Source organism: Rattus norvegicus, chromosome 12 (assembly GCF_036323735.1).
Source record: "Rattus norvegicus strain BN/NHsdMcwi chromosome 12, GRCr8, whole genome shotgun sequence".
In the NCBI taxonomy this organism is placed as follows: Eukaryota; Metazoa; Chordata; class Mammalia; order Rodentia; family Muridae; genus Rattus; species Rattus norvegicus.
In genome coordinates this window covers 20,048,780-20,120,868 of record NC_086030.1, presented here as the reverse complement: position 1 = coordinate 20,120,868, position 72,089 = coordinate 20,048,780, and positions in this window count along the sequence as shown.

The window sequence follows — 72,089 nt, the reverse complement described above, 5'->3', positions numbered from 1 at the left end:
TGTGTGGTGTGTGTGTGTGTGGTGTGGTGTGTGTGTGGTGTGTGTGCATGTGTGTGTGGTGTGTATGGTGTGGTGTGTGTGTGTGGTGTGTGTGTGTGGTGTGTGTGTGTGGTGTGTGTGTGTGGTGTGTGTGTATGGTGTATGTATGTGTGGTGTGGTGTGTGTGTGGTGTGTGTGTGTGGTGTGTGGTGTGTGGTGTGTGGTGTGTGTGTGTGGTGTGGTGTGTGTGTGGTGTGTGTGTGGTGTGTGGTGTGTGGTGTGTGGTGTGTGTGTGTGGTGTGTGTGTGGTGTGTATGTGTGGTGTGTGTGTGTATGGTGTATGTATGTGTGGTGTGGTGTGTGTGTGGTGTGTGTGTGTGGTGTGTGTGTGTGGTGTGGTGTGTGTGTTTGGTATGGTGTGTGTGTGCGTGTGTGTGTATGGTGTATGTGTGTGTGGTGTGGTGTGTGTGTGTGTGGTATATGTGTGTGTGGTGTGGTGTGTGTGTGTGGTGTATGTGTGTGTGGTGTGGTGTGTGTGTGTGTGCATGTGTGTGTGTGCAGGTGCATGTGGAGGTCAGAGGTCAATGTCAGGTGTCTTTCTCAATCTATCTCTCTCCATTTTACTTTCTGAGGTGAGGTCTCTTACTGATTTGGCTAGACAGGCTGGCCAGTGAGCCTCAGGGACCCATTTGTCCCCACATCCCCAACACTGGGATCATAGGCATATGAAAACAAGTCTGTTTTATAATGTGAATTCTAGGGATCTGAATTCAGGTGTCCGGGTTTGTGCAATTCACTACACTGAGCCTCCCCAAGCCCTGGGCCTTTTTTCATTTTTTTCTGCCTTCCGGGCTTAGCTTTCAGAGTGGTGCATTTGTTTAATTACTTTTGTATAGTGTGACTTAAGTCTCTAACAGGGGCAGTTTAATGGAGGGACTTTTATTTGGGCTCCCAGAAAGCTCTGCTCATGGCCACTGTTTCAGTTTGTCTTCTGTTGCTGAGATAAACATCATGACCAAAGATAACTTGGGGAGGAAAGGGCTTAGTTCATCTTACAGGTGACAGCTCATCACAAGGGAAGCCAGGGCAGGAACATAAGGCAAGAACACAAGCAGAGACCGTGGAGGAATGCTGCTCACTGGCTATTCCCAAACTGAGGCTCAGCTACCTTTCTTATACAGCCCAGGCCCACTGCCTAGGGATGGTGCCACTCACAGTGGACTGAACCTCCTATATCAACCAGCAGCCAAGAAAAAATGCCCCCACAGACATGCCCACAGGCCAGTGTGAGAGAAAATTCCTCAGCTGAGGTTTCCTCTTTTCAGATGTGTCAAGCAGATGAGAATTAGCCTCTCTCCCTAGTCAGTCTCTGGAGCTTGCTTTTGGCTACTTTGTGGGTTCTTCTTTCTTCCACCCTTCTTCACCCCTTTGGGAAATGTTATTATTCGACTGCTTCCTAATGATTAGGGTATCAAGTTTTGGGGCAGGTTTGATCTTTGCCATCAGGATATCTAATTTCTTCTTGTTGTTTTTTTCTTTATACACAACTACTTAACAAACTGTGACCAACAACTAATGCCAACCAACCAACGACCCACCACACCTCTAGTATTTATGGAGCCTCTGAAAAGCCCTCAGAATTTCCAACATCACACAACCACAGAAACTGTCTGCCCTTGGCAAAATCAGGCACCTGCTAGAGCATGAGGCAAATCAGAGTCAGCTGATGTGGACAATCTGAAGCAACCCCATCTCCCATACCTGGGATTAAAACAAAAACACATTCCTCCATGTTCAGCTGGGACATCATAGCAATGGGAGTGTGTAGCCATGAGCCTCTTCACATCACTGCTGACAGGAGGCATAGAAGAGAGGCAGAATGGAATCAGAGGAAAACACCTGCCGGAACTTCCTTCCTCAAGCTAAACTGTGCTTCCTAGGGGTTCTAGAACCTCTCTAAACAGTACCGCCAGCTGGGACCAAGCTCCCAACACGACCCTCTTGGGGACACCTCACTCTCAATCATAGGACGCATAGGACGCTTATGATGAAGGAGCAGAAGAATCAGAGGTTGGAACACTTGCTGCTCTTCCAGGCTGTGGTGTGCTGAATGGGAGAGCCCCCCCATAGGCTCAAGTGTTTGAACACTCGGTCCCCTTCTGGTGCCACCTTCTGAGAAGGCAGTGAAGTCTTGATGGAGGAGGGACGTCACTGGGGGCAGGCTTTGAGAGCTGATAATTTCACCCCAGCTCACTCTCTGCTTCATGCTCTTATTTGAGGGTGTGATGCCCTCAGCTTCCTACTCCTCCCCCACCCTCTACCTCTGTCCAGATGGATTTTTAACCTCTGAAGCTGTCAGCTACTATGAGCCATTTTGCTTTTAGTCATGGTAGTGTATGATAACAAAAAAGAGCTAACTTAAAAAGGCCCAAGTTCAGTTCCCAGCACTCTAATTGGGCAAGCCACTGCCACCTATAACTCCAGTTCCAGGGACTCAGATGGCTTCTTCTGGACTCCACAGGCACCTACACCCACTCACAGACATATATACTGCATAAATGCATAAATAAAAATAAAGATTAAAAAGAACAGTTACAATGATTCAGCATCCTTACCTACACTTTCTAATGTCTATGTCAGGTCAGTTCAGGCCAGTTTGCCTGTGTCTGTGTCTGTCTGTCTGCCTCTCTCTCTCTCTCTCTCTCTCTCTCTCTCTCTCTCTCTCTCTGTGTCTCTCTCTGTCTCTATGTGTGTGTGTGTGTGTATCTGTGTCTGTCTCTGTCTGTCTGTGTGTGTGTGTCTGTGTGTGTGTCAGTCTGTGTCTGTGTCTGTGTGTCTGTGTCTGTCTGTCTGTGTCTGTCTGTGTGTCTGTGTCTGTCTGTCTGTGTCTGTGTGTCTGTGTGTGTCTGTGTGTGTGTCTCTGTGTGTGTGTCTCTGTGTGTCTGTGTCTGTGTGTCTGTGTCTGTGTCTGTCTGCCTGTCTCTCTCTCTCTGTGGTGTGTGTGTGTGTGTGTGTGTGTGTGTGTGTGTGTGTAGGAAGAGGAGGAGGAGGCCAGTGGGCCAGTGTCTTCCTCAGTGGCTCTCCACCTTGATCTTTTGAGGCAGGGCCTCTCATCACACCTGGAGCTCAGTGATTCTGCTAGTCTGGCCGACCAGCAAACCCAAGGTATCTGCCTGTCTTCACCTTCCAGCGTGTGATTTCAGGCGTGTGAGACCACACCCAGCTTCTAACATGGGTCCTGGGGATCCAGATTCAGGTCCCTGAGCTTGTAAGGCAAGCACTTTACCTATCAAGTCATCTCCCAGCCATCTCCTGGCCACTGTTGTCTTACTACTGTGGTTTTGACTTTACTTTCTTTAAAAAAAAAATAGTTAACTAATTAATTAATTTTAACATCTCAACCACTGTTTCTCCTCCCTCCTCTTCTCCAGCTCCCCAACACTTTCCTTTTTCCCCTTCCCCCATCCATTCCTCCTCCATTTCTCTTCAGAAAGGAGCAGGCCTCCCATGAATATCAGTCAGTCCTGGTTTTGCAGTAAGGCTAGGCACCTCCACTCCTAGTAAGGCTGGACAAGGCAACCCAGTAGGAGACAAACGGTCCCAAAGGCAGGCCACAGAGGCAGCACCAGCTTCCCCTGTTTGGAGTCTCACAAGAAGACCAAGCTTACCCAGCTGTAACATGTGCAGAATGCCCAGATCAGGCCCATGCATGCTTCCTGATTGGTGGTTCAGCCTCTGTGAGCCTCTATGAGCCCAGGTTAGTCGATTCTTAGACTTTTTCTTGTGGTGTTCTTGACCACTTTGCTTCCTACCATCCTTCTTCTTCCTCTTTCTATGGATTTCCCACAGCCCTGTTTGGCTGTGGGCCTTTCCATCCGTTGTTGGACAGAAGCCTCTCTGCGGACAACTGTGTTAGGCACCAGTTCTATGAGTACAACAGAATATCAGTTGGAATCGTTTCACTGACTTTGGCCAGTCATGTTTGGTTCTATCCTAGGTCTCTGGGCTACCCAGCCTCTGGGTCCTGGCCCTCCAGGCAATGGGCCTCCCTCTCATGGCAAAGGTCTCAAGCTCGACCAGTCATTGGTTGGCCACTCCCAGTTCCTGTGCCACCTTTACCCCAGCACATCTGTGGGCGGGACTAATTGTTCTGACTCTTGCTTTCTTAAAAACAAAGCAAACAAGCAAGCAAGCAAACAAACAGTTTTGCATCATCAGTTGCTAGGTAACTTGTTCTGTGACTACCTACAAGGTGCCTGGCCACTGTGGCCCTTTCAGGTCTCTCTGATTTTAATGGCTTTGTGCACCTGGCATTAGTTCTTCCAGAATATCTTTCCCGAGGCCTTGTGCATAGTGAGTTTTTCTAGCATGAGTCTGTTGAGAGGAACCAGACGCCTCACAGTCCCATGTCAGCCATGGGCACGGTTTTTGAGCCCTTCCAGATGGTTCTCTTCCGGTTGAGTGCTGAGCACTCAAGCTATGGACCCACAGAACTCTCCAAGGGCTCCTCTGCCCAGCTTTTTCCTCGTCTGTGCGCCCATTGTGTGGCTTTTCCTGGGGAGACATGAAAAGCATCCATTGATCCCAGGGAGGGCACCACCAGGCCGAAGAATGATTCCACTCAGGGCCAGCCTAGAGAGACAGTGAAGTCACTGGGATGACTCACGGGAGCATGGGGGACTCGAGGAGCCGGCTATAAGACTTGAACACACCCACCCTAGCGTGGGTGACTGCAAAAGGCTGAAGCCTGGAGTCGCACCCCAGTTAGCTTCCATCCCCTGTCTTAGGATGGGGACAGCTGGGCAGGAGGGAGTGGGAGCTGGGGTCCCAGGCAAAGGTCTAATGAGCACCCTCACCCTTCCCACAAGAAAATGTTGGCAGCCTTATTCTCGTTGCCTTAGAGTAGGGCTTCTTAGACTCTCCCCGTTCAAGACAACCTCTCGCCTTGGGACACTTGTACATGAGCACAGGTCAATAAGGTGGGTACATACATCAGATCAATTTCTGATACCAAATATTAAGAAATTCATTTTAAAACAGTCCTTTGGTATAAACACAATTTTCATTGATTACTAAAGACAAAAGAGCAAAAATTTCATACGGATGAGCTGAACATACTTCATTTAAATTAAGATTTAGCCCGTGGTGCTGGAAAGACAGCCTGAGGCCGGAGTTTGGTTCCCAGCACCTACACCCGCCATCTTACGACTGCCAGTGACTTCCTTTGCAGGAGAATCTGACGTCCTCTCTTGGCCTCTGACAGCTATTGCACTCTTGTGAACACACACACACACACACACACATACACACACACACACACACACACACACACACACACACACACACACTTCAAAATAAAATCAATCTAAAAAATGAAACCCTGGCTAATATTTGGTATTGTAGAGCACAGCATCTTGGACACATTTTAGAGCTGATGGATTTTTTTTTTTTTTTTATAATCATTCATGCTGAGAACATCACTTCACGTAAGCACATAGCACAAGCCGGCAGAAGCCTGTTTAGAGCTGTTGGGAATTTGTTGGGACGTCTATCCTCCTCCCAAGTCAAAGTTCATTTAAGTGTTTTTTTTTTCTTTTCTTTTCTTTTTTTCGGAGCTGGGGACCGAACCCAGGGCCTTGCTTTTGCTAGACAAGCGCTCTACCACTGAGCTAAATCCCCAACCCCTTAAGTGTTTTTTATTATGAAATTCAAGTCAGCAACTCAAAGTGTTTAAATAAAAAAATGTAAAACTTAAAGTTTAAGGATTCCTTTTATTTTGTGTGTGAGGGGTTGGTGGGAGTGCCTATATGAGAGGGGGGGCGGAGAAGTCTGAGCCAGGGGTGCTGAGAACTGACCTCCATTCCTTGTTCTTGAGCTGCAAATGCTCTTAACCACTGAGCAGTCCCTCCAGTTGCAGTCCTGGCTGTCCTAATATTGTAGACTAGGCGACTCCAAATTCACCCGCCTCTGTCTCCTGAGTGCTGGGAATAAGGTGTGGTGACACCATGCCCGACCTGGAATTCAGCTTTGATCACTGCACGTCTAGAAATCTTTTATCCTTGCCGCCATCACTCGTGGCGATCCCCGTCCTCAGTCACGTGACCCCACACATGGCCATGGTTCTTGGCTTAAGAGCCTGGATGACAGATAGACTCAGTTTCCCCAGATTGTTTTTTTTTTTTAATGTTAGTAGCAATGAGTAGACATCACTGACTTTTTCCTGAACGTATCTGAGTCCTGTGAACCAGATGCTGTTATGGTTGTAGATTGTTGGTGATCCTTTTATTTGGAACCAGTACAACTTTTTTTATTTTATTTATATGAGTACACTGTTGCTGTCTTCAGACACACCAGAAGAAGACGTCAGATCCCATTGCAGATGGTTGTGAGCCACCATGTGGTTGCTGGGAATTGAACTCAGGACCTCTGGAAGAGCACTCAGTGCTCTAACCGCTGAGCCATCTCTCCAGCCACCACCCCAGATTGTTTTGTTCAGTTCACTGCCATGACCTGTTCCTGTAAGTGACTCCTCACCCACACTCCCACAAGTACCCCCAAGAAATCATTGGTTCTCCGAGTTGGATTTTGGTCGATGTCCTTACTTTGACCTGCATCTCAGGTCAAAGTGGTGAACAGTGGCTTTATGCATATTTCTCCAGGAACGGTGTCACAGGCCTGACACTTTCTGTGGCGATATCTCAAAACAGCAGCAGCAAAAGCTGGGGAAGCTGGCATATGCCTTTAATCCCAGCAGGGCCAGGACTGAACCCAGGCCCGGGCAGAGCCACTTGGATCTCTGTGAGTTCAAGGCTGGCCTGGTCTACAGGGTGAGTTCCAGGACAGCTAGAGCTGGGCAGAAAGACTCTAAAGGACTCTAAAATAAATAAGATACAATACAAAATAAAACAAAAACAAAAATGGTAGGAATTTTGTCAAATAGGAGCAAAAATCTAGTCCTTTCTGCTTGTCTTGAGTGGAAGTGAAAGTCCTTTGGCCAGTCTTCAGAGCTTGAGGCCGAAAGGCGATCATGGGGTTAAAATGATCTTAGACCCCGATTCTGGTAATTCCTGAATGTCTGAACGAGGAAATCTACCCCAGCCTGCAACTCTAGTTGACAACACGTTTCTTGTTCTGTAGAAGCTGGTTCATAGATGAACTAGTTACTGTCTTAGTTACAGTTTCCATTGCTGTGAAGAGACACCATGACCAAAGCAACTCTTATAAAGGCAAATACTTAATAGGGGCTGCCTTACAGTGTCAGAGGTTCAGTCCAGTATCGTGGCAGGAAGCACGGCAGCATTTGACCAACCTGGTACTGCAGAAGGAGCCCAGAGTTCTACATCTTGATCTGAAGGAATCTGGATGAGACTGCCTCTTGTGCACTGGGTGGAGCTTGATCTTAGGAGCCTTAAAGCCCACCTCCACGGTGACACATTTCTTCCAACAAGGCCACACCTATTTCAATGAGGACACACCTCCTAATAGAGTCACTCTCTGTGGGCCACGCATTCAAACACTTGCACCTATGAGGTCCATTCCTACTCCAACCACACTATCTTACTCAGTGACCAAAATGACTGACAATTTAGGCAAGGAAAGATTCATTTGAACCCGTGATTTAGGAGGGTTCATTTGTGTGGCTTGCTCCTCCCCCCATGAGGGAAACATCATGGTCGTGGGGACAGCTGGCAGCAGCTGTTCACATTATGGCTGACAGAAAGCAACAAAAAGGAGACAGGAAGTGCCAAGAATTGTGCTATTATACCATCCCCCCACTCTCAAGTACCTACTTCAACCTGTCAGTCAGGACCAAGAAGCAGCCCTACAAGTTAGGGACCGAGTGTTCAAGCCATGAGCCTATGGGGGACATTACAACATTGGAGTTTCTGTGCCCTGGGACTAGTCACTTTCTAGAGGGACACAGCTGCCCCAGTCAGGTCCCTGATGGTAAGACAGGCTGCTGAGGGTGGGAAGTGAGTGCAAGGTTTGGTCAGGCTGGGCCAGAGAAACACAGTAAGCACTGAAGGAGCATGCGTGAGAGTGTGTGTGCATGTGTGTATGTGTGTGTGTGTGTGTGCTTGTGTGTGTATGTTTGTGTGTGTATGTGTATGTGAGTGGGTGCTTGTGTGTATGTCTGTGTGTGTGTTTGTATGTGTGTGTGTGCTTGTGTGTGTGTGTGCTTGTGTGTGTGTGCTTGTGTGTGTGTGTCTGTGTGTGTGTGAGTGAGTGCTTGTGTGTGTGTTTGTGTGTGTGTGTGCATTTGTATGTGTGTGTGTATGCTTGTGTGTGTGTGTGAGTGGGTGCTTGTGTGTATTGTGTGTGTGTGGGTTCTTGTGTGTGTATGTGTGTGTGAGTGAGTGCTTGTGTGTGTGTGTGTGTGTGTGTGTGTGTGTGTATTTGGAGGCCAGAGATCAGCTTTTGATGTCATTCTCACTAGCTATCCATCTGTTTGTTTGTTTGTTTGTTTGTTTGTTTGTTTGTTTTGAGACAGGGCCTCTCAATGCCTGGGAGCTTACCAAGTAAGGTAAGAGTCACTACCAGTAAGGTAGACTGGCTGGCCATCAAGCCCCAGGCCTCTTGTCTACACTTCCCCAGCTCTGTGGAAGTCGCCATGCTGGCTTTTTTATACGGGTCCATGAATTGAACCCAGGTGCTCACGCTTGTTCAGCAAGCAATGTGTCACCTGTACGGTCTCTCCCACCTGAGCCTTGCCAGGGGTGCCCTGACAAGGTGAAAAGAGGGAATGGACTATGTCGTCTCTGCTCCTAACCCTCAAGATGTCCCCAAATGCTTAGAACAAGTCCTGAGGTCTAAATCCTGGCCACCTTTGCTCACTCCGCTGTTCCCATCACATCACCTTCCTTCCGTCATTATAGCCTCGAAGACTGCTAGTCTATTCCTACCCCAGGGCCTTTGCACCTGCTCTATCAGCAGCCTAGGTCCCTTCCTCTGCCCTTGACTTTACCCAGCCTGCCTTCAATAGTCTACCCTGAGGTGCCCAGAATCCTACTGGATACACAGGGATCAAGCGTTTTTTTCCTGGGGACCTTCACTACCAAAGGAACAAAGATCAGGGTAACGGAAGAGAAAGAAGAGCCGCACAGTTTCCCCCCAAGGATCCCTATGATCCTGAGTCTTCCCAGCCAAGACCACGTGCCTTGGGATGGAGGGCTTTCGATCGTCAACCAGCTTCCTGCAAAATACCCTCTTTAAACGGCGAAGCTGGGGGGGGGGCACAGAAGAAGGAAAAATAATTACTCTCAGCCCCTAACCTTTCCGGCAAGTGACTCGGTAATAAATAACCAACGTGTCCCTCCAGTGCGATCCATCAGCGGGAACCCCTAATTACTCTAGACTCGCAAGCAGCGGCATCCAGCCTCCTTCAGGTAAATAAAAGATTAACGTGGCCAGAGCACAGACCCAGCTGTGGGCCCCCCTGATGCACCTCTGGAGAAGTTGGCCTGAGATGGGGGCGCAGATCCCTGGGGGGGGACCGCGGTCTGAGAAACAGATGAAAGTTGCCGATACAATCGCTGTCTTCCACACCAAAGTATGCCCGGCAGACTCCACCAAAACCCCTTTATGATTGTGGGTAGTGTGGTCTCTGGCTCAGGGTCCCAGACTCAGCAGGCACAGAAAGCTGGCTACAGCATCTGCTCCTTCCCACGAGCTCCTGGCCCCACCTCAGCCTCACTGTGTGACCTTCTTGGGTTAGCCTGGGCGTTCACGTGGAGACCCGCTGCTGTGACTGTCCCTCTTGGTGGTCTGGTAACGCTGCTGCCCAGCTGGATCTTTACTGTCTCTCGCAGGACCCTGCTGAGCAGCCTAGCTGCCCCCAGCACCGGGTCAGCCCTAGAGATGACAGAAGTAGGCAGGGCCTTCTCTGATGGTCACCAGATGACGCGTGGAGAGACTGGGCCAGACGTTGCCCCTCCCACCCTTCCAGCTCTGCTTGGAGTATCCGAACAATTATTTTATTTGGGGGGAAGTATGAAGCTAAGAGCTTCACACATCTAGGCAGGTGCTCTACCACTGACTGAGCCAGACCCCTTCTCCTCACTGGGAGATTCTAGTCAGGGGCTCTACCACTGAGCCATGCCCCAGCTCCTTACTGGGGGATTCTAGGCAGGGGCTCTACCACTGAGCCACGCCCCAGCCCCTCACTGGGGGATTCTAGGCAGGGGCTCTACCTGAGAATGCCAGCCCTCTTTACCTTTTATTTCAATACAAAGTCTGACTAAGCTGCTCAAGCCAGCCTTGAACTCATTCTATAGACCACACTAGCCTTGAACTTTTTTTTTTTGTTGTTTTTTTTTTTTTTTTTTTTTTTCGGAGCTGGGGACCGAACCCAGGGCCTTGCACTTCCTAGGTAAGCGCTCTACCACTGAGTTAAGTCCCCAGCCCCTAGCCTTGAACTTTTAATCCTCCTGCCTTAACTTCAGAAGTAGCTGGGGTGACAGGTCAGCACCAACAGACCTGGCTATATCAGCAGTTCTACACCTGGCTTGTCAGGTCCAGCACCACTCAGTCTTGGCTCTGAGAATCCCATCCTGAGCTAATGAGTTGATGGAATTCCCCTGTGTGAACAGGCTCCAAACAAGGAAGTAATCTGGGCTGAGGGTGAGTGGAGGGGTGACCTTTCCCTGCCCATAGACACATTTCCCTTCCTGTTTTTTTTATAGGACGGGGACAGACACAAGTAGCCAACCAGCTTATCAGAAGCCTGGGTCAGTATGGCGGGCTTCCTGGGTAGGGTGGTATTGGGAGGGGGCACTGACAGACCCTTCACAGGAGAATTAATTAAAGGCCTCTCACTCTGGCTGCTGAGCGATTTCTGCTGACCATACCAGGCTGATTAATATTGCATTAGCCTTTAGGAGGAAGGCATGCACTTATTAACCTGCTGGGCCAATCTGTCAGCACCCGGCTCCGACATACAACATTCCCAGGAGCTCAGAGCAACGGCCGGTGCAGTTCTATCCCCTGGGGGGCCTTGATGATGCAGCAGCTGCCCCTTCTGCAAAAACCTGGCCCCACTTGTCTCCCTGGAAGGCCTTGGGACTCCCAGGGGCAATAGTGATGTGTCCCCTATCCCAGGCTGCACCTGAGGCCTCTGGGGTGGGCTTTAGGCCATTCATCCACCCTGAACAGGCTGAGGGCCACAATGTCATCAGAGCCTTACATGGGTCACTTGGAACCAGGCCTTACAACTGCTCATAGCCTGTGCCTATGCTGATGTGAGGTTGGGGAGGGGAGTCAGTGGGGGCAGCTCTGTGCTCACGCTCTAGAACTCAAGATATGACCAAACTGGAGTGCTGCTGACCTAGGCGGCATAGTGGGGAATGTATCCTTAACACCTGAGCTGGAAGCCTAACTTGGAGAATCCAGACCCCAGGCCTGGACAGACCTGACATCACCAGATGCTGCTGCTGCCCTCTGGGGACCTGTCAGTGTTTTATAGGAAGCCCAGAAGGCACATTTTACATGAGACTGCCATTCTGTCTATTTGGGTTTTGGTCTGGTTTGGTTTGTATTTTTCAATTCCGTGTTAACCCAGGCTGTATGTGGAGCAAACAACCTCGCACATAGCAGTCTAGAAACAAACTCGTGGGGTGGATCCTAAAAGGGGGTGGTGACAGGGGCCAGGGCTCCCGAAGAAAAGGCAGGGCCCCTGTTATATATACACAGAGAGCCCTCCAGCTGCGATCTCAACCACAGAACCCCAAGCACACTACCTACAGCTTCCAAGATACCACAGTACCTTTGCACGTGCTGCTGCAGTCCCTGAAGTCAACGGTTATGTGAGAGATCTCTCCTCAGATTCTCAACATGCCCTGAAAGCCAGCAGAGGTGTGGGGAGGGAGGACAGACCCTGATACCCTACAAACTATGCAGAGTACGGGGACAGATTACCATCTGTGCTACAGTGGGCACGAGGCGGGCACAAACATTCCCTACATTGGTGATGACCAGGTCTCCTGGGAGCCTAGAATGGTGTTCTGATGGTATCTCAGTGGACCCCACAACTCTTAAAGAGGCCAGAGCCAAGCTTGCAGGCCACACCTGTGCAAGAGGACCTGACTCCCCCAGGAGTCAACAGAACTTTGAAGGGCCTTATCGTGGGGGAAAGTGGCTGAGTAATTATCAACTGTCTGAATTGAAAGCCACCCCTTTTTGGGTGTCCGTGTGCACGTGCATTGTGTGTGCGGGTACACGTATGTGCAGGTGTCTCTGTGTGTGCATGTATGTATGTGTGTGTTTATGAGTGTTGTAGTCAAAGGTCATTGTGGTGGTTTGAATAGGTATGCCCCACCCCCAAAGACTCATGTGTTTGAATGCTTGGCCCACGGGAAGTGGCACTTTTGGAGGTGTGGCCTTGTTGGAGGAAGTGTGTCACTGTGAAAGCAGACTTTGAGGTCTCCTATGCTCAGGCTCTGCCCAGTGTGGAACTTAGTTTCCCTCTGTTTCCTGTGGATCAAGCTAGAACTCTCAGCTCAGCCCCATGCCTGCCCTCACCCCACAATGCTTCCCGCCATGATGATAATGGATTAAGCCTCCAAAACTGTAAGCCAGCCCCAATTAAATGTGTTCTTAAATAAGAGTTGTCGTGGTCATAGTGCCTCTTCACAGCACAGGAAACCCTAAACTAAGACAGTCATCCTTGGGTGTTCTGCTTCAGGTACCCTCCATTTTATTTTTGATAGAGTCTCTTACTGCCCTAGAGTGTACAATTCAAATAGGCTGGCTGACCAGCCAGCTCCAGGGATCAACCCATCTGTGGGTCCCCAGAGCTGAGATTCCAAGTGGGTGGCATCATGTCTAGATTTGATTCTATCATCTATCTATCTATCTATCTATCTATCTATCTATCTATCTATCTATCTATCTATCATCTATCATCTGTCTATCTATCATCTATCTATCATCTATCATCTATCTATCATCTATCTGTCTATCTATTTATCATCTATCTATCCATCATCTATCTATCATCTATCTATCTATCATCTATCTGTCTATCTATCATCTATCTGTCTATCTATCATCTATCTGTCTATCTATCATCTATCTATCATCTATATACCTATATATCTATCAATCATCTATCTATCATCTACCTATCTATCTACCATCTATCTATCTATCTATCATCTATATACCTATATATCTATCAATCATCTATCTATCATCTACCTATTTATCAATCATCTATCTATCTATCATCTACCTATCTATCTATCATCTATCTATATATCTATCTATCAATCATCTATCTACCTATATATCTATCTATCATCTATCTATCTATCTCTCTATCTATCTATCTATCATCTATCTACCTATCTATCTTTTGGTTTTTTTGAGACAGGATTTCTCTGTGTGACCCTGGCTGTCCTGGAACTCACTCTATAGACCGTGCTGGCCTCAAACTCAGAGACCCACCTGCCTCTACCTTCAAAGTGCTGGGATTAAAACTGTGCACTATTGTCTGGCCTAAGGACAGATTTCCAAAGCATGGGTTTTTTTGTTTTTTGTTTTCAATGAAATTCAGGTCCCCATGACTGTATGCCAAGCACTTTACTTAGTGAGCTCCCTACCCCACCCCCTACCCCAACACATACGCAATGTCTTAAGAAGCTGCCAGACAGGTGGTCTCACCTGCAAAGGGAAACTGAAGAGGGACGGGCTTGTTTCCTCAAGCTATAAATTAAGGAGTTGATGCAGACTCTTGTTGGGGACCTTTAATGCAGAGTTTGTATGTGAGGGAGACTTGTCACAGATGTTATTGCCAGAGCTTAGAATCCTTGGTGTTGGTCTGGCACTGATGGGGGTGGGGAGTCCTGAACCCTGTACATGTCACCTGTGGGAGAGTGACTTGTCCTAGCCAGGTGGCAAAGCCAGGTAGGCAGGCCAGGAGCTGGGGGTCTGTAAAACAATCTAACACACTGGCCCTTGCTTCTGGAGAAAGTAGTGGGAAGGACCATGCAGGAGAGAAAACCTACCTGGAGTACATAGCATTGAGACAAGGTCCTGGCCGTGAGAAAGTCAGTGGTCCAGGGAGGACCAGATATGGGGAAGAAGGGAGGAGGGAGGAGGAGAAATGGAGGAGGGAGGAGGGAGGAGGGAAAAAGGAGGAGGGTGCTGCTCTAGATGCTAGGTTTGGGGTCAGCCTTAGAGAGGGATAGTGGGTAGGGACTCCAGGGCTTTCTTCTGGGTACTGTGTGAGTCTGTCCCCAACTCTCTACCTAACTGGACAACCCGAAGCATCCTCCAGGGAGTGTCTGAAAGGTCCAGAGTATGTGGGTTGGAGTGTTGGATGGGACACCACAGGGGCTCATGGTTAGGGACTCCTGGGATAAAGGTCCCAGAGGCCTATTACTCCTACCTGCATAGCTGAGGTCCTGGGTGTAAGCAAGACAACAGAGGGGCCTGAGGTCGGGGTGGGGACACTCAGCCTGGGATCAAGAAGCGCTCGTTGTGGAGACCCAGGGGTTGAGGGAAGAGTGGGGGTGGGGTGGGGGAGTTGGGCTGGAGTGAATGAGAGAATAGAGAGAGAAGAGGGGGAAGAGAAAGAGAAAGGAGAAGGGGATGACAGGAGAAGGAGAGAAAGAGAACATAGAAGACAGAAAGGAGAATGAGACAGAAAGAAAGCTGGGAAGAGGAGAGAAGGGGGCAGAGGAGGAGATGGGATGAGGAAGACAGAAATGGAGAGAGGAAGAAAGAAGATAGACCAGAGAGACAGAGAGGAGAGAGACAGACAGAGAGAGACAGAGAGGAGACAGACAGACAGACAGACAGACAGACAGAGGAGAGAGAGGAGAGAAAAGGAAGGTGGAGAAGTGGGGTTGTTAACGCCATTGCAGGCTTATGGCCAGATCACCTGCGATTGCAGGTTATAGTGGGGACAGAGAGACAAGGTTAGACTGCCTATGCCCTAATCCTGTCTGCATGTGCCCATAACCCCAGCTGGGGGCTCCAATTATCCCTCTGCAGGCCACTGGTAGTGTGGCAACCCTGCCTGGATCAGGCTATGGGCACTCCTGGCCTGGCCCTAAATGACTTGTCGGGAACAGCCTCATTTTCTCCATCTGTCAAAGTGACCCTGGGAACTTAGTCTTCCCAGCCATACAGGCAGCCTGGTACAGGCTCTGAATTCTCTTCCCAGCTTCCTCTCCAGTACCCCTCCCCCTCGCAGGCACAGATGGGGTCTTTGGGTCCCAGAACCACTCTGCAGTCCACTGCAGCCTGTTCCGGCTGCTGCCCAGCCCGGATCATAAACCCCAACTTTGATCTGGCTGTATTCCTCTGACCGGAAGAGACAAGGACTCCTCCCAGGCCCGGATGCAGAGTCAGCACAGGACAGATGGCTCCATCACACCGCTGCCCCTTGATATTTAGATTCTGAGGCAAAAAGGACCAGATTCCCAAGATAGGACCTAATCCTTGGCCCAAGGGTGGAGCTCTGAGGGAGGTTGGGGCCAGCCTAGGAGAAAGACCCTCCTGGGAAGAGGACCCTGAGAGACACTGCCAGACACTCCTCACCCTAAACTCCAAGGCCTGGGCTGAGCACAGATGTAGGAAGATCCCGAAAGGTGATGGCCAGGATCTGTCACCCCAGCATGGCCAGAATCTCCACTATCTAAGGCTCCATCTGAAGGAGCCTTAGTTCAACAGTTCAATCACCTGCCAGTCACTTCGGAATCTCTACTGCCCCAGTGAGGTCAGCCCAGTCTCTGACTAAGAATGGGCACCCCTCAGCCTTTGTTAAGGTTTGGATGTAAACTGTCCCTCGTGGGCTCCTGTTGAACTCTGGGTACCCAACTGGTGGTGCCTTGCAGTCTTCAGGAGGTAGGGCCCGGTTGGAGGAAATGAGTGAGTAGAGAGAGGCCTTTGAGAGTTATAGCCCCATCCCTGGTTCCTGCTCTTCTCTGCCACAGTGTGCAGAGCCCAGACTCTCGCAGCCATGAGCTGGGCCACCCTGCCATGGTGGAGCAGGTTCTAAAAACCCCAGAAACCATGAACAAAAATGCATTTGTAGGACCAGGTTTTTGTATGCGTGTGTTCATGCCGAGTGTGTGCACATGCCAAGACATGCAAAAACGCATGTGGAGATCAAAGAACAACTTTTGGGAGCTGGTTCTCTCCTTCCACCATGGGTTCTGAGGGGCAAACTCGGGTGAACAGGCTTGTGTGACAAGTGTCTTCACCAGCAGAGCTATCTCTCTGACCACCTTTGGGGGACAGGGAATTTCTCACTGAGTCCAGATTAGCTGGCCAGCAAACTCCAGGGATCCTCTTGTCTCCACCTCCCCAGTGCTGGGATGATGTGTACACACTGACACCCTTGGCTTCTTACAAGGTTGCTGGAGATGCAAACATGGGTCCTCATGCTTCTGAGATGGCCCAGACGGCCTCCAAATAAATCTCCCCTACTTCAAGTTGCTCTATCAAGCAGTACAGTCCTTCCTTCCTTCCTTCCTTCCTTCCTTCCTTCCTTCCTTCCTTCCTTCCTTCCTTCCTTCCTTCCTTTTTTGAGACAGGGTCTCTATGTAGCTGCAACTTACCTGGAACTCCCTAGGTAGATCAGGCTAGCCTCAAACTCACAGAGATCCGCCTGCCTCTTTGCTTCTGCCTCTGCCCCTCTGCCTCTGCCCCTGCTTCTGCCTCTGCCCCTGCTTCTGCCTCTGCCCCTCTGCCTCTGCCTCTGCCTCTGCCCCTGCCCCTGCCCCTCTGCCCCTCTTCCTCTCTGCCTCTCTGCCTCTGCCCCTGCCCCTCTGCCCCTGCCTCTGCCCCTCTGCCCCTCTGCCTCTGCCCCTCTGCCCCTGCCTCTGCCTCTACCCCTGCCTCTGCCTCTGCCTCTGCCTCTGCCCCTCTGCCTCTGCCCCTCTGCCTATGACCCTCTGCCTCTGCCTCTGCCTCTGCCCCTGCCCCTGCCCCTGCCCCTCTGCCTCTGCCCCTGCTTCTGCTTCTGCCTCTGCCTCTGCCCCTCTACCCCTCTACCCCTCTACCCCTCTACCCCTCTACCCCTCTACCCCTCTACCCCTCTACCCCTCTACCCCTCTGCCCCTCTGCCCCTCTGTTTCTCTGGCTCTCTCTGCCTCTGCCTCTGCCTCTGCCTCTGCCTCTGCCTCTGCCTCTGCCCCTGCCTCTGCCCCTGCCCCTGCCCCTGCCCCTGCCCCTGCCCCTCTGCCTCTGCCTCTGCCCCTGCCCCTGCCCCTCTGCCCCTGCTTCTGCCTCTGCCCCTCTACCCCTCTACCCCTCTACCCCTCTACCCCTCTGCCCCTCTGCCCCTCTGCCCCTCTGCCCCTCTGCCCCTCTGCCCCTCTGGTTCTCTGGCTCTCTCTGCCTCTGCCTCTGCCTCTGCCTCTGCCTCTGCCTCTGCCTCTGCCTCTGCCTCTGCCTCTGCCTCTGCCTCTGCCTCTGCCTCTGCCTCTGCCTCTGCCCCTGCCCCTGCCCCTACCCCTGCCCCTGCCCCTCTGCCTCTGCCCCTGCCCCTGCCCCTGCCTCTGCCTCTGCCTCTGCCCCTCTGCCCCTCTGCCCCTCTGCCCCTCTGCCCCTCTGCCCCTCTGCCCCTCTGCCCCTCTGCCCCTCTGCCCCTCTGTCCCTGCCTCTGCCTCTGCCCCTGCCCTTGCCCCTGCCTCTGCCTCTGCCTCTGCCTCTGCCCCTCTGCCTATGCCCCTCTGCCTATGCCCCTGCTTCTGCCTCTGCCCCTGCTTCTTCCTCTGCCTCTGCCTCTGCCCCTGCCCCTGCCCCTGCCCCTCTGCCTCTGCCTCTGCCCCTCTGCCTCTGCCCCTGCCCCTGCCTCTGCCTCTGCCCCTCTGCCCCTCTGCCTCTGCCTCTGCCTCTGCCTCTGCCCCTGCCCCTGCCCCTGCCCCTCTGCCTCTGCCCTTGCTTCTGCTTCTGCTTCTGCTTCTGCCTCTGCCCCTCTACTCCTCTACCCCTCTACCCCTCTACCCCTCTGCCCCTCTGCCCCTCTGCCCCTCTGCCCCTCTGCCCCTCTGGTTCTCTGGCTCTCTCTGCCTCTGCCTCTGCCTCTGCCTCTGCCTCTGCCTCTGCCTCTGCCTCTGCCTCTGCCTCTGCCTCTGCCTCTGCCTCTGCCTCTGCCCCTGCCCCTGCCCCTGCCCCTGCCCCTGCCCCTCTGCCTCTGCCCCTGCCCCTGCCCCTGCCTCTGCCTCTGCCCCTCTGCCCCTCTGCCCCTCTGCCCCTCTGCCCCTCTGCCCCTCTGCCCCTCTGCCCCTCTGCCTCTGCCTCTGCCCCTGCCCCTGCCCCTGCCCCTGCCCCTGCCCCCCTGCCCCTCTGCCCCTCTGCCCCTCTGCCCCTCTGCCCCTCTGCCCCTCTGCCCCTCTGCCCCTCTGCCCCTCTGCCCCTCTGCCTCTGCCCCTGCCTCTGCCTCTGCCCCTGCCTCTGCCCAGTTCCCACTGTAGTCTCTTTTTAAATTGTGCTCTGTCCCTTGCTCTGTCAATTCCATCTGCCTGCACTCTGGACTAGCGAGCTTCGAGCAGGCTCCTGCTAAGGGGGCTCTCAGGCCCCCACAGTAATGCCCCTGCCTCTTCCCTGCCTTTCTTCCTACATCACAGAGGCATGTGACTACCTCCTGAAATAATACATGGCTACACAGGAAAGGAGGGAGGCTGCCATTGCCTGCGGGAGACCCCAGACCCACCGTCCGACACTCACTACTTCCCCATCCACCGCAGTGAGAATGATGAGAACAGCCATCAACAGACTCACAGGCTTCCCCTGGTGGATAAAACCCCTCTGAATCCTGAACCAAACACATCCTTCCTCCCTGCCAACTTCATTCCTGCCCCTCACCACCCCTCACCCCACTCCCCCACCTTCCTGTGTGACCCTGGGTAGCCCTGTTACCTTTCTGATGTCCAGACTCCATGTCTGGAACTTGGGGGAACGGCACTCCTCTCTCAGAGGAGGGGGATGAAGACCCCAGCAGGAGGCAGCAGCCTAGGCTGGAGCCTTTTCCCACACATTCACACTCTGTCATGAGGCTCACGCTTCATGGGCACCAAGCAGGCCTGGGAGGTTTAGGGTCTGTTCATTACAGCAGAAGTTGGGGTGGCACAGCTTAGGAGACACTGCCTTCTGGAGAGGGCTCTTTTTGCTTTTGAGAAGAGCTTGCTACATAGCCCAAGCCAGCCTAGCATTCAGGATCCTCCTGCCTCAGCCTTCCCAGGGCAAGGATGAAAGCCTGCACCACCATACCTGATTAAGCTGGCTATGACTTAGGCAAGTAAGGCCGGAGATCCAGGCAGGCAAAGGCTAAGAAAACTAAGGTGAAACAGAGTTTGGTGCAGGAGAGGCAGGGAGGAAGCTTGGAAGGGGTTTTAGATCAGGGAGGTATGGTATAGGTATGCATACCCTGGCTGGACAGTTGTGCAAGCCAAGAAGAAATGACTGTGTCCTTGTGTCCCTCCCTCCACTTGCCTGGCTCTGTTGGCCACGCCTTTAATCCCGGGCAGAGGTAAGCAAATCTGTGAATTGGAGGCCAGTGTGGTCTGCAGAGCAAGTTCCAGAACAGCCAGGGCTACACAGAGAAACCCTCTCTCCAAAAGCAAAACAAACAACAAACAAAAACATACTTCCCCTCCCAGATCGACCTCCAGGTGAGCCCAAGGAGCTGCATTCAGTCCCCCGCCTGCCTGCTGTGGGATTGTAAGAAAAGTCCTGTCCCGTCGAGGCTCCTGCTGCACCTGGGGCTGTGAGCTCTGGGGAAACAGGGCTTTGACCCACATTCACTAGAGTGCAGCTAGAGAGGACCCCCATCCCTACAGACTTCCGCCCCCAGATTCCCTGGCCGCCCTCCTCCCAGCCCCCCATGGCTCCATCTATAATCGACACACTTCCTTCCAAGACACGATGCGTGTTTTCCCGGTCAGGTTTACAAATAACTTCAAATCTTACTGTTTTCTTTCCCTAATGAATTCTGCTAAAGCGGTTACAGGCTCTGTGGTAATGAAGGCGGGCGGAAGCCGCCGGGCCGCAGCTCTGCCAGGCTGCATTAGCGCTGCGCCCGCCGCCACCATGTAAGCGTGATGGCTGAGAATCCATTTTATTGACAGTATCCACCTGGGCAATGCCTGCGTCAGGACTTCGTGCTAAACTGGGTTTGAAAGGCGTTCCTGACCCTCGTTACCGCTCTAATTGTGCTTAAGAATCCAGATTATTTCAGAAGCGAATTCGGCACCCCGGGGAAGGGCATTACATATACAGTCATTGATGGCTCCTGGATCTCTGGAGATGGCCTGGGGGTCCACAGGGTGGTTGCCCTGCTCCGCATTCTGAGCCCCAAGATGATTCCTTGGGAGCTGCTGGGTCCCACTGGATCTGGCGGTGGTTGGGGGACAAAACCAAGGCATACATGTGTCAATAGTGTCCTCTTTGGTTGTGTGAAGGTTGAGGCCCAGAAGATGGATGGGCTTGCTGCGCGAACAGATGGACTTAAGTTCAAATCGCAGCACCCAGGTAAAAGCCAGGTCTCTGGTGTGTCCAACCCCAGCGCTGTGAGGGCAGAGACAGGAGGGCCGATAGTGCTGTGAGGGCAGAGACAGGAGGACCGATAGTGCTCGCCAGCTGACGGTTCAGCTTGCCTCAGTGAGAGACTTTGTCTCAAGCAAATACGGTGGCCTCCTCTGTCCTCTTTGTGCATGCACCCGCACCCATGTACCACATACACACCACACATAGGCACCATACATAGATCATGCAGACATACCTCCAGCTTACACACACACATGCCACAATCACACACACACACACACACACACGCACACACACGGAATACATACGTGTACACACAGATAAGGAGAAAGGGTTGAGGCCCAAAGTCTCACAAAATCTCAGTTAGTAAGACTCAGGGTGAGTGTTGGGGGGCCTTTGCACCACCGACAGGAGCCCCATATGCAGCAGGGCACAGCTTTGCGTGATCTACGGCCCCTTGATGTCTCCCAAACATGGAAGGGGTGGAGGGTGCTCTCTCCCACTCTGTGTACAGGTGACAGAGGCTGAGGATCATGAATGAACACTATTTCTAGGCCACGTGGCAAGGGAATATCCCCTACCCAAGGCCTGCTGGAGCCCTAGCTTCACCATACACTCCTGGTTCTGACATCCTGCAGGTTCTGGGGTTAACCCTAATCGGGGACAGTTATTATATCGGGGGAGGGGGAGGGGGAATCAACCCAACACTTGCCTGAGACTACTGGGACTTCCGGCACTGATCAAGCTGGGTCTGGATCCTGGCTGCTCCCTGACTTGCCTGGATAAGCTCTCTCTCTCCTCTCTGGGCCTCAGTTTCCCCACCTCAACTGTGTGTTCCTGACACTGAGTTAGGAGGCCTGCTAGCAGACCAGGCCTGGAGGGGCATTGTTGGCGTCTGTGCTCAGCACCGGAGACTCATGGTGGCTATCCCTGCTACGACGACTCCCTCCCTGCTCTGCATACCCAGGGTAGTGGGGGACAATGAAGTACCCATGATGGGGTACCCAGCAGTCTCCACGAGATGTTCTTGGTATGTTAGAACTGGGGCACTGCTCTCTGAACCCCCGAAGCTTCCCACCCATTCCGATATCACTCCTGAAGAAGTGTCCCTTCAGACCTTTGGCTCATGTAAAACACTGGGTCAAGTGCTCTCTTGGTTGGTTGGATTGGAGACAGGATCTCAGATGTCCAGGTTGGCCTCACCTCCCCTGTGTAGCCAGACGTGACCTTGACTTTCTGATCCTTCTCCCTCCACCTCCTAAGTCCCGGCATCATAGGTGCGCGTCACCGTGCCAGGTTTAGGAGATGCTGGTGGTCGACCCAGGGTCTTGTGTGTGCTACATGAGGACTCTACAAGCTGAGCCACATCCCCAGCCCTAATATTACAGTTCCAAGGCCTTGGAGGCTTGTTTCTTCCCAGGTCCACATGGGACTGGCTGGACCAACGGACTGGAGCTCCATAGAAACTGGTCACTCTTGGCTCTGCAATGCAGCCAATTCAGAATAAGCCTTTCCTAGAATAAACTCCCTCTGTACATCCTAGAGTGCTGGGGGGTTTCTAGGGGATCCTCAAGTTTGCCCTGGAGCATAATGCTCCTCTCATATTAATTCTCCTTATTCTTTGCCTCCATAATCATTATCATCACCACCACCATCATCATCACCACACCACCACCACCACCACCACCATCATCACCATCATCGTCCTCGTCGTCGTTGTCATCATCATCACCATCATCATCACCATCACCACCACCACCACCACCACCACCACCATCATCATCATCATCATCATCATCATCATCATCATTTATAGTGCTGCTGAACCTTGCCTCCATACGGGGGATTGTAGGCAGGTACGCTACCACCAAGCTACAACATCAGGCCTCCTTTTACTTGATTAACACAAGGCTTCACTGACCTGCCCAGGCTAGCCTTGAATTCACTCAGTAGCCCGTGACGGCTTTGAACTTGTGATCCTCCTGCCTCGGCCTCTAGATTAGTTAAAATGACTTACCTATACCTCCAGGTTAGGCTCTAGGCACTGTTCAGAGAATTATCCCACGCCATCCATCCCTTCTGCCAATGTTCACTAAATGGAAACCCCTGGACTCTTCATTTCTGGGTCTTCAGCATCATTCAGGGGCCAAGATAGAACCCCCAGCCCTCCAGCCCCCTCAGCCTCCCATATCCCCACCCCCAGCCCCTGCCCCCCCAACCCCGCCAAGTTTTTTACTTCCCTTAATAACAAGTTATGAAGGTCCTTGGAGTGACTTGGAGGGGACAGAAGGCATCCACTGAATGTGATTTTATTAATTTAAAACCAGGCCTAAGGCAAGTTAGGAAGTGACCCCACCCCCTTGGACTGCACCAACCCCTCACCTCTCCATCCTGCTCCAGGTGGAGGTGGCCAGCCTGGTTAATTAAATCCCCCACCATTCCTTGGAGGACAGGTAACAGCCTCAGGCCGGAAAGCTCTCAGAAGCTCCATTCAGGGGCATTCCCAGCTTCTGCCGGGCTCACTCCCTGCCTGCCCGGCTCTAAACAGAAGCCTGGATTTTCTTGTTTTAACTTGTTTTTATTTCCTTCCTCCTCTTTCTCCTCCTCCTGCTCCTATTCCTCCTTTTCTGTCCCCTCCTCCTTTATTTTTGTTGCATTTCCCTTAGTGTGTATGTGTGTTGGGGGGAGGTCAAAGGTCAACTTCAGGTGTCATTCTTCTGAAGTTGTTCCTCTTAATTCTGAGGCAGGGCCACTCATCGGCATGGAGCTCATGGCTTGGCTAAATTGGTTAGCCAATGAGCCCCAGACCCAGAGATCCACATCTCTATCCTCTCTAACCCCCAGGGCTGGGTTACAAGTATGTACTTCCGCATGTTAGTGTGTGTGCGTGCGTGTGTGTGTGTGTGTGTGTGTGTGTGTGTTTCTGTGTGTGTCTACATGTCTTCGTGTGTGTGTGTGTGTGTGTATCCTCGTGTATCTGTTTTTGTGTGTCTGTTTCTATGTGTGTGTGTCTGTTTTTCTGTGTGTCTGTTTCTGTGTGTGTGTCCTGGTGTCTGTATGTGTTTCTGTGTGTGTATATCTGTGTGTTTCTGTGTCTGTGTGTCTATGTGTCTATGTGTGTGTTTCTGTGTGTGTGTCCTTGTGTTTGTGTGTGTGTGTTTCTGTGTATGTGTATCTGTGTGTTTCTGTATCTGTATGTCTGTGTGTCTGTGTGTGTTTCTGTGTATATGTGTGTGTGCTTGTGTATGTGTCTGTTTGTGTGTGTGTCCTCATGTGTGTGTGTTTCTGTGTGTATGTCTGTGTGTTTCTCTGTATGTGGGTCATATGTGTGTTTGCCTATGTGTCTGTGTGCACATGTGTGTCCTGGGGATTAAACTTGGGTCCTTAGACTTGAGCAACAAGTACTTTACTGACTGAACCATCTCTGCATTTTTTTTTTGTTTGTTTTATTTGTGAGGTACGATGTCTTGTAGCCCAGGCTATCCTCAGGCTCCTGATCTTCTTGCTATGGTTATGGATGTGGGCCATCAAACCTTACTTTGGATTTTATTTTTAAATCAGTCTTCCAGGGTGGGAGAGATGGCTCAGTGGATAAAGCCTTTACTGTGGGGAGCAGAATGCAGATGCCCAGGACTTGGTAAATGCCAGGTGACAGCATGTAGACAGCATCTCTACAGAAAGCTAGGGCTCTGGACTAGCAAAATGGACAGGTTCCATTCAGTTGAGAACTTTTCAATCCCCCTGCCTCGGCAAATAAAGATCAAAAATTACCAAGGAAGACGCCCAGCCATGTGATCCCACAGGCGTGAACTTGACTTCACGCCCACACACACTTCAGACATGTTCGAAAACTCATGCTCTGTTTAACCAATCAAAACATCCATTTTATTTAAATTGAGGTGTATTTAATTGTGTGAAGCATAGTTTCTACGTGATGGTGTGCCTATACTCTACAGATAGACAGTGACAGTCACCCTGCCAGGACTCCACCATAGCCAAGAAGGGATAGCTGTCAAGTTGCACGCAGTGGCTGAAAGCCACACGGCTTGTCTGACTTCCAGAAAGCTGGGCAGGAGAAGTACACGTTAAGTTTCTGAGACTTGGGCCTTGGGTTCTCTATCAGGCTGTGGAATCCTCCTGCCTCAGCCTCCTGAGTCGTGGATACAGGCAACAAACAATGTGAGCAGATGGTGAACAGGACCTAGAGTGAAATCGGCCAGATTGCAAACTACGCACGGTCCTGCATGCGCTGTCACACGAGCGATTTGAAAACATTGTATGGGAAGACATACGGAGAGGCTGAGCACTCGGGCAGCGAAGAGATGCGTGCCGAGGACCCTGTGAGGGACCAGGAGACACACTGTGACAACCCTGGGGTAAGTGGCGGAGTTTGAGCTTGACCTGTGGTTAGAGAGTAGCCCTGGGGCTGGCCAGGAACAGATTTGCACTGGAGAGATGGCTCAGTGGGCCAAGTGCTTGCCTTGAACGGATCCTTGTTTGCTTTCTGCTGCTGTGATAAACATGTGACTAAAAGGAATTCGGAGAGAAAAGGGGTTGTTTTGTTTGCAGGTTATGCTACATCACTGAGGGAAGCTAGGGCAGGAACTCAAGGAAAGAACACAGGGAGATTCGAGCTGTTGCAGAGGCCATGGAGGACTGCTGCTAACTTGCTTGCTCCTCGTGGCTTGCTCAACGTGCTTTGTTATAGAACCCAGGGCCACCTGCCAAGGGATGGCTGAGCCCTCCCATATCAATCACTAATCAGGCAGTCATTAATCAGGACAGTACCCAGGAGGAAGGAGGAGGAAGCAGAGGAGGAGGAAGAGAAGGAAGGAGAAGAAGAAAAGGAGGAAGGAGAGGAGGAGGAAGAGAGAAGGGAAAAGAGGAGGAAGAGAAGAAAAAGAAAAGAGAAAAGGAAGGAAGAAAGGAAGGAAGAAAGGAAGGAAGAAAGGAAGGAAGAAAGGAAGGAAGGAAGGAAGGAAGGAAGGAAGGAAGGAGAAAAGGAAAGAAGGAAGAGACCTCTAGACTTGTCTACCGTCCAATCTGATGTAGTCATATTCTCAATTGAGGATCCCTCTTCCTAAATGTGTCTAGCTTGTGTCAGGTTAAAAACTAACCAGGAGGTTAGAGAGATATGTGGCTCAGCAGTTAAGAGCACTGGCTGCTCTTCCAGAGGTCCCGAGTTCAATTCCCAGCAACCACATGGTGCCTCACAACCATCTGTAATAGGATCCAGTGCCCACTTCTGGTGTGTCTGAAGACGGCGACAGTGTACTCGTATGCACAAAATAAATAAAAATTATTTTGAAAGAACTAACCAGTACGCCACGTGAGCATGAGACATGAGATCAGATCTCCCCCCAGAATCCACACGAAGTTGGACATGGTAGTGTGCCGGTGTAACCCCAGTGTTCCTATGGCAGATGTGATGTGGAAGAGCTAGAAAGCCAGCTAGCCCGGCCCACACAGGGGAAAAACCAGCAACACCTGCGGTTGTCCTCTGACCTCCACGTGGAGCTGTGGTTTGCATACCTCACACAGCACACAAAGGGACAGAAAGAGGAAGAAATACAAGAGTGTCATGCCACCCCAGGTCTCAGCACCACTGCCGCCCTAGTTCCACCTCTGGTCTCCAGATGTCCATGCCCCGTTGCTCATTGGCTGGACTGAAGGAAAGAAGCTTACCCAGGCAGGTGGATTCCACAGGGTCTCAGCTGGTGTGAATGCCAGAAGAAACCGCCTTCTCTGAGATGCTTTTCAGTGAAACAACTCTTTATTGGGGATAACAAGGGCTATATAAACCTTCTGGAGTACAGGGTTTTGTACATTATTGGCTGGTGCTGAGGTCCTGGAAAGGCTTTATTTGCATGAAGAGGAAGTCCAGGTGCTTACTGGGCATGTCCATACAGGGAGGAAGGAAGTTTAACCTGTAATTTAGACACCAGGCTCCGTGAATACCTCAAGGGTGTCAGAAGTGGGGTTGTAAGGCTTACATGGGTTGGGACAAGCAGGCCCAGAGCAAGGGGAAAACAGTCCTACTCCTGCCGGTTCTAGGACGAGATATTCAGGATTTGGACATGCCTTGACCTCACTCTTGCTCTGGACTGGCTTCCCCAGTTGCATGGCTTTCCAGCCCCACATTCAGCTTTCTTATTGATTCAAACTCAATACATAACCAAGGATGGCCTTGAACTCTTGATCCTCCAGACCCCACCTCTGCGGAGTAGGAGTCTGGACTCCGTATGGGGCTGGGGATGAAACTAAAGCTTTGTGCATGTCAGGCGAGCACTATGCCACACCCAGCCTTGTCTTGGCCTCCTAAATGTTAGGATCACAGCCATGCACCAACACACCCAAGAATCTTTTTTTTTTCTTTTTGAGATATCATTACATCGCTCAATAGGCCCTGAACTCATAGGCTTACACCATCCTTTGTCTCCGCTTTCCCAGAAGCAAACGTAGCAACATGTCCGGTTTAATCGTTCATCTTCCTAGAGGCTTTCTGGAGGAATAGGTGACCTATTACTCTGACATCCAGACATAAGGAAGGAAGGAAGGAAAGAAGGAAGGAAAGAAGGAAGGAGGGAAGGAAGGAAGGAAGGAAAGAAAGAAGAAAGGAAGGAAGGAAGGAAGGAAGGAAGGAAGGAAGGAAGGAAGGAGATCTGTCTACAGTGGGGTGGGATGACAATGGCTGATACCCTCATCATCCCCAAACACCTCCACAACCCCAGTTCTTCACACCCTTCCTGGACCCTGTCTCTCTCCTGGTACCCTCCCACTTGAAGTGAAAACTTCTGCTTTCTTCGGAAAGTCAGTTGTGTCGAAGGACGTCTTGCTGGGGAACACGGGTGAAAGGACGTTTTGCTATAGCAGACGCATGAAAGGACACAGGATGTTCAGAAATTCGACCCCACAGAGCTGGGAGCTCCAGCATTGGCCTGCTTTGCTCCGCCTCGCTAGTCCTCACCAAGGACGCACATGTATTGGTTCCCTTTACCTTTCATTTGCATTGCTGAGCTCTGCTTGTGGTGACACCGTAGAGAGAAACAGGACAAAGAACCTCTGTGAGTTTCCTGCAGCTTTTGCCGCTTCTGCGGTGGCCTGAGGTCAGTGAGTGAGTCTTTTTTTCTGGATCGAACTGCCTTTGCTAGTTTATGCGCGGTGTCTACTGAGAAGACTTGACTGCAGCTGCCAGTTCACGTTGGGTGCTTGCTACCGGACTGAACTGTTGATATCCTGACAACAAAGATTGGACTCAGCCCTGAAGAACTATTTCTCAACAGGTCCACTTCCCCAATGTCCTAATAACTTTTCTTTTCTACTACCTCGGGCCGGTGGTGGGCTAGAGGGGAAGTTGAACCCTTATTAAAGTAGGTTGGGGAAAATTATGCCTCCTCTCTAGAATGTTCTAGAGTCTTTGTAGAACCCCCGGCACTTTAGAACGGGCACGTCATTCTACAGCTAGGGCATCAGGTTTCATTATCTTTTGCATCACTGAATCTGTACATCATACTTCGTGACGTCAGCATTTCAGTCCTATAAACCTTATGTCATCCAAACCACAGACCGCGGGTCTCTACACCTATTTACATCTTTGCTTTGGTTGGTTTTGGTTTTGGTTTTGGTTTTGGTTTTGGTTTTGGTTTTGGTTTTGGTTTTGGTTTTGGACACCCCTGGCTACTTAGATCATTTTGACTTGCCCAGATACTTTTTTTTTTTTAACATTTTGGCATACAGGGCTCGTAGTACTTGGGAAATATCGTTCCCCCAGCAATTCTCACGAGGGTTTGAAGATGTAGGAGATTTTGTTACTTATGACAATGTTACGATATATTTACAATATACTATATTACAATATAGCTCTTTTAAAAATACATTTCCTTTGTTGCTACTTTGTTTTTACTTTTCGGTTTGGGGAGTTTTGTTTTGTTCCCTTGGGATTTTGTTTTGGTTGTTGTTGTTGTTGTTATTGTTTTGGTTTCTAGAAACAGGGCCTCACTTTGTAGCCTTGGCTGGCCTAGAACTCATGTAAACCAGACTGACTCAAACCCACAGAGACCTGCCTGCCTCTTCCTGAATATACCCCTATATTATTATTATTATTATTATTATTATTATTATTATTATTATTATCATTATTATTGTTAAGTGTGTATGCTCATGTGTGTGCATGTGTGTCATATGGTGTATATGGGTACACACATGCTACAGAGCAGATGTGGAGGTCGGGGGACCACCTTATGAAGTCAGTTCTCTCCTTTCACCTTTGAGTGGTTCTGAGGACAGAACTCAGGCTGTCAGGAGCCCCTCCCTCTTCCCCTGAATGGGACCAGTATATTGTGACTTGATATAAGAATGCTCTGACCAAGCATGGTGGTGCACATCTTTAAGCCTAGCACCAGAGAAGCTGAGGCAAATGGATTTGTGAGTTTGAGCCCAGCCTGGTCTCCATGTGGAGTTGCAGGCTAGCCAGGACCACATAATGATACCCTGTGTTAAAGGAAAACAAAGATTGTCCTTGCTTTGGGAGAGAATTTGCTGAGCTGCTGGTGGTGGCCATTCTGTCTGAAGCTTATTCTTTTTTTTTTTTTTTGAGCTGGGGACCGAACCCAGGGCCTTGCGCTTCCTAGGTAAGCGCTCTACCACTGAGCTAAATCCCCAGCCCCATGAAGCTTATTCTTAAAGGAGGTGATGGTGGTGATGGTGATGATGGTGGTGGTGGTGATGATGATGATGGAGGAGAAGGAGGAATAGGAGGAGAGAGAGGGGGAGGAGGAGGAAGGTACAGTAACACAGAAAGAATTAAAACATGAGGGGCAAAGCATAGACCCCCCAAATCTAGATGAGTATCAGCTATTATAGCAGTCTTGTATTTTTGGGGGGTTGGTTTTTAATTTTTCAGTGTTGAGGAAAGAATTTCAGAGTAGGACTGGAGAGAGAACATGGTCAGAAGACCACTTGTCTTTCAAGCATGAAGTTGTGAATGATTCCTCAGAACCCACCTAAAACACGCCAGGCAGTGGGGCACACTGGAAGTCCCAGAACAAGGAGGCCGACATAGGTGGATCCCAGGGTCTCACTGGCCAGCCAGCCAAGTCTGAACGGTGAGCTCCAGACCAGGGAGACGCCCCCCCCCACTCCAAAAAGAAAAAACAATAGCCCTGAAGAACAACACCCAAGGTCATCCTCTAGATTATACGTACACACACATTCACACATGCACACACACACACACTACCACTGCCCACAAACACATGTACACACGCACACACACTTAAAACCACCACCCACAAACATACATATACACTCACACATACCACCACCTACAAACACACACACACTACTACCACTGCCACACACACTCACACACACTCACACATACCACCACCACTACCACACAAACACAATCACACACACACACTTAAAACCACCACCCACCAACCCATACACACCACCCCCCACAAACATACATATACACTCACACATACCACCATCTACAAACACACACACACACTCACACACACACACACTCACACATACCACCACCACTACCACACACACACACCACCACCACTAACACACACACACACACTCACACATACCACCACCACTACCATACACACACACTCACACACACACACACACTACCACCACACACACACACACACACACACACACACACACACATAATACTGAGGAAAACCTCAGAGGACAGTGCTCCGAGCCACCACTCTGAGCTGACTGACCCACCAGTCCCTTACCCACATTCTATATCCACCCCCTTCAGGCTCCAGGGACCAGAGCCATCATGTGACGTTGCCTCTACCTCCCCTCCTTGCTCAGTCTTGCCCACAGCTGTCTGAGCAAGGCAGGGTTATGCCACAGTGCCAAAGGCCCTGAGAGACACCAGTGCCTGCTCAGGACTGCTCAGCATGCAGGGTTGTTGGGGAAGGAAGACCTCCAGGCTCTGCTCCTGACATGGCTACCTCAGGGATGTGTCTGGGCTCCTGTCAGCCCCCAGGACCTCCTGTTCCCACCCTCTGCTCACTGTTCTGCACCAGCTCCTCTGGGAGCTGCTTCCTGCCATCTGCAGTATCCCCGCCCTAGGAAGAGACACCAGCTATTTACCACGGACTCATTTACGTTGGTTAATTTTTAATAATATTGAAGTTTCTGTGTGAGTAATTCAGGTAAATTATTTATTAAAGTGCAGGAGAGAGGGACCAAGACAATTATCAGTTGCCAGTGTTACCTATACTGTGGGCAGACGTGGCCCAGTAGTGTGGATTGACAACCGGTGTCCACATACCTCAGGGCAGTGCTGACACCCACAACCTGCAGCCGTTCTCCCACACCCCTGGCCACCCTAACCTCCCTCCGGGTGGCCCCTGCTTTTCCTGTTAAGTCCTGTATGCCAACCCTCAGTGACGTTTGTGGTCTTGTGTAAGCTCACCTCCCTCAATCCACCCCCATGTCCCCCAAGCTAAGCCCCACAGCAGTGACTTCCCACAGCTTCAGCCCAGCACCTAGAAACCTCTGGGACCGCTCTCCCCTTTACAGCTGCTTAATGTTTCATGTGTCCGGTTCCAACCACTCCTGTACCCAGCTACCTGGGTCAGCCTCCTGTTGTTCCCAAAAGGCCCTTGAGAACACCCTCCGGAATATTGTATCCCTGTCTAGTACAACACTCAAGGAAGTGTTCCCGGCATTCAGTGGGCGTGTCCACGGGACTCTAGAAGTTTCCTAGTCTCCGTGGGAGTGCCCCCAGATCCTCTAAGCTCAGCATCGGTAGACATAGTCCCATCACGTGGGGTACCAGCACTCAGTGGGTGGGTCCAGGATAGGTGAGCCTGGATCCTGGCTGTGGTATCCTGACTGTGGTTGTGGGGCCTGAGTACTGAGTAAGGCACGCAGAGAGGCAGGCTGATGGTACAGTCCATGCCCGGTGAGGGATGGACTTAAAGAACCAAGACCCACAGGGAGGCTCTAGGTAGAGTGGCCTTGGCTGAGTGGGGGGGGGGGGTGCAGATGCAAGGTTATGCATGTATCGACGGGGCTGCCTGGTTTCCTTTGTAGACCCTTGGTGCTTGGTTGCCACCGGGTCCCTCAAGCCCCTCCACCGTTCTCATCATCATACATTTCCGAGGACTATGAATCCAGGAAACCATCCCCAAATGCTGCTTGAGTTCTGGCCCTCTGGGGAGAGGTCACCCTCATTTACTCAATTCCAGCCCATGCACCCCACCTGCTCCTCCTGCCGACCACCGGGGATTGTAGCGCTCCTGCGCCAGGCTGAGCCTGCGATCACCGCATCGGCACCCCACCCAGCTAGTGGCTTGATGCCCTTAATCACCAGCATCCAGGCAGCTGGGCGCACCAGGTGGCTTTACACTAATTAAAGCAGAGGGGGCGTCACCAGCCCGGCACAGGCTGGGCCGGCAAGCCGGAAACTCGGAAACTCGCAGCTGCGGCAGTTCCTAGTTCCGGGTCACTGAGACTAGGAGGGGGCTTCGAAGCCAGAAAGGTGGTTTGTGTCACCCAGAGGAAGAGACTCGACTTTTCTACGGAGAAAATGTGAGCCCTGTGAAGGACTATTCAAGGTTTGAGCAAACAAAACAATAACCAATAGCCAGGCAGGTCACATCTGGCAGATATTGTGAGATGCAAGGAAACTGAGGCACAAGGATCCATGAAGACCCAGTTCCGGGCCCTTCTATATGATTCCCTTCAGTCAGATCCAGGATAAAAAGCAACAACGTGGACAACCCTGGATCCCAGACCTGGCAGGAGCCTAGGAGTCCTTCACTGCCCCATCCAAAGCTTGAACATCAACAAGGGGACATTTCTATGTTTGTCATATGGCCAGGAAGATACTGGACAGCTCAACGGGCATCCACAATGCTAGTGACTGCTGAAGAAGGGTGTGGAAGCCATCAGAGCAGCCTCAGTCTATGAGGGACTGGCTCCCCTGGGTGTTGGGAGCAGCCCATGGGACCCTTTACCTGGGACTCCTGCCTCCCTGCCTGGTCCCTGGGACAGCAAGTGACTAGTCCCTCAGCTTGATCCAGGATTTCCTGCACCTGCTGAGTCCTGAGGCCACTCTTCAAACACCTCTAACTTGGGACTTAAGCCAGGGTGCCTCACTGGGGCTACACAGATCCCTGGCCATTGGTGGCCTCATTCATGAGGTCCTTGTGGTGTGGCGTTTGAGTGGGTGCTCAAAACCAAGCTCAGGCAACCCAGCTCTGCTCCCCCCCATGAAGTCACGAGGAGGACCCAGAGTCCTCCTACCCCGCAGCTGAGGGAAGAGAGCCTAGAGGATAGCCAACAAGGCCCTGTCACCAGCAAAACACACCCTGTCCCCCTGGAGAAGAAGTCTGGATTGTCAGAGACACTACTGACCTAACCCTCTCCGACACCCATCTGCCACTTCCCGACAGATCTTTTGGGGGTAGAAAAGCCTCAACGGGCCTCTCCTTTCAGAAGCGTCGCCGTGGAAAGTCAGCAATGATTTCTGCAAAGTGGGGCATGACCCCGGTCACTCTATGAAAATGAATTGCCTGGGAACTGGAAATTGTCGCTTTATTACGGGACTTAAAAAATTCAATCCCAATTGAATAATGACGTGCGGGAGAGCAGCCCGTGTCCTGCCTTCTCCCTCTTACTGATGAATTAGGATCCAGGGAAAGGTGGTGGGATTGATGAACAGTATTCTGTTTCCTCCCCCAGTCAAGGTGGACTCCTAGAGGGGCATCTCAACCTCCCCACCTTTCTTTACCCTCCAGGGAGCATCTCAGGCCTGAGCCCTCTTCAAACTCCTGGAACGCCACACCACACACCCGATCGCTATGCCTTTGCCCAGGCTGTCTCTATCCAGAACGGTGAGCCCCACGGAAGCCACCGGCATATTTCTCTCAAGCAACATTAGTGGTGGAGCCCGGCCCACCAGACTTAGTGTGCAGCCTTGTTCCGGACTGGGTTAGATTTGAGGGTCAGAGAGTGAGAAACATCATCATCCTCACACTGGGGAGCTGGGCTCTCAGACCTGCTCCAACCCATGGCAGCCCCAGTGAGGCACCCTAGCTTAAGTCCCAACTCATGGGCATGAGGTAGAAGATGGAGTTACAAGCTGGTTCTCGTGCCCCCAGTGATGTGTCTATGGTCAGTCCTTACTGTCTGTATTTGAGGTCCTCAATTCCATGTGCCGGTCAACTGCTGAGTGACAAGGCTTAGATGAGGCTTGATGTACCCTTGTATGCTCATTGACCCAGTACTCAGGAGGGGAAGACAGGAGGGTCAGTAGTTCAAAGCTAGCCTGGCCTACAGAACAGGTTTCAAAACAAGAAGAAAGAAAGAAGGGGAGGCAGAAGGGGGAGAAGAAGGGAAACTTTGAAAAACAACTGATATACTAAATATATGTAGGCTTTCCCTCCCTCCTTTCCTTCCTTCCTCCCTCCCTCCCTTCCTTCCTTCCTACCTTCCTTCCTTCCTTCTTAAGACAGGATATCATGTAGCCCAGGCTACCCATAAATTCACCAAGTAGCCAAGGATGTCCCTGAATTCCCCAATCCTGCTTCCACTTACCTGGGTACTGGGATTGCAAGCATGCACCGCTACACCTGGGTCATGTGCTGCTGGAAGCAGAGCCCAGGGCTTCATGCATACTAGGTGAGCACTCTACTAGCTGAGCCCCAGCCCCAGCCCCAGACTATTTCTTTCTTGTTATATTCCCTATATGATTCAGAATAATTTAAATGGCAAGCTTACTCTCTGGGGGTTACAAATCATCAGAGATGATTCAAAATCTGAGGCAGGACAGGCAGGAGTTATTGTAGGTATACCGCCATCATGTATGTATACTGCCATCATGTATGAGGGCCTGAAGTATGGGGATTCTAGAACCACCCACAATGACACCAAATGCTGATGTCTGTATATGTATGCATGAGTGCATGTGTGTGTGTGTGCAGGACTGTATGTGAGAGAGTTCATGCATGTGTGTGTGTGTTTATGTGTGTGTATACATGTGTGTATGCATGTGGGTATGTGAGAGAAGGCATGTGTACTTGTATGTGTGTGTGTGAGCATGAGAGGATGTGTGTGTGTGTGTTTGCATGTGTGCATGGGGTGTGCATGTGTGTGCATTCGTGTGTGAGAATGCATTTGTGGGCTTACATGAGTGCATGGGAGTATGCTATGTGTATAGTATGCAATGTGTGTGTGTGCGTGTGTGTGTGTGTGTGTGTGTGTGTGTGTGTGTGTGTGTGTGATAAAAGTATAGAGAACCAGCTTGGAAAGATGCCTTAGCAGTTAAGAGCACTTTGCTGCTCTTGTAGAAGACCTGAGTTTGGTTCCCAGCACCCATGTCAGGAAATTCACAACTGCCTGTAACTCCAGTTACAGGGGACTCCTATGCCCCCTCTGGTCTCTGTGGGAAATGCACTCGGGCACAAACACAGACCTACATGCACCTAAGAATAGAGTAATTTATAAACACAGGCTCTGCCTCTCCCTATTCTTTGTCTACCTTGTAGATTACCATGTGGGACATTCCCCCCCCCCGTGCTGTGTCTTCCTGTGAGACATGTGTCACATGATGCTGTTGGACAGGGTTCCCAGCCTGGAACTCCAGTCCACAGCACCAGTTCTGAGGAATCTCATTGGCCACGGGAGGCTCAGTGCGGGAAAGGATCTGCTGCACAAGCATGGAGACCTGACTTTAATCCCCGCACCCTCATAAAGAAGGTGGGCACAGTGGTTCGTGTTAGCCCAGCCTTCGGGAGGTGGGAACAGGAGGACTCCTGGGGCCCGATGGCCAGACTCCAGTAAATGACACTGTCTTTTAAAAATAATGGTGACTTGTGCCTGTGGAACAACACTAAGGCTACCCTCTAGCCTACTCTCTCCTCTCTCTCTCTCCCCTCTCCCTTCTCCCCTATCCCCCTCCCCTCTCCCCTCTCTCTCTCTCTCTCTTCTCCCCTCTCTGTTCTCTCTCTCTCTCTCTCTCTCTCTCTCTCTCTCTCCCCTCTCTCTCCCTCTCTGTTCTCTCTCTCTCCCTCCCTCCCTCTCCTCTCTCCCTCTCTGCATGCTCGCTCTCTCTCCTCTCTCTATCACTCTCTCTCCCTCTCTGTTCTCTCTCTCTCTCTCTTTCTATCCCCTCTCCTCTCTCCCTCTCCCCTCTCCCCTTTTCCCTGTCTCCTCTCCCCTCTCCCCTCTCCCTTCTCTTCTCTTCTCTTCTCTTCTCCCCCCCCCTTTCCCCCCTCTGATTAGCACTGATCCAGTGGAAAAAGCAATCCAAGTTCTCACAAAGGAGGTGGGGGCAGGAGCCGAGAGACAGCTCAACGATCGAAAGCACAGGATTGTAATGGCGGAGAACCCATGTTTGCTTCTCAGCTCCACCGTGGGCACTCACAACCACCTGTAACTCCAGCCCCAGGGTGATCTGATGCTCTCTGCTGACCCCTCCAGGCACCCGGCATGCACATGCTGGCAAACATTCACATACATAAAATAATTTTTTAAAAAGAATTTTGAGGAAGAGATTAGGGGGCTCCCCAACTGTAGGGCTGCAGGATGAGAACCCACAGAGATTACCCTGCAATTGCCATTGGAAAACTCTGCCTCTTTGAGGATGGTCCTGGTGGCAGAAGGGGACACTGGCCTATGACAGTTAGAACCCAGACAGATACAGGTAGGGTTGCATGGAGGGTGCCCTGCAGGAAGGTTGCACAATACAGCTGAGCCGCTGTCCCTTCCTATGGGTCCTGTAAACACACATGCTCTGTGGGAGCAAATGATACCATACTCATTTCTGGACAGGACACCCCCAGATGGCTGCCCAGCTTCCTTGGTGCTGAGGGTGATTAACATCGATTTTACTCCCCTTTTGGACTCAGCCCTTGCATCTGTAAAATGGGCTTGATTCCCAGGCCTCCTCCCTCCTTCTGCCTCCCACCCCCCCCATCCCACACACACACCTTCCTCTGACCCCATCGCTGTGCCCAGTTGTCAGGGATTGGTATATACAAGGGTGTCCTGGCCAGGCCAACACAGCAGGGCCCCTGTGGGCAGGAAGTTAGGCCTCATTTATTGTTTTCCTGGGCGAGATATCCACAGGGTCCCAGCAGTGCATACCAAGCAGAGCAGGTGCGGGTGGGCGGGAGGTGTTACCATCAGCAGAACGAAATAATTAAAAGAGGATTCGGGGATCAGACAGACTGTGGCTGGGGGCAGTCGGCATTTAACTCTTCCCAGGCTGGGCTGCAGAAGGACCAGTCCGTGGACAAGAAGGCTGGGCAGGAGCTGGGCAGGACCATGCACTGAGTGTCCAGGCACCCTGAGAAGATGGGCAGGAAGCCCCACCTGTCAGGTCCTCACTCTGGCCAGTGTCCTATGGGGTTGGTGCTCTGCTCCAGGGTTTCCCCTGAGTGTCTGACAACCATGGGCTCTCTGCTTCTGTTTATTTGACTCTAAGGCTCCCCTTATGCAAACACTCCATCACTGAACTATGTCCTCTGCTTCTCATGGGTGGGGGGCAGGGTGTAGAAGGGACGGTGACAGATACTCTCCTGGTGTAGGTCACCCCCTCCAGCATCTATGGAGTATTCTAGGCAAGTACTCTCCCGCCGACCTCAACCCAAGCCCTCTTTCCGCTTTTCCTTGTGAGACAGATTCTTACTAAGTTATCTAGGCAGGCCTTGAACTTCTAATATTCAGCCTCAGGAGTCCTGAAATGGCAAACCTACCCGTCAGCCCCAGCTCTGATGACTTTTGCTTTCTGTGCCATCTGCTTCAACTCCCACCCAGGGTGGGTCTGTGCCTCAGCTCGGTCCAGCCATAGAGCAGATAAGACAAGAGAGCATCCGCCAGCCCAGACAGGCTCCAACCTTCCCAGAACTCCGTATGGGGACTGATGGAGTCCCGGACAGGTCCTGGCGTGGGTCTTCCGGCGCCCACGAGGACATGTGCAGGCCACAGACATAAAAAGTGATACAAATACTGGGGGGAAGACCACTGGGGAAATGTGTTCCTGTAATACCCTGCTGGCTGTCACACCAAGCAAAAGGCATCATTGTAATGTGTGTGAATTGCAACCAAGCACAGAGTGGGTGGGTCCTCTCTGCGCCACACTACAGGAGACTCCGTTACAAGCCTGGACAGCCAGGGGGCTGATCACCTGCTGGTGTTTTCCCCACATCCTGGGGATTGACTTGGGTCCTCACAGGGCTGTCAGCTTGGACGGCTGCCTGTGACACCTGCTCTTGGCTTGCAGGGGTTTCCTCACAACATGGTGTGTGGCAGGGTTCTGTATATCCAAGGAAGAACTAGTGAGAGATTTTTCTGTAGCTACCTGGGCTCATTTGTGTGCGTGTATGTGTGTGTATGAGTGTGAGTGTGTATGAGTGTGTGTGAGTGTACAAGTGTGTAAGTACGTGTTAGAATGCTGTGTGTGAAAGTGTGTGTATAAGTGTGAGTGCGTGTTAGTGTGTGAGTGTATAAGTGTGTAAGTATTGTTAGAGTGTTATATGTGTGAAAGTGTGTGTATTAGCGAGCGTATGTGTGAGTGGGTGAGTATGTGTGAATATGTATGAGTGTGTGTGGGTGTGTATGTAAGTGTGTGAGTGTGTGTTAGTGTGTGTGTACAAGTGTGTAAATACGTGTTAGAATGCTATGTGTGTGAAAGTGTGTGTATAAGTGTGTGAGTGTGTGTTAGTGTATAAGTGTGTAAGTATATGTGTGAGTGGGTGAGTATGTGTGAATATGTATGAGTGTGTGTGGGTTTGTATGTTAGTGTGCGAGTGCGTGTGTGTGCGTGTGAGAGTGTGTTGATGTGTATGTGAGTGTGTGAGTGCGTGTGAGTGTGGGTGCACGTCCCACCCTTCCAAGGGAGCAGGTCCAAGTTACAGAGCAAGAAGAGTGTGAGGAGACGGAAGGATGGGAGCCTGCTATGATCGGCTGAAAGAGGTAACAGATGAGCAAAAGCTCGGAGTCCAAGGGAAGGAAGCACACCCCCAATGACAAAGGCCTGAAGGGGTTCTGGGGTGGTGAATTCTACAAGCCAGCATTGCTGGAGAAGTGAGTGCCGGGGGTGGGGGGTGGGAGTATCCAACAGAGGATGGGGAAGCCACAGCTTTCATATTAGCTGCATGGAGGTCTCCTGGGTGCCCACCATGTGCAGGCAAGATCTGTTCCCAGCTTCAGCGTAAAGGCACAAAGACTAGTCTATGGTTCCCTGTCAGATGCTGTGGGCTGCAAGGAGTAAGGCACCCCCACCTGAGTTCACTTATAATCGGAGCCCCAGAGAGGTAGCAGTGAGGTGGGCCAGTGTCCGTGTGGGTCATCAGACAGCCCAAGCGTTCACACCACCCCAGGCACAGTTCGCAACTTCCACCTGCCCCCTTCTCATGAGCTCGCATCGTATGCCTGGATGCCTGGATGCCTGGCTCCAAGCTTGGGCCTAATCACCCTGGAGGAAGGAAGCCAGACTTTCCTGTCTTAGCGTGTAGCCTCCGTGGGTGTCATTCCACTTAACCAGGAAGTTCCTCATTGTCCCCTAAGCACAAACTCACCATCAGTCACCATGCGCTCAACAAAGTGAGCCTCCCTGGGGACCAGGAGAAGGATAAACAAGCTGAGAAGCCCCCTTGGGAGCTGAGCCATAGAGAAGTAGAAATACTGTGGCTCTGCCTCTCACCTGCCCCCTGGGGATGCCCACAGGGGCTGGGCTGGAGGCAGAGAAAATGTCTCATCTCCCTCTGTCTGTTCCCCCTTCCGTCCCAGGTTCTGGAACTTACAAAGCCTGGGGCCCCACCTCGGTCCTGACACTTGACCAGGAAGCTCGATGTATCCTTTCGGCCTGGACCTGCCTGGTTGGCCTGCCCTTCCAACCTTAAGGATGGTTTCACTATGAGCCCCACCCCCACCCCCATTTCATCCCAGATAACTGAGCTAATCAACCACATGCAGAATGAGAGTAAAACCCAGACTCCTATCTCCAGGCGGGGCCTCGGAGAGCACAGTACCACCTCCTCTCCCTGTCCCTCCCCCCACGCAGACCCACCACTATACAGTGGTGTGTGTGTGTGTGTGTGTGTGTGTGTGTGTGTGCACAAACTTCCTTGTTAATTGCCTTAGTAATGCAGTAACACATCTGGAGTTAGTTTTAAAACAAATCCCAGCCTCCGTATCATCTCGCTCATAAATACTGCAGTGTACAAGAGGGGCTTTCAATAATTTTCCATTTAAATGATGTTGGCTTTCTCCTACGATCAGCAGAGCTCACAGGGTAAAGACTGGCGGGGGAGGCTGATGGGGCCTCCTTGAGTGAGTTCTCCACAGCACCCCAATTCAACCCTACACCTTCTCCTTCTCTCTATACACCCCAGTATTTTTTTTAAAGTCTCAGTGCTGACACCAGCTCAAGACTTATGGGTCCCCAAGGGCTCTGGGGACACACCACTGGTAGCTGCAATTTTCCATGGTTATAAACACTGCGCTGAACATCTTTGTGCAAGAGGCAAGGCGTGGTTTTCGAATCATCCTCCAAGGAAGGTTCCCAGACCTGGATCCCATCATCAAAGAGCCTAGCCCAGATTGCTTTCCAAGGAGACACAAACACCATTCAGTTGCTCGTAAATCATAGTGCCAAGTGCCCCAACTCAGAGGTCACTGAGTGTGGAGAATGGGGTGGGGGAGAGGCAGACCTCTTGCCCCCACCCCCGCGGCTGTGGTAGTGTGGGAAGGCTTTCGGTACCACGACTGCTCTTGACTCAGTTTCCCCATCTGGGAAGTGGTCCAAAATGATACGCGCTGTGGATCCTCTACAGGCTCCTGTCACCTCTGCAGATAAGGTTGTCCCCCCACGTTGGGAGAGAATGAACAGTCAATGGTGTTCAAACACTTTCCTGTGACCACCACCTTTGTCCTCGCCTAGGCAGTTGCATGCCACATCCCTGTACTACAGATGGGGAAACTGAGTCAGGGCACACCTAGTCTTAAGGTCAAGGTTCCTCAGCAAACCCAGGTGGTCTTGGGGCTGCCCCTTGCGTTGCTCGACCAAAACCCAGATTCCTCCTATCTCTGAGCCTCTCCGCCCCACCCGCTGTGTTCCAAAGAGATGCCCAGATGTACTGAATGAAGCTAGAGAAGAAATCAGGTGCGGGGACCTAGGGCTGGGGTGCAGATGGAAGGAACCCTAAGTATGCACCGGTCTGCAGCGCGGCAGCGCCTCCAGGCCGGCGCAGGTGCCCTCGTAGACTCTATGGCCCCGGTAGAGTCTCCGCGCGCAGACCAAACGCAGCGACGCGCAAGGGGCGCCCCCTGCCGACGGCGGGTAGGAGCGCAGACCCCAGACCCCGCCAAGATCCAACCAACCCAAGGAAGTCAGCTAAGGCCCTGACCACGAGTGACCCCTACCAAATAATGACTCTTTCACAAGTGACCAGGCCCAAAAATCACTCACTGTGGACCCCTGACCACCAGTGACTCCACCCACCAAGTAGCTCTTAATACCAATAGCCCTATCAACGAATTCTTTCATTTAGACTCTTTCCCATCAATGACCCTGCGCATCAACAGCCCCGCTTATCAGCGATCCTGTCCAAAGCAGACCCATCCCCAAGGGCCCCTCCCACTGCGAAACCCCTCCCATAATGACTGCCCACCAAGGTCATCAATGACTCTCTTCACTCGGAGTCTATTCACCTAGACTCACACCTACAAATGGGGCTTCAGGCCCACCTACGCTCTGCCTTCTTGGGACCCCAGCCTAAAATGATGGGTCCCACTACAGAAATGTGAAGATCAGTAATCACGGGGCCACCACCTGACCCCTGGTTGGCCCCGCCCCTCCGGTTTTGGGGAGTACCAGGACCATGAGAGTACTTCACTCTGTACTTCACTTAGTGTTTTTCACTTACAGGCTGCCTGCTCTTCCGAGTATCCGTCAGGTTTTAGCCCCATCGTACAAAGAGGCAACTGAGGCCCACGGCAGCTACATGACTCCTGTTTGACTCTTGGGCCGCTGACTCCAACAGCGTGGAGTGTGGTTGCCATTGAGGGGGCCCTAACTCAGAGGCTTCATTTGTGGGGCGCTGTGGCAGAGGGATGCTGGTTGGACTCAATGAGGAGGAAGTAGAGAATCAAGCACTTAGGAGGAGGTTACCCTGGGCACAGGGGCTTGAGCGCCCTCCAGTGGTCATTCTCCTGGACCCCTCCTTGCTTTTGTCTGAGAGCCATCCTTCTGTTGAGGTAGAAGGGGCTCTGGTATGTTGAGAGCAGCATACCAGAGGTGGGAAGAACGAGAAAAACTGGACAGGGCTGGGCGACAAGCCTCTGCCCATCTGCAGTGGCCTCCTCTATTCCAGAGAGACAGTGGGACACACTGACAGAGACAGCAGCCAACATACAGGGGCAGGAAAGAGGGAGACATGGGAAGGGAGAGCCCCAGAGGACTAATGGGGAGTCCTGAAGCACAGAGGACCAGGTGGACACAGAGGTGTTAGAGGAAACTGTCTGCTTCCCCCTGGTGACCTACACAGATGTTTACCAGTCCTTGTCTAAACCTGCCCATGGCTGAGCCCAGAGGGTCAGCAGGGACCACTACGTGACCAACATGGGGTGAGCAGACCCTGCTGTGATGATCAGAGCCTGCATATGGGTGTATCTGTTATATGCCAGCGTGGCATATTGGGAGGGCCATGGCTGCAGCTCAGGCTTAGGGACCTGCAGAGCCAGGTTAGGCACTGCCCAGCCTTGCTCAGCCTGACGTACAAAGGCATGGAATCCCAGTAAGGATTTTGGAGGTGACGTTGGCCTCTGACTGACAGTTGCCACTTAATAGGGAGCTCATTACCTCTAGAAGTACCTCAGTTTGTTCCCGGGCAGTTTGGTAAGTTGAACCTGAAGGTTTATTTGTTTTCTTTTGGGGTGCTAGGGCTAGAACCCAGAGCCATGTACATACTAGCAAAATGCTGTCCCGCTTGGCCACACCCACAGCCCGTCACTGGGGGATTCTAGGCAGGGGATCAGTCCTATTTCTACTCTTTATCTTAGATAGGCTTTCCCTAAGTTGTCTAGACTGGCCTTGAGGTCACTCATTAGCCCAGACGGGTCTTGAATTCTTAATCTTTCTGCTTCAGCCTCCTGAGTGTTGAGACAACAGTAGTGTGTCGTCATCACTACTACGAACAGTTCAGATTAAAAGAGGGTAGGTAGATAAATAGGTGGGTTATAAGTATATAGATCAATAGATAGCAGATGGTAGATAAGTCGATAGATGGCAGACAGATGGACAGGCAGACAGACAGACAGACAGATAAATAGATAGATAGACAGACAGATAGATAATTAAAGATATATGATGGATGGATGGATGGATGGATGGATGGATGGATGAACAAAAGGATAGATATATATGATTGACAGCTTGTCCCCGGCCATGCTGACCTTTGCTGTAGCTTGACGTCCCGTGTTTATTGTAATACTTAGGGCAAAGGATGCAGATGACCAAAGAAAAGCAGTGTTTTTGCCCCTGGGGCAACTAGGGGACAGCAGGGGGGCGGGGGACCAGTGTCTGAGTCCTCCACAGGGCAGGAGGAGGAAGGAGACAGGAGAGCCACAGTGAGGTAGTAACTGAAGAATCCCCCAGTGAGGAGCTGTGGGTGTGGCCAAGCAGGACAGCATTTTACTAGTATGTACAAGGCCCGGGGTTCCATCCCCAATACTACAAAAGAAAACAAACTTCTTTCAAGTCATTGAACTGCCCAAGAACAGACTAAGAGGTACCTCTGGAGGTACTGTGGAGGATAATTCTCATCTCTTGCCTCTGTGTGTGTGTGTGTGTGTGTGTGTGTGTGTGTGTGTGTGTGTGTGTGTGTATAGGTGAAATTTGAAGTTGGGCTCTTTCTCGATTTCTTTCTGTCTTGGGCTCTACCTATATGTCTCTACCTGTAGGTCTTCACCTAAGCTGGCTGGCCATCAAGCCCCGGGGGTCCATTGCTCTCCACCCACTAAGCGCCGGGATTACGGACTCCATCTGCCATGCTTAACTTTTTAAAATATTCCAGAACGTGTATTCACTTATTAGGGAGGTTGGCACATGTATCAAGGCATGTGTGTGGAACTCGGAGGACAACTTGCAGGAATCAGTTCTCTCCTTTTACCAGCTCGGTCTCAGGGATCAAACTCAGGTTGTCATCTTGGTGGCAAGTGCCTTGCCTACTGGGCCCTCTCACTGGTCCTTACGCAGGTTCTAAGGATCTGAACTCAAGTTCTCATACATCTTCGCATCTGAGCCAACCGAGCTACCCTCCTGGTCATTTTTGTTAGTTTGTTTTTGAGACAAGGTCTCAGAGCACAGCCCAATCTGGCCTCAAATCCATATGTAGCTCAGGTTAACCCACTCACAGTGATCTCCCTGCCTCAGGCTCCTTTATACTAGACTACAGGCATATGATGCCATATCCGGGTCTCTCTGCCCTCTCCTCCCGTCATATCCATCCAGGGCTCGGCTCTGGAAACAAACACTTGCTACTGAGCCATCTTATCCTTTCTCTCTCCCATCTCAGGGATATCTATATCAACACAAATAATTCAGCTACTAGTCCGGTTGAGTCTTATTCAGCCCCGCCCAGTGAAGAAAGGCCAACAATGATAGGAAGCACCCGGCTCAGCGGTGTCCCAAAGATGGTGACTATTGGAACGCACTGGAACAGGTTCCTGCAAGACAGGCAAAGGAAAGACACAGAGACACTGTCCAATACCGAATCTTCCAATGAGCGCGAGATACCTGGGGAAGATTCCACCATACAGCTTGTGTTCAAGGAGGCAGAGGGACAGCCCTGGGCATGATGTCTAGGCCCCGCTCCCTGGAATTTCAGAGTACAGCTTGGGGAGCCCCATTCGTCAGGGATTCAATTAGTTGGAGAGTGGCCGTTAATTTTACAGGCCGTCCTGGTCCTGGTCAGAGAGGCTGCACCAGGTGCTTTCCGGGCAGCTCTTACCTCGCAGCTTGGGGTCAGCGTGAGGGGAGGCGGCAATGATGCTGGCCAGGGCATTAATGAGATGCCTCTAGGTGCAAATGTGAGTTTAATAGGTGTTACTTAACGCAATACGCCTCCCGCACACCAGAGCCGCTGCACAGGCCTCCTGCCTCGTTAGAATAAGTAATTAGAGGGTAGGAACACTGGCCCTGACACTTTAATAAAGTGTCAGCCATCACCGATTTGGTATTTAATAAAATAAAATTAAATATTTATTGTATTTTGGGTCTGCGGCATATTTGAGACACACTCGACCCCCCCGAGTCCCCTACCCACCTCCAAGAAACCTCCACTTGAAAATGGGATGTGGCAGAGACCCAGAGGCAAGGGACAAAAGTGGAGGGAGGCAGCAGGGATAGGTGACTACCCTGTGGACAGGGGAGACACAGCTTTCCAGCTAGGAACCTCAGTTATATCTCTCTCCTTCTTTCTGTTCCCTGTCCCACCTCACCAACTTCCCATGTCACTTGCAAATTGTCCTCCAAGCACAGCAGGCAGTGTTAGCCCAGCTCAGCTGTCCCCAGGTATGCATCTCCACGGGAGACCCCAATACAACCCAGTCCCAACCGTGGTCAGCCACCGGCACCAGCAAACACAGCTGTGACATAGGAGCTGGGATGTGCAGTGTGTCCCCAGGGAACAGAATGATGAAAAAAAAAACCACCACAAGGCCTTGGTACTCCTCCATGTGCTATGGCACCTTCCCTCAAGGGTGGGGTCCCTGGCCTCACCTTTCTCCCCTGCACTCCCAGATCCCCAGCTCAGGGAAGATTTGTCTTTCTGATTACAACAGTGATTCCCAGGAAGCTGGAGAAGGAAAGACCCAGAAGGGGAGAGATGCATTAGGTGGGGTACCCGCAGCACAGAGAGCATCTCTGAGAAACAGCCGATGATGCAGGGCCTGGAGAGGCTGAGGCAGGAGGATGACAGTTTAAGAACAGCTCGTGCTACAAAGTGAGACCATCTCGCTAAAGGGAATAGGAGAGAGCTGGGGGATGGGAAGGAGAGGGCAGGGCATCATATGTCTACATCCGAGGATGAGATTCAAAGAAGCCTTGTGAACAGGGAGATGAGGGCAGGAGAGATCGTCACCACGAGCCACCACAGGAGCCACTCAGCTTGAAGCTTCAGACCACAGATGACATCTTTCTGCACCAAGTACAATGAACCCCTAACTCTCCCCGGGGCAGGCAGCTGTCGAGGGCAAGACCACCATGTTCCGGTGCAAAGCATCCTTTTGATGTGTGAACACTGAAGATGTGTACAAGAACATTCTTCCTGTATCATCTAGGGTGACCAGAATTGGGAACGAGTCCCTCACTCACCCCAGGACAGGGACAAGGCACTGACCTTTGAGTAAAATACTATGCAGCTATGAAAAAGCACAGCCCCATACATGAGCCCTATGGGCATATCCCCAGTGAGGTGCCCGTCCTGACCTGTCCGAATATTCTGTCTTCTCCTTTAGCTCCCTTCCTCCTTCACCCTCTTCCTTCCCAGCTCCCTCGCTGCCTCCCCTCCTTGATATGAGGCGTGAATCCGCATAGCTCACTACTAGGACTGGAACTCCTGAGTGTGCTGATCCTGACCCTGCCCACCACTAGGCACTTCACGCACTCAGAGAAACTCAGGGCCCTGGTTCCCTTTCTTTGACGAGGAAACCAAGGCTCTGGCAGGACCTGTACCATGCCTGACTCTTCAATTCCTGCCCATCTCTGGGTCCTCACCATGGGAACGTGTTCATGAATACATAGTGACAGTGGATGTGACTGTGGTGGATGGAAAGACCTGAGGCAGGGTTCACAGTCCCTTAGAACCCACCCCTCAGGACGCGCCATTCTTCTGGAAGGTTGGAAGCAGATGGGGTCACAGCCTGGCCACGCTAGACCAAGGAGCCTTGCTATAGAGCTGATGCTACTGGGCTTGGAGGAACGTGGGTAGGAGGGATCCCACCTAACCTGGGCCCAGGAGTATCCCAGATGCAAATCCAATTGGGGATTTTCCCACCATGCACTGCAGCCCCTGGATGAAGCGGTTCACGTCCCAGAGCCTGCCCCACAAGCCCCAGACAAGTCAGGCAGGGCTGAGGTAAAGCAGACGGCTTTCACACACTAGAGTGTGACTCCTGAGGCCAAAGTAATGGCTAGGTAACCCACCGGCGAGCTAGAGAGGTCCAGCTGACCTCAGTGGTACCTCAGTCTGTACCAGAGAACCCCAGAACTACGGACGTCAAGGACAGACCCTGCTCAGAGGTAGGTGCTGGGTCTCAGGCTCTGGAGTCTTTCATGGTCTTGACCTTGAGAGTCTTGAAGCCAGAGCTCCCGGCTCCTTCCCCATCCCTGTCTTTTGGGAGCTGATTGCCCAGAGAAGCCAGATCTTCCTGTGGGGATGCCCCTGAGCCTCAGTTGCCAGGCAACTGACTACCTGGTGCACCCGGGCAACAGCGGTCTAGAGCCTCACCCTGGCGACAATGTTTCCACTACATCAGTACCGCCGGTCCCTGGAGTAACCTCTCACCCTTGTCCCCAGGGCAGGCTGAACCCTGGTCATCACAGCCTCACTACCAGATGTCTAGGCAGGAGCCTAATAGTGACACTGTAGAAGAACGAACGCTCTTCCCAGGCCAGAGGGCAATTGCCATCTGTAGGGGACCTGTCATCACGTCTGAGATAGGTCCAGTCCCACAGAGGCCACCACACCGTCTGCCCCTCTCTCAGGAAATGAACTGGCTTCCACAGACTTCCAGCTCTACTGTTCAACCCATCTATGAAGACATGACGGGACCCCAGAAACGGTCCGGTGTCCCGTGATCCGGGTCCAGGCCCCTGGTCTCAACAGATGTGGAAGCTCGTGCTGGAAAACCTGTCCAAACAGCCAGACAGCATCACGTGGAAACCGGTTGCAGAGAGCAATTAACACTTCATTAATAATCGATGAGTTGCCAATTTGCACATCGCCCAGGAACAAATGGCAGATCAGGTTCAGCTGTGACATGAGGACTCTGGAGCCAGCAGCCAGGGGGCAGCCAGAGTCCCAGAAGTGTTGGGAGTAGAGCTGGCTGGGGTAGGACACAGGCATTTATATGCATGGGGGAGGCTCTCACTTGTGTGGGGCTGGTGATGGTGGAGACTGTCCCATGCACTCCACAGCACAAGGTAGAGAGAGAAGTCCCTTCTGCAGAGGCAGCTGTGGACCACACAAGAAGCAAAGGTCAGATAATATAGCTTGTCATAGAGGCCTGGGCCTAGGACACAAGACCCACCCTTTCCCCTGGGCAGCTATAGGCCAGGGAGCCTTAGGGAAGCCCTACTCTAAACACACTCAATTACACATCAAGCCAGAGTTTCCTTACTTGAAAGGCAAGGGCATCAGGTACAGAGTAGAGAGCTGAACCTAAGTTAGGACCTCTCAGCTCTGCCCTCCCCCAGGTTCTACATCACCCTGTCCCCCACCCCACTCCAGAGTCCCACCCCTACCCTCCCTCCAGATTAACCCTTTCCAAGCATCCAGCAGCTACATCCTCAACAATCAAGGAGGGTTCTCAGGAGCAGGAACTCAAGTCCAAAGACTGCTTAGGCCTCCTAGCCCTACAGACCAAGCGCTACCCTGCTGCCTCCTCCTAGTGTGACCTTCTAGCTCAGTTCTAGCCAATGGGTGCTTAAAAAGACAGACATCCTGGAGCCAAAAGTCCTGCAGTGCAGAGAGTGGCCAGGGATACTCCAGGAAGACCTCAAGGGCAGTCATGGCTGAGGTCCTATGGCTGAGGCCCCAGCAACGGTGGTCAGAGAAGCTCCCAGGGTGTAAGGGATCCGGAAAAGCCAAGCCTGGGTAGGGACACCTGTAGAGACTCTGCAGCCACATAGGCATGTGCAATGGCCCTGGGTGAAGCAGGCAACTTGAGGAGGAGCCCAAGGCCATCGTGCTGAGGGTCTGGATTTTATTTCAAAGTTTTAGGCAAGGACTGGATTGCCCGGCCTCGTACACACCGACTGTAGAAGGGTCTAGATATTCCCAGTAGCTAAGGGTGGCACCAGACCAGATAGGATCTGGCTGTGGGCGGGACCAGAATGAGTAGCAAATCAAGTCCTCCGAGCCTCAAGTGCTGTTGGCAGGTGTAAGGTGACTCCCAGTTGGAACCACACAGGACTTCTCAATTTCCAGCCTGGGGCCCCTGAACCCCTCTTGCCTCCCGTCTGCACCCGGCACCCTCGCCATGAGATTGAATTTACAACGGACGCCAACACATTTAAATCCATTTATTGCAAAATTACTTTTCAATAATTACATCACTGTGCCGACTGTGTTGCATAATGAAATTAGCATGAGAGACATTAGAGACAATATAAAATTATAAGAAATATTGAAATACCGCTTTCCCGTCTGTCTTCACGAGGCCCCATAGCTTAACTGGGGAGCCGGTGAACCTCATCCATGAAACTGGAATACACTGAGGGTAATTACATAATGCCTTCTATATAAATTAATTATAACTGTTATTGCAGATTTGTGTTATCGGATTGAAATTTCCCTTCACCTGAGCTTATTAGTGGAGAATGGGACCCCAGTAGAAAATGGCCCTGAGCTCCCAAGGGGCCCATGGTGGAGAGGAGGAAGAGGAAAATCAACAGAAAAGACCTGGGCTATGGAGGTCAGAGTTCAACTTCTGTCCCTGCTGTGTGTCTCCAGTAAAGCCACCCAACATCTCTGAGCTCAGGTTTTCCTCAAGCCTGATACAATTTGAAGACCCAGAGACCAGCACTGTTTCAGATTTTAGAGGTTTTTGACTGGATTTGGGGATGTTTGTGTAGACTTCACCTAGGTCCAGCACCCTGAATCTGGAAGTCTAAAGTATTCTGAAATCCAAACTCTGAAATCTCACTGGTGTGAGATTTTAAGTATTTCTGATGCACCGGGGCTAAGAAGCCGGCTCAGTCCATGCACAATGTGCTTGTCATGTTAGCACAAGGGACAGAAACCATGTAAACAAGCCAGGTGCGGTAACCCGTGCTTGTGATGCCAACACTGGGCAGGCAGAGACAGGAGGATGTCTGGGACTTGCTGGCCTGCCAGTCTGGCTCTATCTGTGAGTTTCAGGCCAGTGATAGGTCTTGTTTTAAGAGAGAGAGAGAGAGAGAGAGAGAGAGAGAGAGAGAGAGAGAGAGAGAGAGAAAGGGAGAAAGAAAATGGGAAGGACTCTTGAGGAATGACACCAAAGGTTGGCCTCTGGCCTCCACAGGTAAGTGAGCAAACACGTGAACACATGCACACTTGCATACTTACTGTGGCAGGGTCCTGAGTGGGCCCATTGCTCAGTGGCTTCTGCGAGTTATTGATGATATAGCCAACAAGTATCTGGGCTGAGGAATTTGTAGGCTTGGGGAGGTACGGGGGCTTAGGCGCTCTCTAGGCTGTGTACTGGAGGATGCTAGTCCCCAAGCTGGACATGCAGGACAGTGACATCTTGCCAGCTGAGACCTAAGCAGAAACATCTGCCAACTCCCAGGCCTCTCTCTGTGATCACCCCCAAGCCCCAGAGATGCCCCCCCAAGACTTGGGCTGGGCCCTGGAGGTGTCAGCATTGTATAGTCCTGCTCCCCACACTAGCCAAGAACTCTGGTCACTGCAGTTGACAGGGTGGGACAATCTTGGAGACTTCCCGGAGGAGGTGATGTTTCCTTTGAGGTGGTCAGTCGCAGGGGTGGCCACCAAGGAGGCCAATTTATGGAAGATAGAAAGTGATGGTCTCTTTAAGGTGGGAGCAGCTGGTTTCTAGCCCTACCTAGTATGCCAGATCCCAGGTCTCCCAGACATAGCTTCTATCTATGGTTTAGAGACAAGGCAAGGCTCAGCCAGGTCCTCTGCTCAGCCAAAGGAACATTACAGGCCACTCACAGCAGCTCTTAGCTGGAGAAGCTGTCTCCGGGCTGCTGTATCTGGAACCAGGTGCTATCCTTGCAGCTAAAGAAGAAGAGTAGGGGCCGAGTCTCTCTTGTTGGACAGACTCACAGCTTCTCGGGATGTCCCACGACAGGGAAGCCACCTCTCAGTTCCAGTAAGTGTCTGTCTGCAGGGAGTCTCCCAAAACACCAATGGAGTCGGCAGTCACATGACACAGTGGTCCCACATCCTACCCATACCTGAGAGGAGGGCATCTTGTGTGACGTAAACTCTGAGAAGCTGGACTACTGCAGGCAGTTGGCCCAAAGTCACACAGCCCAGCCCAGCCCAGCCCAGCCCAGCCCAGCTGGGTTGGTAAGGCTCCATCCTTGTTTTCTGTCCCCTTGGTCAGGGGAGAGGTGGGACACAAACCCAAGCACTGCAAGATAAGATGTGATGAGCAGTGACAACAGGGATTAGCCAGCAATGTGTGTGTCAGGCCACATGAAGGCCTACCATAGTCTCCTGGAAATCTAGGGCAGCCTGGAGCGAGCCGAGACCATATCCACGCTCACATCCAAGAAGACAGCGCCCATCACAGGGACTGTAACCGGTTTTGCGCTTTCATCCCAGGTCAATGTAGAGACCACATTTATTAATGAAGGTGGAGGTTGAAATTTTATCAATGGGCCCCCAACTGTGAATGTGCATTTTCAAAGCTCACCCACCACCACAGCCAACCACGCCCGAAGGAAGCCCACGGATTAAATGGCAGAAGTGTTTCACACTGCTTACAAGAACCTGTAGCAGAATTCCCCTAGGTTGTTGCTAGCTAAGATGTTGGATAAAATCTAAAGGTGCCTTTTCCAGGGGCTGGAGGGTAGGTAGTTGAGCAGTTAAAAGTGCGAAGTGCTCTTCCAGAGGACCCGAGTCCAGTTCTTAACACCTACGTTGGTCATACCTACACATTGACACACACAATTAAAAACTGGAGTTAGCCAGACAGGGTAGCTCACTCCTTTCATCTCAGCACTCTGGAGGCTGAGGCAGGTGGATATCTGTGAGTCTGAGGCCAACCTGATCTGCATAGTGAGTTCCAGGACAGCCAGGGCTATGTAGAGAGACCACGTCTCAAAAAAAAATTTAAAAAAAAATATGAAAACAATTTTCAAAGTTGTTTGATTTTTAAAGAAATGATTTCCAGCCAGCGCTCCTCCAAGAATCCTGTAAATAGATCTAGGGCCCAGCTCAGTGTTAAGGAGACAATCATTTTGGTGAAGTGACTCCCAGGGAGGTGTGGATGGGAAGGCTCTGCCCACAGTCAGTCAGGTACCACATGGGCAAGCCTGTGCCCCCTACCTGGGGCCCACCCATCTTCTCCCCCATCCAGCCTCCAGGCCAGGTCCTAGGTGAGATTCTGCTAGGAGAGTGGGTGGGAGTGACTTCAGGGAACCCATTAGCTTAGAGTTGTGGCAAGAGGAATCTGTCCTGACCGGGGTCCATAGGGACCAACCCCCAAAACTGCATCCCAGAGCATGGTAACTGTAGCAGCAGTTTCCTAAACCCTAAGCTAAGGTTTGGCCTCCAGACCTAAAGCACAAGCATTGCCCCAACCCTTGAAGATTTTAAAAGTAGAGAGGGATAGAGAGATGTGGCTCAGTGGTAGAGTCCCTGCCTAGAATCCCCCAGTGAGGGGCTGGGGTGTGGCTCAGTGGTAGAGCCCCTGCCTAGAATCCCCCAGTGAGGGGCTGAGAGTGTGGCTCAGTGGTAGAGCCTCTGCCTAGAATCCCCCAGTGAGGAGCTGGGGCATGGCTCAGTGGTAGAGACCCTGCCTAGAATCCCCCAGTGAGGGGCTGGGGAGTGGCTCAGTGGTAGAACCCCTGCCTAGAATCCCCCAGTGAGGGGCTGGGGGTGTGGCTCAATGGTTGAGCCTCTGCCTAGAATCCCCCAGTGAGGGGCTGGGGAGTGGCTCAGTGGTAGAGCCCCTGCCTAGAATCCCCCAGTGAGGGGCTGGGGTGTGGCTCAGTGGTAGAGCCCCTGCCTAGAATCCCCCAAGCAGCGGCTGGGGCATGGCTCAATGGTGGGTTCCAACTCCAGTACTGAATAAGAGGAGACCAGCTGGTGTCATGGTGAGCTGACCTCTTGTCCTTTGGGAGAGCAGCATTCACTCTTCACTGCTAAGCCATCTCTGTATCATACCTACAACACCAGATCTTAGAACACTGAGATAGGAGAATTGTAATTTGGAGATTAACCTGGGGATACATAGTGAGACCCTGTCTTAACCCATAAAGCAAAGCAAATCAGTGTCTGCTCCTGGGCTAGCCTGTGAGGCTTGGGACATTTTGTCATGCAGCAGCTCTGACCTTCATTACAATGACTCTGGGAAAGCCAGGTCCCAGGTTCCCACCTGTCACCTCGAATCCGCATGGATTGCCAAGGCGAGCCCCACCATTCTGGTTCCTAGCCTTTCCAACCCCTGTTGGCTACAGTGGAGGCAGTTGCTGAGGTCCTTTGAGCTGACAGATCCTGGCTCATTCCTCTGCCTGTGTACATGCTATATATGCTACCCTCCCGTTAGTTACTCAGTTCTGGTGTACAGCTGTGTGCATAGCAGGTCCACGTGACATCCTCATTCAGCCCAGCAGAGAGCTCAGAAACGAGGCTGTTTCCACCGGACAGACAAACAGACATCAATTGAGTTCTTGCTGTATACTTGGAACTGGGTAAGGGCTCAGAACTTAACTATAAACAAATGTCTCTTTGTCCCTCAAAGACCATTCCAGGAGTCACCTCCTCCATGAAGACCACCCTGCCTCAACTCCTAGAGTTGCCAACTCATCATTCTACCTAATCAAACTGGTCGGTGGAGTGTCATCTGTCACCTCAAGGCCCTGATGAGGAAGGGACGGAGCAATGGGAGGTCTTTCCTTGAAAGCTCTTAAGAACCTGCTAGCCTCTAAATCTGAGTCTCACAATGTAGCCCAGGATGGCCCCAAACTCAATCCTCCAGCTCAGGCTCATGCTCTGATTGGGAGCCTGCACCATGCCTGTGCCAGGAGTCATGACTTCTTCTTCCACACCCAGCAGGAATCAGAAAGGCCAGAGAATGGGGAGCAGGGCCTCCTAAGATCCCTCTCACCATCCCAGCATGCAACTGGGACTCAGCTGAATGCCACCCAACTTCCCCTGTAACCTAAAGTACCACCGGGTCAGTCCCTGAGCCTCAGTTTCCCCTGATGTTCGACACAATTCCGCAATGTCCCTTAGGTACTTTTGCACCTCCCTCCCCAGTTTCTACCACCCACGGAGCTGACCCTGACTCTGGCTTAGCAGGAAACCCCCCAGAGCACCCAGGAGCAGGCCAGGGTGGGGTGCAGGCTGGCACTGGCTCCTGCAGACGGATCTGTTTGTTTATATAAGCAATTCAATATTTAAGAGCCGGCCAGCCGCGAGCTCTCCAGTTCCCCTTTCTTTGTCTCCGCTCCCTCCGCCTGTCTTGCACCCCCTCTGCCACACTGGGAGATCCTGATGGAAAATTCATTAGTGGCCCCGTCCCCCTCCCTCCCTTCCCGACTTCCCAAGCAGCTCAGCGTCAGCCTCTCCATCCCCATTATCTAGAGACGCCAATTTCAAAGAGACATCTTAATAGTGATGTCAACGAATTAATTAGATGTGTTAATGAGCTAAAAGCAACCCAAATTAAATTAATGCAGTAATAAGCGCAGACAGCAAAATTAGCTCCAATTTCTCTAAATGGTTCTGAACTGTACACAACACCTCATCTCGCTAGAACATTACCACCCCCAAGCTAATCAAGAACCGGCACAATTAGCTGCTTAATTACAAACAGGCGCGTGCGCAGGCACACACACACACACACACACACACACACACACACACACACACACACGTGCTCATACTCAATAAGATGAGAGGGTAGAAGGCTGAGAGGATGGGGAAGCCTTGGCTAAAAAGATGGGGTTGCAAGTCCCCTGAAAATAGTGTGGTCACTGTCACCTCTCCTGCATTTTCACTAATATGTGGAGCAGAGGGCAAGGCCTGCACAGGATGGCTGTGAGCCAAGCACAGTCTTGTCTGCCATAGGCCTTGGTTAGTGCTCTGCACCAGGCCCCGAAGGATGAAGGGGGAGGACGGAGGACGGAGGAGTGGTGAGCTTGGGCCAGGTGGAGGAGCAGGAGCAGAAGGAGGAGGGGGGGAAGTACTGGAGAGAGGTGGGGGCAGGGAGCGCTCGAGTTGTTTACGCATCAGAATCCGACTTGGAACTAAAAAGCTAATTGTCCGGCCCGGTTGATTTCCCACTGGACAGGGAGAGCTGCTAATAGCTTCGTGAGCAGCTCAGGTATCTGATTAGCTGTAATTGCAGAGCCTGAGACAGAGAGGGAGGGGAGGAGGGGGGAAGGAGTAGGGGGAATGCAGGAAGGAGGTGAAGGGAGAGAAGAGAAGGGGAGGAGGGAGGGGTGGAGGGAGGGGAGGAGGGAAAGGCAGAGGAGGGAGTTGGAGGGGGAAGAGGAAGGGAGGAAGGAAGAGAGGATGGGGAAAGGGAGGGGTAGGAAGAAGGAGGAGGGAATGTACAAACATCAGTAGCAGGACCCCAAGAAGCTGGTGGCTGGGAGAAGGGGTGATGAGAATCCGTGACCACAGAGCATGTGGGGCAGACCATAGGTGACCAGCAGTCCAGCCACCAAAAGTCCTCCCTGAGGCTGCCTCATCCCCAGGAATCTCCACCTCCTGTCTGTGTCAGGAACCAGCCAGTCCCCACCATCAGGACTAAAGGTAGAGACAGGGGACAGTCCTGCAGGGAGTGAGAGACAGCAAGTTCCAAGGATAGAGTACTCTCAGGACCCTGCAAACTGTCCAGTCTCTTAAGTCAAGGAGGAGTCCCTTCCTTTCAGATGTTAAGTTATTGATGCTGGAGAGAAGGGAAGGTAGGGCTGGCTTTTTCCTCCTGCACAGTCCTCTGAACTCCAACTTCTGAGATGGATCATGGAGTAGGGAGGCACAGGCTGTCTTGCACCAACCTAGGAGCACCCTTGTATCCTTGGAGGCCTCTTGCCCTCTCCCGTGCACTCTTCCCTATCTCTCTCCGTGACTTCTGTTCACATGTGTTCCCACACCTTCCGTTGAACTTATGGCTCAGTGAACACAGACTGTCTCTTCCTTAATCCATGCTAGAAGCAACATGAGGGAACCCTCAACGATCATTGGTCACAGGCTACTCCTAGCAGGTCGCCTGCTCCTGGTATCCCAACATGACTGGGGTATCTTGCATGCTGTGAGAGCCACATAATGCTGGACTAATGGTGGGACCTTGTGGCACTCAAGCAATGTAAGAGGCTCCAATGAGTCTGGGGAAATATCCTTGCTGTGCCCAGCTAGGTAGGTGGAGGTAGGGTGCAGGGATATCCCGAGGTGGGAGACCCAGGGATGACCCAGAAACAGGTATGGGCTGTGGTGCTCTGAGTTTCCCTACTGTAGTTCAGGCCTTTACTCTTATGAGTGAGTACTGGAGGGTCGGGTGAGGTTACAGAATCCTACATGGAAGGGCTTGGGACTCAGAGCCCACTTTACCCTGCCCATGTGTTAGGGATAGCTATGGACTCTGTGGGACCTCTTGGGTCACATGTACCAAGTGGGGAAGTCACTAGCTCATGGCAACTATCGACACCCAGATCACTTGGACAGAGCATCGACCGTGTAGGTTAGCAGGGCCAGCCTCGTCTCTGCAACTGAATGACTCCATTTCACGGTCAAAGAGACTGAGACTCCAGGCTGGCTTGACTCATTCAGTGTTCAGCCTAGCGCAGGCCTTTCTGGTGCTCTCTCCTCAATGCCAGGCTGAGGTACACCGGACTTGGCACACAGTTTTGGTCTCTGAGAATGGAAGGATTGTTTTGCTCCAGAGAGGGCTCTTGGGAGCTGGGCTCTGGGGACAGACTCAGGGCTCGAAAGCTGGGAGTGGGCTCACTGCCTCTCTCCCTGTCACCTCTTGCCTCTAGCCCTGACACACAGGTCCTTGGCTCATGGGATGAGCCCAGACCAGTCATATATGGCCAAGCTGTGTAAAGTCCAAGGGCAGGTACCTGTGTAGGGTCACGGGGCCCAGAAAAGGGAGGGCTGCAGGGAGGCGGTGCCCTGTCAGGCACACACCTGGAGATTCCCCAGACGCCCAAGACCCACACCAATTACAAACTCACTTTGCAGTGCTTTAATTTGTCTCTGGGGCCTTGGAAGGAAAATCATACGATTATCATTATTATTATTATTTTGGCTGAAAACTCCAGCGGCTATTACATAAATTACATGTAATTGAATACGTCGGAGGCACTTTCCTTGAAACAGTCGTGTCTTCTCCTCCCCAACATGGGGACAACCTCACCTAACAACTCCATCAGTGCTCCCTCTGAGAACATCCTGGCACAGAGAGGAAGACAGTGGCATCTGCACTGCCCAGGTCACTCCGTCCGAGGAAGGGACCAAAATACTTTTCATGGGTGCTAATCTTGTGCTGGGTGACCTCTACCTAGTAAGCTGCATACTTACTCTCTGAGCTTCCGTTTTCTTATCAACAGATAACCTGGTAAGGCCTCCCAGCCTAAAGGGTTTCAAACTGTCCCCATGCCTGCTAGGGACAATGGGCAAGGTGCTAGCTGCGTTGGATCCTTAGCACATGAAAAAGATGTTCCAAGGGAGCCCTTTCCTCCAGGCCAATTTCTAGTATTGACACGAAACAGCTGGTGTGACCAGAGCCCAGCAGTTACCTGCAACTGGTTCTGTGGCCACTGACCTCTAAGACAGCACCAAGATTGATACCCACCATCACCCCATGGGGTAAAGATGAGCATTGGAAATGAGAGTAGAAGAGGAAACCTCAGTTCAGAGAAGGAGACCACATGCCTGAGGTCACACAGGAAGTAGGATGGGACCAGTAGACAGCCGCCTATGGCAGGACCTGGATCAGAGGTTGCAATTATCAGAGGACAAGAGAAGGAATCAGTGGGCTAGTTGGGGGGGGGGATCTCTCCTGGCCTCCCTATCTGTACTTGGAGGGGGAGGGGAGCCTGGTAACTTTGTATGGAGGGCACTTTTCCAGTCTATACCCTCAAGTTTATGTGCAAAGCCTTCTGCAAACACTAGGGGCCAGGAAATGCATAGAGACCTTCTAGAATCTAGGGTGCTAGCTTGGAGTTGGGGTGTGGCAATTCCCCTGAGGCCCTAACACTGCATGCTGGCAGGTCCTGAGGCTAATGCAGCCGGGCACTCGGCAGTCACTATGGAGGGACACTGAGAGGGGACCCCCCGCCCCAGGGCACAGGTCAGCACACACCCCTCCCCCACATGAGCAGCCACAGCCCCCAGACTGAGAGCTGCTTACGTCCAACCTGAAGGAAATAGATTTTCCAGTCTAACCCCCTCCCTCATTTTTGAGACCAGGTATAACTATGTAGGCTTGACTGGACTTGCATTCACCCCACTGGCCTTCAACTCAAAGAGATCCTCCTGCCTCTACCTCCTGAGTTTGGGATTAAAGATGTATGCCATCATATTTTGCAAGTAACTTTTTTTTTTAATTGAAGCCAGGTGTGGTGTCACAGGCCTTGCCTGTCATCATGGCATTTGGGATGCAGAGGCAGGGGCCCTGGGTTCCTTGGCCAGCATGGTTTAAACCAGGCATGGTGGTGCACACTAGAACCTTAGCATTCAGGAAGAGAAGGCAAAAGGATCAAGAATTTAAGGTCACCTTTGGTTCCGTCATCAGTTTGAGGCCAGCCTGGGCTGTATGAGGCCCTAGCTCAAAAAGGAAAATAGCAAATAAATAAATAAATTGAAAATAAGATCACAGCCACTGGTTATTAGGGCTTACTGCAGTTGCTGTGAAAAAAAAAAATATATATATATACCCTCCCTGAGTTGCCCAGGCCTCTGTGACAGCCAGGCCCTGGCACAGCCTTGAATACCACCTTCCTCCCTCGTCTCAGCCCCAACTGACTTCCTCTCAGAGTAGATGCAGTCGAGCCTACCACGTGTCCTCCACCCCCAACTTGTAAAGTAACAACCTGTCACGCTACAACCTCTTTGCACCCAAACCACTCTCTGATCTGTGTAAACTGCGATTGATGCGGCGCCGCTTGATATTAATATCTTTTGTTTGTGTGTCTGGTTCCCAGAATCTAATTAAGGAGCGTCGCTGCGGAGCCGGGTGCTCCAACAGTCCCCGGCACACACCCAGCTGCTGCGTGCACACGCGGCTCTTTTCCCGGCCTGTGTCCCCTCTCCGCACTTAGGGTGCGCTCAGGCTGCACAGTCTGCAAGTGCGGGCCAGTGCCTATGGGCCTTGCAAGTCCAGGCTTCCTCAGGGTACTGGGAGGGATTGTCCTGTTCTGTGGGCGGGGCAATACTGTGCAGTGGGCGGGACAGTCCTGTTAAAGGGCGAGACTGTCCCGTGCTGTGGGAGGGTCCTCCCCTTTGGTGGAGCCTGCCTATGAGGAAGAAAGGAGTAGGCTGGGCTCATGAGGACACAGGGACAGAGCCTGCCATCTGTCCTGGGGTGGGGTTGAGGAGCGAGGAGAAGCCCCCGCAATGCACAGATATAGACAAAGAGGCCAAGGGATGCTTGCTTCCATACGAGCAATGGGAGCAGTTCTGGATTCTTCCCTGGACCTCCAGATGCCACGCCGCACTCCTTAGGAAGAAATTACTTATTACCAAAGGGACTAAGAAGGACCCAGGACCCAGAGTCCTTCTGTCTGAGGCCACCAGCTGTCCAGGGGAGCGCCCACCACTTTTAGTCACGGAAGTAATGGCACTGAGCATCTCTTGAAGTCACCGCTTGAGCCAGAGATCTCACAGCCCTGTGGGCCTCATCTGAGGTAAGCCTGCCAGAGCCCAGAACACCAGCTCCTCAGCGTGCCCCTAGATGAGGCATGGCAGGCCCGGGGCACAACAGCCTACAGCAGGTCTTCAGGGTAGCTCAGCCAGGTGCCCCTGGACCGTCATGCAGGCATCCCTGGGTGTGCGACTTAGGGAAGCATGCCACTTACACTGCCTCTAGGACACCCGCAGGGCCACCACCCCGCAGAGATCCACGCTCTTAGAAACGCCGCAGCGCCACCTGCCGGTCTCACTCGGCGGTGCTCAACTGGCTGGACTTGGGGGCTATTGCCCAAATATAAAGTCAATATAAAGCTTCTCAGTGTCACTTGGCCGCCATTCATTCGTTGACTCCATTTTACTGATTAAGAAACTGAGGCGAGAATAGGTAGCTTACGGTGACCTCAGTTGAAAGCAACCAAATGGACTACCCTGCCACCCAGCTGCAGAGTCTGACCTGCCACCCACCAGGTTAAATGTTAAATCCATGCCAGTCTGATACCCTGTTATCAATATCTAGGAAGTGGCAGACATTTCTCAATATTCAAGATCCTGAGATGTCCCAAGTATCTTCCAAGTTGGGGTATTTAAGGGAGGGCTGTAAGAATCTGAGTTGGAAGACAAAAGGTCAGTGAATGCAGTGGGTGGTCCCAGGGCATCAGTTTGTGGTTACAACCTTCCTGCGTGGCATTCTAGAAGTTTTAGACACGTGTGCCTCAGTTTCCCCACCCACACTGTGTATGGGATAGGATCTACAATGTCTATGTTCTTCCCACACCCTGGATGTGTTAGCAGAAGCCTCTCCAGGGCAGGCTATGGCAGGGCTGGGTCTGAGGTGATCCTGTCCCTTGTCGGGTCCTGCAGCACCTATGGCTGTCACTGGCAGGAAGTCCAATGCTCCCATCTAATGCAGCCCACTGCCTTCCTACGCGCACGCCTCCGGCCTCACTCAGGGCGGGCACCTGAGATGGAGGGTAAGGGACAGATGGTGCTGGCCCATGTGCCAACCCAGCTGGATCCGGGCAAAGCCTGCTGTTGTTGAGAGCAACTGCCAAGAACTGTGGCTGGACGGAACTCCGGCTGCACCTGGGGGGCGGGGTGGTCCTGGCTTGGTGCTGCAACTGACAAGCATGACCTTGGACAGGCCTCCCCATCTCCTTGTCTGGCCCCCCAGGTCTCTGCTGTCATGGCTCTCCCATTCACCTTCCACCACATCATCTAAGGACCCCGTTACATATGGCTCCCTTCTCACAAACAGACTGTGATCTTAGGTAGTTGCCTAACCTCTCTGAACCTTGTGATCTTCATCTGGAAAACCTAGGCCTGGGGCAGAGGACAGGGGAAGGGTAGCCTCCAGGTTTGTTCCTGGAGCCTCGGAGGCCCACAGTATTGCTGGCACTGTGTTCATCTTGCTGTGCCATCCCATCCTCGCAGCCAGCCATTGCCTACCCATTTTAAAGATAGAAAAATGGAGGTTTCTATGATGATAGTTGGGAAGTGGCTTCCAATAGAGAAGTCAGCACATAGGAAGAGCTTTTGACATGGATCAGCTATACCTCATCCTCAGGTCCAGGACCCTGATCATACACTGGGAAGGAAGGAAGACCACACACACCACAGAGGCTTAACACTTGACTGGGCTACCCCTGAGCAAGCGGGTCAGCTGGACTTCAGTACATTTGCATGTGGGTCAGCAGCTGAGGCCGCAATGAATTTGGAAGAGCCCTGTGTACTCCAAAGCAGCAGGTTGTACACATCGTGGTAGATGGACCCCAACATATCAACACCAGTCCCTATCCCAATATCAGATAAATGTACTGGGCATATGTCACAGCAGAAGCAGGGTGGGTGTGGCCAGCTCTGTCCACAACCGAGTGCGATGTCTCTTCAGGCTGTTACCATTCGGCTGACACTGTCCAGACACACACAGAAATGCGTGGGCTCACGCTTGCCCACCTTGCCCTGCTGAACGCAGGTGTGTCCGCTGGCTGAGCTCAGTCACACACCTGCACTTGTGTGTTCAGATGGCAGGTGACCTACACACAGTTGCTGATGAATGGATAGGGAGATGAGGGTGGGAGGAGGGATGGAGGATGGAGGACCAGTGAATGATCGGGTGGATGGATATTGATGAATACATTAGTGAGTAGATATATAGGTAGATGGGTGGATATGTAGTGGAAGATAACCAAGTGGACCAGTGGGTGGGTGGGTGGGTGGATGGGTAGATGTGTGAATAAATGGATGGGTGGATGGATTTGTGAATGAGTGGATGGGTGGATGGATGGATGGGTAGGTGGGTGGATTTGTGAATGAATGAATGAATGAATGAATGAATGAATGAAAGAAAGAAAGAATGGGTGGATAGATGGATAGATTTGTGAATGAATGGATGGATGGATGGATTTGTGAATGAATGGATGGATGGATTTGTGAATGAATGGATGGATGGGTGGATGGATGGATGGGTAGGTGGGTGGGTGGATGGGTAGATGGATGGATGGATGGGTGGGTGGGTGGATTTGTGAATGAATGAATGAATGGGTGGATAGATGGATGGATTTGTGAATGAATGGATGGATGGATTTGTGAATGAATGGATGGATGGATGGGTGGATGGATGGATGGGTAGGTGGGTGGGTGGATGGGTGGATGGATGGATGGGTGGGTGGGTGGGTGGATGGGTGGATGGGTGGATGGATGGATGGGTGGGTGGGTGGATTTGTGAATGAATGAATGAATGAAAGAATGGGTGGATAGATGGATGGATTTGTGAATGAATGGATGGATGGATGGATTTGTGAATGAATGGATAGATGGGTGGATGGATGGGTAGGTGGGTGGATGGATGGGTGGATGGATGGATGGGTAGGTGGGTGGGTGGATGGGTAGATGGATGGATGGATGGGTGGGTGGGTGGATTTGTGAATGAATGAATAATGAATGAATGGGTGGATAGATGGATGGATTTGTGGATGGATGGATGGATGGATGGATGGATGGATGGATGGATGGGCAGGTAGGTGGATAGGCGGATGGAAGGATGGTGGAAAGAGGAGCAAGTGGATAGATGGATGACTGAATAAACAGGTGAGATACAGTGAGTACATCTAGGTGAGAGGATAATGAAATCAAATCCTTGAGGTCACATGGCTTCACTCATGGACATTGTTTGCTAGCTCATTCTAACTGAGCTCCATCATGTAGATGGGGAAACAGGAAGTAGGAAGAAGCTGGTGTTGAGCCTCTAGAGGGTCAGAAAGATGTCTGCCGGGACCAGATCAATGGTCTGCAGCCATACAGACCTTGGACTTCAGATGTACAAGCGGGGACCTCACAGAGAAGGCTGTTAGGGCTCTTCTCCCTAAGTCTATCCATCTTTTGCTGCCCCTTCATCACTGTCCCCCGGCATCTTAGGGAGCCACACGTGCCACCCAATTTACTTCAATCCCTCTATGCTCTGCGGGGCCAGAAACTGTGCATTGTGAATCATGGTGCATTATGATTCAGACTTGAATTTTGTCATTAAACGAGAACCTCCTTAGACGATCCAGCATGAAGCCTGATGATTTCGTGACCGGGCCCAGGGTGAGGAAACAAGGGGCAGGGCTGTAGAATACAAGTCACCGGGATTGGTCTGTCTCTGGTGATGTCACAGGAGGCGGAGCTACAGGAAGCAACTTTATAGATTCTGCTTGATGTCAGAGAAGTGGGGTGACAGCAGGAAGGATTGTGGACCAAACACCAAGAACTGAGGCTGAAAGGTACCAGGCAGAACCAAACCCCAGGGCCCTACCCTACTTGCTCTGAGCAGTTTGAAACTTTTCAAACCCAGAGAAGTGAGGAGACACTGCAGCAAATGCTTACGTACCGCCAAGATGAAAAGCAAGACCTTTGCCACACTTTCATTTGATTGGTTGATTTTTGAAGCCGGGTCTTGCTATATAGCCTTGGTATCCTGATTCTCCTGACCCTACCTCCCAAGCGCCGGGCTCACAGGTGGCTGGCACTATTCTCCATGTTTGTGACATGGGGCTGGAATCCAAGACTTTGCAAGCCGTCGGCAAGCTCTCTACCCATTATTGCTCCACAGCCTGCCTGTGGTTTTCCTGGTCTTGAGTCACCTTGGCAGTCTTTGGAAAGGGGAGAGACAGGAAAGTACCCAGTGTGAGCATACGTACATTCGTGAGTGAGTGCAAGCCAGAGGTCAGTCCTAGGTGTCATTCCTCAGGAGCTGTCCACCTGTGTTTGAGACAGGGACTCTCACTGACCCAGATCTCGCCAAGTCACAGAGGCCAGCTGGGCATCCTCCTGTACAGAAGTACGTCACCAGGCTCTTCTCTTTACATGGGTGCTGGGGACTTGAACTCAGGTCGTCATGCTTGTGCAGCAAGCACTTTAGCCACTGAGCCATCACCTCAGCTCCACTTCGGCAGTCTTGCGGAATCCAGGTCCAGTATTTTGGTAAGATCTCCTGAGTGGATGCTCCTAAGGCACTGGTTATCAGATATTTATATTACGATTCATAACAGTAGTAAAATTAGTTATGAAGCAGCAATGAAAATGATTTCATGGTTGGGGGTCACCACATGAGGCATGGCATCAAGGGGTCATACATAGCATTAGGAAGGTTGAGACCACTGGCCTGATTTTTAACATGATTAGACTGAGGGTCTTCGTGGAGGAGACCCAAGAGATAAAAGTCACCTGAGTCCTCACTGGGGCTCTGAGATGAACCTGGTCATCCAGAGTGATGACTGTGGAGCAGCAGGTGGGGGATGGGGCAGGAGGGATGGGCACGTGCCAACTTTGGGGGGGTATGGGATGGTGAGAAGGCCTTCTGAGGCAGGAGGTCATCCAAGGGCTGGAGAGGAGCAGGTGTGAGGTGCTGATGTCAAATCTCATGGGTTGTGGTCTATTGGTGTGTGTAGTTGTGAAGGAGACAAGAGGACCGTTTCTGGTCCAGGTTGGCAGAGCTGACTGGGAAAAAGGAGCACAGCTGGCTAGAGGCAGGGGTGGCTGGGCACTGGACTCTCTCCTCTCCGGTGTGGCTCCCTGGGAAGTATGACGCTGAAGATCATTCCTACATTCTGAATGCTGTCCCCACCCTGGGTCATGGCTCAGGGGCCTCTATGAGGATCTTGGGCTTTGTCCAGTATACAGCAAGGTCTAGATTGGTGAGCCCCCCACCCAGGTGCCCACTTAGACTCCACCCCTTCCCACAATCCCTGTACCTGCCCATGCACCCGGACTGTGTGTCACAAGCAACAGAGGCCCGTCGGGAGCCTGGGACTCTCCAGTTCTGGTATGTGCACACTCATGAGTATATGTGAGTGCACACATGCTACAAGTTCTTGTTTGTGGGCTTTATAAGTGTGTGTGTGTGTGTGTGTGTGTGTGTGTGTGTGTGTGTGTGTGCGCGCGCGCGCGCGCGCGCACGCGTTTGCACTCTAATCCCATCACCATCAGCCCGGTGGGGACAGGCATAGAAACATTGCCACCCCTGCTTGACAATCCAGGATAAACTGTAACCCTGAGGCAGGGAAACTGAGGCCCAGCAAGAAGGATGGGCCTTGTGCTGGGACTCAGAAACAAGATAATTCTCATTATCTCTTGAAAACATGTGGGCATGCGCGCACACACACACACACACACACACACACACACACACACACACACACACGTTCTCAGCCATAAAGCCCACATAAAAGAATGTGTTGCATACATACATACGGCCGCAGATAGAATGACGGTCTTCCCGAGAAAGCTAATGGCAACAATATAAATGTGTGAGGTGAGGCAGGACAAGACTCCAGGGCCAAGCAGGGCCAACTGTCATCGAGAGTGATAGGGGAGCAATTAACAGTGCCAGGCAGCACAACCAGGAAAGGCCCGGGGGCAGGAATCCAGTGGCCTATTTGAAACCTTTGTTGCTGGATCAAGAGAGGGAGAGGAGAGAGAGCTTCTGGGCCCTTCTGGCTCCGTACGCCCTGACTCAACCTGGACCTCCAGGTAGCAAGTTTTCCAGTTAGACACCTGTGACCCCAGGTCATGGGAAGCCATGTTTCTAAAATAGTTTAACTAGGAATGGCCCCCATAGAGTCACATGTCACCAGGGAGGGGCACTGTTAGGAAGTGTGGCCTTGTTGGAGGAAGTGTGTCACTGGGAGGTGGGCTTTGAGGTTTCAGATCTGAAGCCAGGCCCAGAGTCACTTTCTCTTCTTGCTGACTACTGATCCTGATGTAGAACTCTCAGTTCCTTCTCCATGGCTGCTTGCATGCCACCATGCTTCCTGCCAGGACGATAATGGACTAAACCTCTGAACTATAAGCCGGCTCCAATTAAATGTCTTCCTTTATAGAGTTGCCTTGGTCATGGTGTCATTTCGCAGCAATAAAACCCTAAGACGGGGGCACTGGCTAGGACTGGGGGGACCCTGGAAACCCCGCTGCGGGTGTCTGACTGACTGAGGTACCTATGGTTGGGTATATCCACTCGGAACTGGCTGGCACTATGGGGAGGTGGGGGAGGGGCCACCAACAATCTTCAGAGTCAAGAAGCCCAAGCTCACTGTACCTGAGGGCAACCAAACTGAAGCACCCAGACTGGAGAAGCCCCAGCCCCTTCATGGCTGAAACAATTTCCTGGGGACCCTGCTGCCCCAACCAGAACATTCACAGGGAGGGACTGACCAAAGCCAGATCACCCTGACCAAGGCACATGCAGCGTTTGCAATGGCTGGACAACGAGTAGGACTTCTATGTATACTGGAAGCCAGGACAGAGAAGTCTTATACTCTTACATAGCCAAGAGCTGAAGACATTGGGAAAGCTGGCAAGACTTCAAGAAAGGGGAACTGAGGCACAGAACTGAGTAGTTCGTGTGAATCTTGCCCAACTGAGAGCCCATCGCTTCCCTCCAGCAACTCCACGACAGTGGGAAATGTGTGTCCCAGGCTGGGCCAGATCACCACCTGGCTTCACCTGCCCCATCCCCACAGGAGCCATCTACCTTCCAAAGCCAGTCCAAGATATTAATTAAGATAAATCTCCTTCCATTCTGAGATTCCTTTATCATGTAATTTATCAAAATTATGTTAATTATTTCTTTAAGGCACCAAAATTATTACCTCTTTTGTGTCTGATTTGTGTTAATATTCATAATTTAATAATTCAATATCCTGGCCATCTGGCCAAGGAGCAGGATGCTATCCCTCTCTCCTGCCAGAGCCAAGACTTTTCCTTAGCCCCATGAGCTCTCAGGGACCTGGCTGTTCTGCTCCCCAGGCCTGAGCCCCTCGCCCAGGCCCCCAGGACACTGGCAGGGCCCCTACTCGGCAGCCCCCAGTCCTAGCACTCAGGTACGGGCGCCCGCCACTGCGCTTGGCAGGTGAGGCTAGCTGAGTTGACGTTTTCCACACTTTGTGAGTTTTACGCTGTAATTTGACATAATTAATGCCTACATTACTGCTGATAATTTAGCTAGTTAATTAAACTCGGAGGAGATAATTAAGGAAAGGCTACTGCTTGAGTTGCTAATTGTTTCTGTCATTATTTCTAGGGGGCCGACAGCTGCCGGCTGAGTCATCCTATTCTGTCAGCTGACGGGGTCATGTGATGCAGGAGCCTCCCCTGGGACAACCCCCACACACACCCCGCCCGACTTCCAGGGGAGGGAGTTCCCAGCCAGCTACCTGGCTGTTACCTGGAGCCTTGCCAAGCCTATGGAGGCCTCAGGGCAAAGTTGGTACTGTCCCCTCCCCCAGTGGCCTCAGAGTGCAAGGTCCCTGCCTGGCAGTTCACCCACTGGGGGGCGAGGGATGTTCTATAAAGACTGGCAAAGAAGGCAGGGAACACCCCTATACCTCCACTCTGCCTCACCATTTACCACAACCCAGTATTCAGGTCTAAAAGAAACAAGAGTGGCCCCAAGCAGCAACACCTCAATCTTCTGTACTGGTCAGATAAGAGGTAGAACTTCCTGAGCCTTTCTCATCCTTCTAGAAGCCATAATGGATAGAAAAATGACAGAGAGGATTGTAAGAGACTGAGACATGCTGAGCCTAGCCATTCTGTCCCAGAGAGTGTGGGGACAGCCACTGTGTTCCCAAACTGCAGCCTCCCTGCTTGTAGAGAGTGCGTGGGTCTAGATGACTCCTGGACAGTGTAGAGGGGAACCCAGAGACAGCCCAAGGGGCCATGGGATTGTGCAGCCTGAATCAGGGCTGCTTCTCTGGGAAGCTCACAGCCTGTCTTAGTTAGGGTTTTACTGCTGTGAACAGACACCATGGCCAAGGCAACTCTTACAAGGACAACATTTAACTGGGGCTGGCTTACAGGTTCAGAGAGTCAGTCTGTTATCGGCAAGGTGGGGACACGGCAGCATCCAGGCAGGCATGGTGTAAGAGGAGCTGAGAGTTCTACATCTTCATCTGAAGGCCTCTGAGAGAAGACTGACTTCCAGGCAGCTAGGACAGTCTTAAAGCCCCACTACCACCACCACACACAGTGGCATACCTAATCCACACCTACTCCAAAAGGCCACACTTCCTAATAGTACCTACCACTCCCTGGGTCAAGCATATTCAAACCACCACACAGTCTATGAGGACAGGATGGTACAAGCAGATGCAGGCTTATCGGAGTTATCCTGCCAAGTACCTCAAAGAATTCTGGGTTCATTTCCCTCTCCAAACCAGGTGTCCATGTGTGGCAGAAAGTCCCAGACTACCTCATTCATGGCTTAGGGACATGAACAGGGGTATCGACTAAGGGCCTTCCCTGCCAGTCTCTGCTTAGCGACCCTCTCATCCCCTCATGGTGCCAATCTGGCTGCTGAGGCTCCATGAGTCGTACATTCCATAATGGCATTCCATATCCCAGGTGGCCTCCAACTAAGATAATAGGTTTTTGTTTTGGTTTGGTTTGGGGGTTTTTTTGTTGTTGTTTTTGTTTTGTTTTGTTTGTTTGTTTGTTTGTTTTAGAAAACTAGAATCTCCAGGCTTCTTCCCTTTAAGCCTTGACTTCTAACCTCCACTAAGATCAGCTTTAACACCAATTCATGGAGCCTTTGGTCTGAGAGTGTTCTCATCTGACAGAGCCTAATTCCTCTTGTGCTCAGAGTGGCGGCCATTGACCTGAGCACACCCCCCCCCGCAATCCCCTCATCCCTGCTACCCCCTCTTTGTGTTTCCTAAAGCCACAAGGGGCAACCGATGAAGGCCAGCATGGGAATATTTTCTAGTTTCCCCAGCCAGGATGAAAAGCACTGTAGGAGAACTTGGGGCTGGCTCAGTGGTTAAGAGCACTGGATGCTCTTCTAACAGACCAGGGTTCAAATCCCAGCACCCACGTGGCAGCCTGTAACTCCAGTTTCAGGGAATCTGATACCTTCACACAAACATGCATGCAGGCAAACCAACAATGCACATGAAATATAAATAAATAAATAAATAAATAAATAAATAAATAAATAAATAATAAATAAAATTTAAAGAAGAAGAAAAAGAAAAGCACTGTGGATTATTGTCTTCGTGGAGGTGACTAATTGCAAAACTTTAAACATCCTGTAATGGATTCCAGCTACAACAAGGTCATAGGGATGTATACTAAATAAAATTAAATGCATAAGTGAAAAAAAAAAGAAAAAAAAAGAAAAGCACTGTGGACTGTGGTTTAAGCTGGGGTTGCTGCAATCCCACATGAGGTACAGAAAGTTGTACCCTAAATCTCTTCCTTGGAAATAGTTTTTTACAGGTATAATTAAGTAACAGTATTAGTAACTCCTTATGACCAAAATACCGAACAAAAATAACAGCATTTAAGCTCACGACGACTTCAGACAGTTCCTATCTACTAAGTGGAGGAAGTAAGGGGTGGAAACTATTGGCATAGTGTTGGACCAGGAAGCAGACAGGAAGACAGGAAGCAGGGACTGGCTTAGCTTTCCAAGGCCCGCCCCCACTGATCTACTTCCTACAGCCAGGCTTCAACGCCTTCAAAACAGCATCACCTGCTGAGGGCCAGGCTCTCAACCAGGAGCCTCAGGGGGAACACTTCACATCCCACCCCTAACAACAAGGCTGGCGGGCCAAGGCTGTCCTAGGTGTCAGGGGGCCCCAGGCCCATGGCTGGCTTCCACACAAGAGGGAGACTCGGACACACTGGTGCAGGAAAGGATTCCCAGGGGTACACATAGAAAGAAAACTGGAGGGGTACGTCCGCAGCCAAGAATTCTCATAGCTACCCCACACTGGCAGAGATAGAAAGAATCCCTCCTTAGCACCTTCCCAGAGCATCTGGCCCTGACTCCTACATCACAGACTCCTGGCTTCTAGAACTCTCCATTCTGAACAAGTTTTTTTTTTTTTTGCTATTTTAAACTCCAAAAGAATACATTTATTTCTTCAGCTATGGGGCACATGCCTGCCCCCCATGTCTACATTGGATCTTCCTTTAGAACCAAGCTGTCCCAGGCCTGCAGTGAGGGTTACAGGGAGACCACCCTCATCAAGCAGAATAATTTAGGACTAAGGAGGGAGCAGTCTACATGGGTGGGTACTGGGGTCATGCGATCGACACTATCAGGCTTCTATTCCCTCTGAGAATTCTGTTCTGTCCACAGAGCAGCCGCACTGTGAGATGAGAAGATAGTTCAGACACAATCTGGACTGGGCTGGAGCTCTCTTAGACTACTTCCATGACACCTACTCCACCAATATGGAGGTGGTGGCCTCTGTGTGTCCTGGGCCTTGCCAGCAAACCTATTTGTCTTCTAACTCCTTCTCAGGGTTCCGCTGCCCTCCACAATTTCCTCATAGAGCCCCTGAGCTCCCAGACTGCTTACATCCCCTTGTAACCCCTCATCTATCCTGAGGGGTCTCCCACTTGCCATTGGACTAGCCAGCAGTTACAGATAAACCCTTTGGAGTCAAGCATGGCATGGGCCTGTTAATCTAGCACTTGGAAGACTGAATCAGAAGACTTGTGATTCTGAAGCCAGCCTGTGTTCCACGGTGAAACCACACCTCAGAAACAAAAACACCAAACAACGATGAAAAAAAGAAAACAAGAAAGACCTGCTGAATGGACAGCCAGTGAATGGTAGAAGGACCCAAAAGGGAGGAAGCCACCGGTTTCAGTGTTGTCAATGAAACTGGCAGATACAGGACACACTCCCCCTTGGGACAAGCTCCCAGGTGACACAATGGCCTGGATGGACAAGCAGCTGTGACTTCCCATGTAATCCCCTTAACACAAGAGAGGGTCAGGAGACACCCAGGAGCCCAGCCCAGGTCCTAGGAGGCAGCCTAGGGACACAGGAGTGCATAGCATGCAGAGGCACCAAGTAGGGAACTGACCCTTTAGCCACACTCTAAAGGCATTTGGGGGGACACCAGGCAGGCACCACCCCCCAGAAAAGATCTTTTCCCGGGACTCAATGAAGTCACAGGTCTTACGGATGTATAACACCAGCCACAAGAGGAAGGGTCATGTGCAGGAGATGAAATTCTCTAAAAGCCACACCTTGAAAACCACCGAGCGGGGCCGGAGTGCTGCACACCTTTGATGGCAACCCTCAGAAAGCAGAGCAGGCAGATCTCTATGAGTTCAAGGTCAGCCTGATCTTTAGAATGAGTTCCAGGACATCTAACACTACACAGAGAAACCCTGTCTGAAAACTTAAAAACAAACCGAAACGGGAACAGTGAAATAGTTGGCAAGGTGTCGTCCAGCCAGTAAAGGGGTGGCCACCACACTGCAGATGTGTGATCCTCGGGGCCAAGACGGTGGAAGGGAAGAACAGACTTCCCGAGTTGTCCTTGGACCTCACGTGCATGCACACATGCACACATACAACACTCTAAGTGTAAATCTACCATCCCCTGTGTTTAGCCAAATCCACCTAAAATATTACCATTGAACAATTCCAATGCAAAGCAAGTACCAGAGATAGTTTTTCACTTTTTAGTTTTTCTTGCTTCTTGATTTTTTTTTTCTTTTCAAGACAGGGTCTCACTGTGTAGCCCTAGCTGTCCTGGAATTCACTTTATGGACCAAGCTGGCCTCAATCTCACAGCAATCTACCGGTCTCTTGCTTCTGAGTGCTAAGATTAAAGGTATGTGCCATGTAGGCCATTGTGCCCAGATGTTGCTTTCCACTGAGTATTCTCAAAATCCCACAAACAGGACTGACAGTGTGGCTCAGTGGTAGAGCCCCTGCCTAGAATGCCCCAGTGAGGAGCTGGGGGCGTGGCTCAGTGGTAGAGCCCCTGCCTAGAATGCCCCAGTGAGGGGCTGGGGGCGTGGTTCAGTGGTAGAGCCCCTGCCTAGAATCCCCCAGTGAGGGGCTGGGGGTGTGGCTCAGTGGTAGAGCCCCTGCCTAGAATCCCCCAGTGAGGGGCTGGGGGCATGGCTCAGTGGTAGAGCCCCTGCCTAGAATCCCCCAGTGAGGGGCTGGGGGCGTGGTTCAGTGGTAGAGCCCCTGCCTAGAATCCCCCAGTGAGGGGCTGGGGGCGTGGCTCAGTGGTAGAGCCCCTGCCTAGAATCCCCCAGTGAGGGGCTGGGGGCGTGGCTCAGTGGTAGAGTACCTGCACAGTATATCAGAGGCTTTGGGTACAGTCTCCAGCATCACGGAAAAGGAGGCAGTTCCTCACATTTAAAGCTCCTGGCTCACCTTTATTCCTCTCTGGTCACAATTCAGCTCTCAACAGCCACCTGTGGCCAGTGGCCATTGCAGCATGCCACTGGGCACTGAGAACTCTTGTTTCCCCATCAGCAGTAGTTAACCTGCATATCCCTTGT